A 72,089-nucleotide genomic window follows, 5' to 3' on the forward strand; every position below is an offset into this window, starting at 1 on the left:
GTGTTTGCTTTTTTAATTAAAGTGGGTTAAAATTCATTCTCTTGGGTGGAGATATTTACAACATTCTAGAAATCATTGGGGAAACCCAGAAGGCCACAGAACAGGCACTAGGAATAACAGTTTTCAGATGAACACTACCACCAGGAAAAACTTGCTAAAGAAATCTTGCAAATTCTTGGTGGATATGCTTCTGCTGCTCAAAGCACATCAATTCCCTCTCTGTCAGGTATTTAGATAGCACCTTTCTGTTTTACAGATTTGTGAAATGAGGTGTCTTTTTAACATTTTTTTTTTTTTTTGTCTTAAAGTCCATATCCAATGCATCAGCAAATCCTGTTGACTCTACCTTCAAAATAAATGCTGACTCTGACCATCTCTGGCCCTCTCTCTCTACCTAAGCCAACTTGGCAGGTGAAATCACTGCCCTCCCCCCTACGTGGGAACTGACACCCAGGGGTGTAAATCTCCCTGGCAAAGTGGAATATGACTTCCGGGGAGGAATCTAGACCTGGCATCGTGGGATGGAGAACATCTTCTTGACCAAAAGGGGGAAATGAAAGGAAACGAAATAAGCTTCAGTGGCAGAGAGATTCCAAAAGGAGCCAAGAGGTCACTCTGGTGGGCACTCTTACGCACAATATAGACAACCCTTTTTAGGTTCTAATGAATTGGGGTAGCAGGTGGTAGATACCTGAAACTATCAAACTACAATCCAGAACCCATGAATCTTGAAGACGGCTGTATAAAAATGTAGCTTATGAGGGGTGACAATGGGATTGGGAAAGCCATAAGGACCACAGTCCCCTTTGTCTAGTTTATGGATGGATGAGTAGAAAAATGGGGGAAGGAAACAAACAAACAAACAAAGGCATCCAGTGTTCTTTTTTACTTTAATTGCTCTTTTTCACTTTAATTATTATTCTTGTTATTTTTGCGTGTGTGGTAATGAAGGTGTCAGGGATTGATTTAGGTGATGAATGTACAACTATGTAATGGTACTGTGAACAATCAAATGTACGATTTGTTTTGTATGACTGCGTGGTATGTGAATATATCTCAATAAAATGAAGTTAAAAAAAAAAAAAAAAAAGACAATGGGATTGGGAAAGCCATAAGAACCACAGTCCCCTTTGTCTAGTTTATGGATGGATGAGTAGAAAAATGGGGGAAGGAAACAAACAAACAAACAAAGGCATCCAGTGTTCTTTTTTACTTTAATTGCTCTTTTTCACTTTAATTATTATTCTTGTTATTTTTGCGTGTGTGGTAATGAAGGTGTATGGATTGATTTAGGTGATGAATGCACAACTATGTAATGGTACTGTGAACAGTCAAATGTACGATTTGTTTTGTATGACTGCGTGGTATGTGAATATATCTCAGTAAAATGAATAATAAAAAAAAAAGACTGGAAGAACAAAACAAAACAAAAGTCTATATCCAATGCATCAGCAAATCCTGTTGACTCTACCTTCAAAATAAATGTTGACTCTGACCATTTCTCACCAACTCTGTTAACACCCCACTGTAGAACACCGTTGTCCCTCACCTGAGCTCTACATTAGACTCCTAACCCATTTGCTTTTATACTTACTCCCAATAATCTTTTCCCCACAAAACAGTCAAGGACAAGTTTCAGGGAAATCAAAAAGGATTGGCGTAGTATCTCAAAGCACAGGAAGAGGTTACAAAATCGAGAAAAGGGAATACCAGACCTCACCTGGGAAGAGCACTTCAAAGCTGTTTATACAGGCCGTGGTGAAGAGTGGATCTTGAGGAGCCAGTGGAAGAAATCCTTTTAAAAATCAGATGGATGAGTGGAAAAGTGGGGACAAAAAAAAACTAGATGAGAGGTAGGGTGGGAGAGGGAGTGATTTGGGTGTTCTTTATTTTTTTGTTCTTGTTTTCATTTTTTTCTGGTACAAGGAAAGTATTCAAAAAGTGGATTGGGGTGATGAATGCATGGCTATATGATGGTGCTGTGAACAGTTGATTGTACACTTCGGATGATTGTATGATATATGAGTATATCTCAATACAATTGAATTTAAAAAATCTAAAAAAAAAAAAAATTTTCAATCAGAGAATTTCCTTCCCTGCCCAAGAATCTCCAATGTGTGTCCGTCTCATTCATTAGAGGGAAACACCTTTCCCTCTCTCCTGGATTCCATGAGGAGGGAGTGTTCCTAAGCACACTCCTATCCAAAGAGTGCTCCTGGGAAGATGGACTGACTTATCTGATTGCTAAATGGAGGAAGGAAAATCAGGGTTGGCCCTTCACCATCTTGGAAGTAAGCCTGCCACCAGAAAGCTCGTGCTGTCCTCTACTTTTCCATTGTGTAGATCTTCCTGTAGCCAACCTTACCCCAGTCACGTGACACACTAATCTTTCTGCCTAGCATTGAGGTTCATTATTAACAAGTTCACTTGGCTAACTAACCAAAAGCAACAACCAACAATTGGACCTCCATCAGTAATAAAGCTAATGTGCTGTCTTCCATAGTAACTTTAAAAACACAAATTCTTTATTTATTCACCTCACTAAGTATTTTTTTGAGAGCCTACTATGTGCCTGAAATTGTTTGCTGCTTGGGATACATAAGGGATGGTGGGGAAGAAAATTAGACAAAAATCTCTCTCTGTGTTTCACAAATTATTTAAGCCTGGGTGGGGAAGAAGTGTGCAGCTTATTGGGGATCTTTTCTGAGGCCTTCAGTTTTATTCAAAATAAAAAGCTCTGATTAAAATAGAAAGTACTCATCACAGCCTACAAAGCTTTTCCTGATATGATCCCTCTTCCCTTTGTCCTCATCTCACACCTCATCTTGTGAGATGTTATAGACTGAATCATGTCCTCTGCAGAAACATGTTCAAATCCTAATCCCCATTTTGTGGTTGTGAACTCATTTGTAAATAGGCCAAACCAAATCAGCTTGGTAGAGTCCTAATCAGCAAAGGAACACTGTAGTAGGAGTGAGGAGGAGACAGAAGGAGACAAATAGCCATGTGACGGAGACAGAGGTTTAGTTACAGATTTCCAGCAAGACATCACCAGAACTCTACGGACTTTGGGGAAAGCATGGCCTGCTGACATCTTGATTTTGAACTTCTGGCCTCCAAAACTGTGAGACAACAATTTCTTCTTGCATAAGCCAACTGTCTGTGGTATTTGTTATAGAAACGCTGCCAAACTAAGACACTTCTATTCTCAGTCTTGTTGCCCTCCTTGCTGTTCTCTGAAGATGCCAAGCATACTCCCTCGAGCCTTTGCACACGCTGTTCCCTCTGCCTGGATCATTTTTCCTCTAGATACTCACATGATCTGATCCTCTGCTTCTCTCAGGTCTTTGTTCAAATGTCACTTTCATTCTCCTATCTACCTGTATAAAGTGAAATCCTGGAACCCATTCATCCCCAGTCTTTCTCTATTTCTCTTACCTGTTTTTTGTTTTTTTTCCCCTTCACGTCATTTTTTTTGTCACCAAACATATTTGTAGCATGTTTAGATGAGTTTTTGGCACAGAGTAAACTCCTCATGCAATTGCTATGTTTATGAGGGTGATGATGATGATGATGATGAACATATACTTCTATAACACTATCCGCAAGGCACACACTGTTCCAGCGTTTTACAACAATAAACTCATTTACGCTTCGTATCTATCTTCCAAGGCAGGAATTGTTACAGAGAGGTTGCATAACCTGCCCAAAGTTACCCACGCCAGAGCTACTGGGTGGAACAGAGATTTAAACACAGACAAAATTATAATCCTGACCAGAATTATAAACTGCAGCAGAGCTGGGACTTCTTTGTTCTACCACCATGGCATAGGCTAGTGCCTGATATATAGTGGAAAAGAATTAATATATGAATGAATGATATTACCTGCCTCATAGAGTTGTTTAGAGGACTAAATGTATTAATTCATTAAATATATTAACTGGCACATTGTTAGAGCTCAGTTAAAACAAAACCAAAAATAACCTGACCACAGCTGCCTTCTAGTTAACATTGGGCTATGCTAATGCCCTCTCATTTTATCTTCTGAACAATATTTAGATGTTGTAATGGGTTCTCAAGTTAAAACTTGAAGAATTGTTCTCAAGCAACACTCAAATCTTTTCTGGCTGGATTAACACCTAGAATGCTAAAATCAGATAATGGAATTTTCCCAACTCTCAAGGGGAAAAAAAATGAAATAAATGAATAGAATTTTTTTAATTTTAGGTTTTTCTCACATGAATCTTTCTTAAAACATCAGCTTTTTCATCTTATCTTCAAAAATGAGTGAACAAGGAGCCAACAAATATTAACAGGAAAGTATGGGAACAGCCCTAGTAGGAAACCAGGAAATAGCCCTGTTTTATTTATAAATATAAGAAAAAGGGAGCATGGTTTACTGTTTAAAAGGACTAGTCTTGAAAAATAAACAAAATAAAATAAATTCATGAATGAGTACATATCTATGTAGATATTTATATCGATATAGAGATATCTTTGCACTAATTAGAGGTTTTTTTGATGGAATTAAATTATCCATATTTTATAATTTGACAAAGAGCACTTTGACTTCCAGGATATTCTGCTTCCTGAACAAACTAGACAACTATTGAAGAAGGAACACAAGAAAAAAAGACAAAGTAAAAACACGCAAGCCCAGTGATAGAGATTTCTCATGGGCTTACTTATCACTTAAATATGGAAATCCCCAGGGGTTTTAATAGAACTGTATTTTCAGAGTAACTTTTGGTATGAAGTTCCTGCTCCACTAAAGCAGAATTGATTCAAGTGCTTACAGTTCCAAGTAATGCAGTTCTGCAACATTATTCAATCAATATAAAGATAGATCATAGGTCATTATTGATTTTGTAAACTGTTAACAAAACAATATTTTTCTCATTTTTAATTAGTAAAGCTATAAAAGAAATGCTATCAAATGTTTTTTAGACATTATCAAGTGGCCTAGTATTATCTTCTTAACAATTTTTGCAAAGTAATAGTTTCAACACAGGCACTGAATGGCAAAAAGAAAAAAAAAGAGAAAAAAATAGCTTGCAAGCTTAAGAGTAAAAATGTGAAAATAACATGTTATTTGAAGGATCTAATTATACTTTAGGAAAGAGCACTGAACTGTAGCTATTTTCATTAGTCGGCACTGACTGCAAATTCCCACTTCAGTCACACCTTGCCATTGCCCCCAAACCATGCCTTACGTGTAAATATTAGTGCAATTTCTACCGCAAGCATAAATCATAGGGATATTAACCAGATCTCCTTGAACAGTCCCACTGAACTCCTCCTGGCTGTTGTGAAGCTCACCTAGCAGTCAGTTGAAACATGTTTATTTTAAAATATTTAAACATTCACTTGGTACAAAATAAGGGAGCAGCAGCAACATGTTTAATGGCAATTTTCTTAGCAAAAAGAGGAGAGTTAGACTTATGCATTTACAGTAACTCTTTCTTGTCCCACAGAAAGACACATTCCAAATCTAGAAAAGAGGAAGACGAAAATTCCCCTCCAAAAATGTTACAAAATCACTTCTCAAATGAACAACAACCCCAAATACTTGGAATGTCCCTTTTCCTTAGTTTTCCTTTCTTCTTCACTGTAGGCATTCCATTCCTTTCTCTACTGTATCTTTTATCTTGATAAATCCCTTTGGAGTCTCACTGTATTAAAAATACAAAGTTTCTTCCTCAGGTTGTGTTGTTGAAAGCAGCCTGGTCTCACCCTTACAAGCCAGGCAGCCATGGGAGTAATTTGTCCCTAGCAGAATCATTCCTGCTCCAAGAGACAGCCTGATTTACAAGCAAACAGCAAAAGACAGGTTGTCAGGCCTATGGATCAACCTGAGACCTGCTCAAATTTTCTGGAACAGTTTCCACATCTGATGAGGAAGATATGCATAATATTATGCTCCTCCAAAGTGTATATAGATACATCTGGAGCTGGAGAAGCCCTTGTTTAAAATACAGATAAATAGATACAATATCACAAGCTAACTTTGTGTAGTGAGCAATTAGATGATCATAAGACACAGCTGCTTCTCTGGTGCCCCAGCCTCATGGAAGACATGACTCAGCTTCTGTTGCATTTTAAGCATATCTGGTCACATTGCACAGCAAAATAAATAGATCTTTCTCCTCTCTCTACTTCAGTCTAGTCACGTGTATTTGTAGCTCATACAACAGATACCCATTTTGTTGAGCTCAGCCTTGCCTAGAACATGACATAAATGTAAACTTTAATATTCCTGAAGAGCTAATGCTTAAATTTCATTTTTTGCCTACAACTCCACTCACTTTAAAAGCTATGAATGTTTTAAAAAATTATGTAAAAATAATCTCTATGTTTCTATACAGAATATAAAAGAATAGAAGATGGCAGTTAGTATTTCTAAAAAAGATTTGGAACATTTAGCTTGCAGTGTAATTAGGAAGCCACAGATGATTGTAGTGAGTTAGGAAATTACAGTTGTAGCATGTGATTGGCATTGACAATGAATGCAGAGCTTATAAAATTCAATCACTACTCTAATACTCAGACCACATCAGGAAGTCATAAGCTAACTTCTAGAAAACTTTCAATACAAATTCACAGTCTGAAGTTGTGCACCCTGAATTTCAATTCTAAGGTATATTTTAAATCTAAACTCAAGAATAGTCTCAATTTTTAAAATACAGCAATTGGCTTGGCCAAGGCCAGTAAATCTATTTCACTTTTAAAATGGTAAAGCAGGTACTGCTTCTTTCATTATGTCTTATCAATTTTATTAGTTCAATTCTTAACAATTTTGCAGCAGAGGACACAATATGGCATACCCAAGGTTATAGATAAAAATAAGGACCAGAAAGAAAAACAAATGTCCAACCTATTTATGGATGAAGGACTTCTCTTTGTCTACCACTTCATACTCAACCTACCAGGAAGTCCTATTTATCTATATCAAAAATCTACTTTCAACCTCTTTGTTGCTCCAGTCCTTGTTACCATCCTCTCTCACCTGGACTAGTGCAGAAGCCTGCTAAGTGTCTTCCCACATTTACTGTTGTCCCTGTAATCTATTCTCCACACCACAGCCAAAGAGATGTTTTTAAAACCTAAATTAAATCATTTGACTCCCCTTCTAAAAACCTCCAAAGGTATTCCATAAGACATAAAGTAAAATCCAAACCTCTGCACACGGCCCACTTCACACTACCTTCTCTGCCTCCTCAAGTCCTCCTACACTGCCTCTCATTCACCATGTCCCAGTCACACACTGGCCTTTTTCCTATTCCTTGAATAGGCTGAGCCCTGGCCACTTCTTCTGCCGAAACAATTGCCTCTCTGATGTTTGCACTACTGATTCCCCATCTTGTTTCAAATGTTACTTACTCAGGAAACCCTCACCTCCCTAATCACTCTGCTCACAAGGCCCTGCTTTATTCTCTCCAGTGCACTTTCTCTATTTGAAGTCGTTTGTTTATTTCATTAGTGTCTTCTTCCCCACTAGAAATAGTTTCAGTAGACAGGGACTTTTCCTCTCTTTTGCTCTACTTTGTCTCCTGTGACCCATGTGCTTGGCACACAGCAAGTGCTCAAGAAATATGTGCTAACTACATGAATGAGGTGGAAATCAGAAACAGTCAACCCAGTCCCACAGGCAAGCCTTTTTTAGTCTATCATTAATCCATCCATCCATCCATCCATCCATGCATTCATTCATAAATTCATTCTACAACTTTTACTGAGCACATACTATGCATCAGGCACTGTACTAGGTAAAACAGAAGTGAGTAAAATAGACCCTAACACCTCAGTCACTCACATCATGGTGGGACCATCTGACATGTGAGCATATAATGATAATACCATGCAGTAAGTGGTAAAACAGAGATTGGTGCAAAGTTCTATGGGAGCAACGAGGAGAGGAATTCATTCTGAAACAACTAGTGAATTATTTAGTTAACAACTCTCTATTATATGTTATCTGATATGTTGACATAATAAAGTTCTAAACTGTGAAGTACATGTTCTGCTATGATTACCATACTCCTTCAAATATCATCCGAAAAGTTTCACCAGTCTAATTTAATAAGATGCAAAAAAAGTGTGCAAAATTATACTGGCGTTTATTATTAACAATAAAGGGCTGCACAGTATAGGAAACAACTTTAAAATCATTACTATTACTCTCCTAAAATCTAGTAGTTAATCTCCATCACAGAAAATTCTGTATCTCCTTAACATGTGGCTACCAGTTAGTATTTTTGAGGTACCAGATCTCTTCTTCCTTCATGTCACCTCTCATTTCCAAGCCTTCTAATTCTTGTTTTATTATGCAAAGCAATTTCATACTTTATCTCAACTCTTTCCATTAAGCTATGCCTTTCAGCATTTCTCTATACATAGCAAGCAGATGCATTAAATTTTATTGATAAACAAACATATTTCAACCCCCATCAATTGTGTTAACTATCCCAGAAGGCAAAACCTGGGATTTATTCATTTAATAATATTAATATTATTCATAATATATTTATTTATATTATAAATATTTATAATATTTATTCATTTAATAATATTAATTGAGCTACTACATCAAGTACTATGCTGGACTTTTGAGAGGCAACAATGAGCAAATTAGGTAGGTAAATTAGACCTTGCCCTCACAATACTTATAGTCAATTGGCAGAGACAACACTATTAAAAAAAAAAAATTTCGCAAGTGTATAAATGCAAACTGTGAAAAGTATTAAGATAGAAACATATAAGGGGTTACGAGAGCTTATAGCACGTTGACCTCATCTAGTAACGATGGGTTAAGGAAGACTTCCTGAAACTGAGACTAGATCTGAAAATCAGAAGGGATAAACAGTGATTGGGGGCAAAGCTGGAAGTCTTTCCGGTGGGAGGAATCATGGTGATTTGAGTGACTAAAAGAAGGTCAGCAGGGCTGGATGTGAGAACAACAGGGGCTCAGTGTGAGTCAGACTGCCGAGGTAGTCAGGGGCTAAATCATACAGGGTCTCGTAGGATAACGACCTTAACATGGGCAACAGCAGTGGGAAACCACTTGTAATTTATGCAAAAGTCCATGCATGAATTGACTTGGCATAGTTTAGGGTTCCAGTAGTGCAGACAGCAGAAAGAGTTTGTGTTGTTTTCTCTCTTTGTGTACCAAGGCCCCTGTGGTACAATGCATATTTCAAATAAATAGAAACAAAGATATGTCTTTATCAAGCTTTCTCAACCTTGACATTAACATTTTGGATGGAATAATTCTTTGTGTGGGGGGCTATCCCATATATTGTGGGACGTTTAGCAGCATCCCTGAGCTCTACCTACCAGTAGCAACCTCCCTCCCCTTACCCTCACCCCCACTATCCAGTTATAACAACCAAAAATGCCCACAGAAAATGTCAAACATCTCCTGAGGGTTAGAGATGGGGGGTTGGGAGGGCAAAATCACCCCCTGTTGAGAACCGCTGGTCTGTGTGAACACAGATATTCATTTGTTTGAAATTTTTAAAGAAATGAGAAACTTTTCCATACTGGCTTCTCTGAAAAATAATTGGGATAAAATCACATCAAAATTGAATGCTTTTTATTCTATAATAAAATTTCAATTTGTATGGGAAGTAAGGAAAAAAGGAAAGTGCTTTGGAAAAGTGATTTTGTCCATTCTCAAATTTTATGTATCAATATTTCAAACTATCTACAAGTGCTATATAATTCTAGAAAAAAAAACACCAAAAATATTATTTCAAACTAACTTTTCTATAAGCCCTATATCACTCTAGAAAATAGAAATTACACCAAAAAACCTTTTGTGCTAGACATTTCTCAGTTTTTCTTCTTTTGACTCTAACATAATCTCCCAGAATGAAGAGAACCATTCCTGATTATTTACATAGCATCTCCTTAAGGGGAAACATGCAGCTGCAAAACACTGGTACATAGAGTAACTTAGAAGAATTTTGGCTGATGATTATTCTTTCCTCTTCTTAAATGTAGGGCCTAGATATTTTAGATTCATATGAAAATAATTCATGTTTAAAACTAATAGAGATTCCACTTAACACTTTATCATTTAGGACAGGCAGAAAATTGTGTTGAATAAATTACCACCTAAAAATCTCTAAACCTGACTAGTTGCTGACACCACTTTGAGGAAAAAATCTGGCTCTAAATCAGTTTTTTAAAGAGTTTATAACTTACTTTGACGAAGGTAAAATTAAATCAGCCTAGGGATTTTAATATCATTAGTCTCATTGAAAGTGGAGCGGTTAGTATTTTTATAGCACAGAAGGTTTTCCCTTGTCCCTGCCCCCACATCTACCCCCAACCCCAGTCAAGACAATGTATCAGTTATCAGTTTGGCAGACTGTTTTCAAAGACTTCTTGGCCTTACTCTTCCATAGATGTGTTCATGTGAATCACCTATAATTCAGTTTCCACGTCATTATTTGGCCGATACTTAGAAAGATTTATTGTTGTTAATTTAAAGCATTGCGTTCTGAATGTAGAATACAAGTATAATCTCTGAAAGGCTTCTTTCTTAAACCCTAAGCACTTCAGCGCAGTCTCACAGTCCAGCAGTCCTGGATCTCCTATATTGTTTCAAACATTTCTCCCAGGTTTTTGTTTGTTTGTTTTATTTTTTTAAAGGAATCTTTACGTGCAGTCCAGCAGGGGTTTATCAACACTGTGGTAATACCGCACTGGAATTCCCCTTAGGCATTTTCAGAATTTAAAAACATGGGAGATTTTAATCACTAATTTATACAATTGATCCCCGAAGTTAAACATGGAAAGATAATCTAGAGATCATCAGAACATTTTGCACTGTGTGATTTGCACGTCAGCCTAGCTAAAGCAGGCGACTTTCTGCCAGCTCTAATGGAACATGTTTGTCATAACAGAGCACATGTGCACAATGTGTCTTTCCCTCTATCACATGCAATTTGTGTGTTACATGACTGAGCGTGGTCCTGCCTAAAACCTGGACAAGTAAGTACTTCCTTCACAGTGATTTACATTAAGAGAAAACACTATCCTTTCCATGTCATTTTATACTTCATATGTATTGTATTTTAGGGAGAAAAAATGTTTCTAAATTGAATCCTTGGCTTAGAGGGACATTTGGGAAACTGATTCATACACAGATGCTCAACAAAGGAGAGGCAAAGTATTGCAGTGCAAAGAAAAGGAGACCTGTTTTCTGGTCTGACAGAAACGTGTGTGTGTGTGTGTGTGTGTGTGTGTGTGTAAGTCGTTCTGACCATGTTTGCTCCTCTTGGAATCACATAATATTTGGTAAACTCCAAAGTGTTATTCACTGGAAGATGCACCCTTATTTTAGCTAACACTAAGACAGAAAAAGAATGATACCAATTAAATTATGACACAATGCCTTTTATCATTTAGATAGATTTCTTTATTTATTGTATATTGAAAGCTTTTTTTTTTACTTAGACACAAATTTTTCTCTCTGTTAGCCTACATTCTTCACTCTTGCACATATAAAAAGGAAAATAAAAGCAAAATAATTTGTTAAGGCATTTTTAAAATTTCTTTGGAGTTCAGCTTTTCATATTCACTTTTTGAATCAGACTTATTAATACCTTTGGGTGCTGATGAGCATTTTCAAAAAGAATGCTTCGCTATTATCTTTATATTTTTTCCCAAGCTTCTGATTCCCATTCAAAGTTTTAATGCTGGCTCTTTCTTCATGTTGATACCAAAAGGTGTCAACAGAAGGTTTTTAGACAATCATCACCTACAACTCAAGTGGTCCTGAAATGACAAAGTATTATAGTTTTCTAGTCCTGCCATCAGATAAAACAAAAAGCCTGTGTACACACAGTTAAATAGCAGTTAGATTGTGATTGCTGCCTGCCCAACAAAGATTGCAAGGCACTTCCTGATTTCAAAGATGCTAAAATGTGAAATTAAAGTGTGTTTCCTAGAATCAAAATATTGATTAAAGAAACAACAAATGGGGTTGTTATGAGTTTTTTTTTAAAACAACTTGGTAAATTGTAAACATCATGGCTATGTAATACTTTACTGTTTAGATATTCCTGTGTTTTCTGGGATAATAAGAGAAGTTACCATGGAGCATATTGTGCCTGTTATGTTTTGGAAGAAACATGTCAGATGCAGAGTATAGGCAGTTCTTAAGGGGTGCTATTTTTAGGAGTGTCAAAATGGTCATTTTGTACCAAAATATCTCATCTCCTTGCCAGAGTCTCTGAAATTCCATAGTATTTAATTTTTTTTAAGTAAGATGCACATTAAAAACAAAATAGACTGGAAAGATGAACATGTTGATCTATTACTAGTGAATAACACCTCGGGTCAAGGTTGTTATCAAAATAATTATGGAATCGGCAGCCTAGTTAGGGAGAAACCAATCCATGTACATGTAATAAGAGAATGGTTGCAAAGCAATAGGCATGTACACAGTGACAGAGCATGGCAAAAACAAAATATATAAATGCTATACATTCCATCAGGTTCATAACCTATGTACCCCAACAGATGACCATCTTCACAGATCTTAAAGATACTGAGATGAACAACTGACTCCATATCTTACAATCATACCCTCAGGGTATTCCTTTCTTTCTTTTTTGTTAATGATTATGTGTTCTTTAAAATTATGGGGCTATTGTAGCAGCGTGGATAAAGAATAGGTTGCTTTCTGAGTGTGACTTTTTAGAAATTTCCTATTTTCTCTAGGTTTTACCTTCCCTATCCATAGTGGAGACACTAACTACTTGTCAGTATCCCAGAACATGCCTTTCACTTTGTCTTTTACTAGCTTCCCTCATGGTTACCAAATGTGCACTGCAATTTCGGGCATCACATCTAGACATCACAACATCCAGTCCAAGAAAATAAACTGTTTCTTCCTTCTGCTTTACTTCAAGGGAGAGGAAGCATTTTCCAGACGTCTCAAGACTTATTGGCCCAAACTGATTCATATGCCCTTCCTTAACCAGCCACCGGCAAATGTAGTGGGTCTCCTGGGATCGCGTTCCTACGCAGCATTCACTCCTGCGTCAGCCGTAAGGGCGGATGCTCTGAATAAGACAGGAAGGAATAGTGTCAGCAAAGGGGTAGGTGGGGCCTGCAAGTGGGACCAACACCAGTTCTGCTATGCTATCTCCTTGAATTTTTAGAACATCAATGATTTAACACCTGTGAGGCATTTCATAATAATAATGATAATGGCAAACACATATGACACTTCCTGTGTGCAGGGCACTGTCCCATAGACACACAACTTTACCTTTACAGCAATCTTCACAAAAGCAACAGTGTGTACTATTGTTACCCCTGGTTTTCAGATATGGAAACTGGACACAGAGAGGTGAGGTAACTTGCCCAAGGTTTCACGGTTTGTAAATGGCAGAGCTGGGTTTAGAATCCAGCAGCCCAGAGCTCATCTGCTTGACCATTCTCCTGGCACATAGTAGGTGCTCAGCCACTGCTGGCTGTTACTACCATCTCTGCTGGCCTGCATTCCTCAAGCAAAATGTACACATTCATTCTTCTTGTTCTGTCCTCAGAAGAGATGGAATGCACATGGCGTTTCTAAAAATTTAATGGAAGTGTTTTTCAAACTGTATACTGTAGCCTGTTAGTGGCTCATGAAAACTATTTAGTGAGTTACAACTAGCATTTTAAAGAGACAAATACAGTAAAGTATGATAGGATAAGATAGAGTGAACTAGAATTTAAAATATCAAAGTAAAAAAATTCTAGAGAACTATAATTAAAAATACCAAAATAAAAACCACATAAGTTTTGTCTTGTGAAATTTGTTTCAATTATATGTGTATAGTTGTATATGTGTTCTAGATTGCCATGTAAATAGTTTTTTATTTGAGGTGGTAGCCAAAAAAGTTCGAAAAATTGCTGTAAAATCTTTCTACTCAAGGCGTGAAGCAGCAGTGTCTCCGCATCATCTGGGAGCTTATTAGAAATGCAAATCTCAGGCTCCACCCCAGGCTGCTGAGTCAGAATCCGCCCTTTGACAAGATCCTCAGGTGATTTGTTTGCACACTGAAGATGGAGAAGCACTGCTCCAGTGCTTGTCCTTTTCGTCCGTAATCAAATGTGGCCCGTACAGGGTATTAAGAAGAAGAAGAAAACATAATTTGAAAATGACTCTTAAATGATCTGGTTCTCAGGCTTCTTTAAGATACTTCTCTAAAGCATAAATCAGACAACATGACTCACTGACTTTTTTCCTTTCATTTTGGTTTGAATTATGACTTTTTTCTTTAACTGATAAATTGATTTCACATACATATATTCCCAACCTCTTTTAAAAGTTTGTGGAAGCACAAACATTAGGACTGGTGGTTTGATGTGCTGAGTGCTCTATCATGGGACTTGCCCTCATGAAGCTCGTTACTGCAAAGGAGAAGCTAAACTTGCATATAATTGTGCCTAAGAGTCTCCCCCTGAGTACCTCTTTGTTGCTCAGATGTGGCCCTCTCTCTCTAGCTAAGCCACCTTGGCAGATAACCTCTCTGCCCTCCCCCCATGTGGGACCTGACTCCCAGGGGTGTAAATCTCCCTGGCAACACAGGATATGACTCCCGGGGATGAATGTGGATCCGGCATCATGGGATTGAGAACATCTTGATCAAAAGGGGGATATGAAATGAAACGAAATAAAGCTTCAGTGGCTGAGAGATTTCAAATGGAGTCAAGAGGTCACTCTGGTGGACATTCTTATACACTATATTGATAACACTTTTTAGGTTTTAATATATTGGAATAGCTAGAAACAAATACCTGAAATTTCCAAACTCTAACCAGTAGCCTTGACTCTTGAAGATGATTATATAACAATGTAGCTTACAATGGGTGACAGTATGATTGTGAAAACCCTGTGGGTGGCACTCCCTTTATCCAGTGTATGGATGGATGAGTAGAATAATGGGGACAAAACCTGAATGAAAAATAGGGTTGGATGGGGGAGGGGATTTTTTTTTTTTAATTTTTATTTTTTATTCTGATTCTGATTCTTTCTGGTGTAAGGAAAATGTTCAGAAATAGATTGTTGTGATGAATGCATAACTATATGATGGTACTGTGAACAGTTGATTGTACACCCTGGATGACTGTATGGTATGTGAATATATTTCAATAAAGCTGAATTTAATTAAAAAAAAAAGTTTGTAGAAACAAATCTATACTGATGAAGGTTCCAAGATGGCAGATTAGGAGAGACAGAGCAAAATTCTCCTCCGTGAAACTCTGCAACACAAGGCCAGTACTTTTATAGAGCGCACATCAGCTGGAGTTGAGTAGCCCCTAGCTCGGTCCTCTCCACTCCCCACCACACACACTTCATCCGTAGAGAGGACCTGCCAAGTCACTGACAGCATTTGGGTTTGTGACCTCTGGGCTATATTAACTCAGTTCTAAATTTTTCCTCATAGATCTTAATCTGAAGTCATTAGAACCTTGGTGACTTTCCCACTCAAAATGATTTTCAATTTTAAATTAGACTTCTGACTCCTGCATTAACAACAGGTTAGCTAAAGGGTATTATCGTTTCAACTATAACAAATATGTATAGCTCCAGGCCTCCTGCTACCTGGTATTGGCTTCCACAGTTTTTACATTGCTGACTCCTGTTCTGCTTCTAAAAAGGTAGGTCTCGGGCCTTTTGCAGCAGTCGAACCATCATTGCTCAACTCCTAAGTAAGTACATGTACTCCCTTGCATTACCTCTTTGAATGTTCATTCTGTTGTTCTATTTATTCTAGATAGACTATAGTTTGTTGATGTGAGAGGACAAATTAATGCAATTTCAATTTAATGTACTCAAAGTGTTTCAGGCTGTGGGATGGATGAGTACTCAGCAGAGCAAAGTAATGGGAGGGTGTGTTCAATTGTTCTTTCAAAGTATTTGGGGTTTGAATGGGTCAGGTTGAGACACTAAGTGTGAGAGGGCCCGAATTTTCTCCTTTGAAAACAATTTCCTGATTGTGATGGGCTTAGCATTCCCTTCTGTAAGTAGGATGTTCCTGGCTGCAAGTAGTTTAAGACCAGACACAAACTGTCTTAGTCAATAAAGGAAATTTACTAGCTCATAGAGCTGAGAAGAGCAGTAGCAATCGGGCTTCAGGTATGGTCCAATCAAGGCCCCAGCTCTACTTCTCTTTTGAGTCTCAGTTCTACCCTTCTTTCTGTTTCTGCTTCATTTTTAGCTTGCATCCATCACTATAACCAAACAGCTGCAGTCATTCCACATACAACAATTTCCATAAGAAGAGAGAACATTTTTCCCAGCAACTCTCTGGTGAGAGCAAGGAAGTTTCCCAGAAACCCTTACAAAATTCTTCTTATATGCCTCTGGCCAGTAATGGGTCATTTGCCCATCCTTGAATGGTTCACTGTGGCCAAGGTAACACGGTTAAGTTAACCTGGAATCACTCTCGATTAGCTCATCTATACCCTAGCTAAAAATTGTGGGGTAGGGAAAAGTATTACCACGAAGAGGGGGTTGAAACCTGGATAGAAAAACCTTCTTTAGAAGTTATATAGCCAGGAAAAACTTTCATTGATTATGTTAACAGTGTCCATTGCTACTTCACACAGAGAGAAAAAAATACTTAGTATGGTAACCTTTCTTCCCTTTTCTTCACAAAGATGAAAACTTAATGATGAGAGACGGGAAGCAATCCTGGTAATACCAACTTCTCTGAGTGCCCAAATGCTACTCATTTCCCAGTTTCTGTTGAGCATCTGTCCTATACTCTTAGAGCAGTTCCTGCTGTTGTCAGGGTAGGGTGGAATGGGGTGAAATACAAAAGAAGTAACAGATTTGCTTCCTGCCTTCAGGAACTTGTAGTATTATTGGACAGGCAGAACCAATGGACGTAAACTAGAACAAACACTCTAAGTGAGGGTAGAATAAATGCTGAGGGAACCCAGGACAGACAAGGACCAATGGGATATGGAATGGTCAAAAACACTTTTTAAGAATGGTGGAATTGAGACAATAGCTGGGATTTTGGAATGTGTGGCAGAGAGAAAGAAGGGTGTGAAGGGATACAAACCCAAACCAGGGGGTGGCAAAAGGAATGAAGGGAAAGGGTCGGGTGCCATGGAAGACTTACAGAGAAGACCAAGAGGCCTTCATGACTGACTGCAATGGAGAGGACTTCATTACTGAGGCAGAGGTGAGTGGTAGGAGAATGGTTCCTTTAAGGGAAAGCAGAAATTCCAGAAGGAAGGAGATCGCAGAGGTGTGGTTAGGCACATGAGGGAAGGACAAGGAGTTCAGTTTAGAAATATTTGTTTTGAGAGATTGCAGAGTCTTCTAAGTAAAACATTTGCAACGTAGGTGAGAATAATGGCAAAAAGATGAGAAAAAGTAGGACTGGAAAGAATTTTTTCATTATTAGAGAAGCGTGTTTACACAACAATCATGCATAAAATACATGATTCATATGTAACACCCTATTGTTATCACCTTGCATTGGTGTGGAACATTTGTTACAGTTGATGAAAGCACATGTTTATAATTTTACTATTAACTATAGTCCATGGTTTAATTCAGGGTTCACTGTTTGTGTAATATAGTTTCATGAATTTTTAAAAAAATGTTTATTCTGTTACCAAATATACAACCCACCATTTCCCCTTTTAATCACATTCAGATATATATTTCAGTGCTGTTAACTGTGTACACAATGCTGTACTACCATCGCCACCATCAATTACCAAAACGTTTCATCATTCCAAATAAGAACCCTGTATATTTTTGAATTATTATCACCCTGTTGATAATTGAAGTTATGGAAATGAATGATCTATTTGAAAACACATGTTGAGCGATACACGGGGAGAAAAGAGCAAAGTAGCCATCACCATCACCCTGAGGCGTGCCCCTGTGGCAAATGGCATAACAGCATAAGAAAAACTATTGCAACTTTAGTTCTGATTTTCTAGGGGTATAGCTAGCATTTACCACTGTGTAAAATGAAAGTTTATTGATTGGCATGGTTACTGAATGAATGAAAATTAGAAGCTTAAAATCCATAATGCCTCGAGTGTGCATCAGGGATATTTTGAAGTCAAGAGCTCTCGTATTTCCATTTGAGTTTATCGAGTATTATTTATTACTCATACACTGTAGCAATGTTTAGCTGAGATGGTTCCCCCATCACCTGAAGGGTTTAATTAGTTCCATTTTCAGAGAAGCCATCTGCCGACTGGTCCAGGTACATTCACTTAGGCGTTCCCAGTTGGCACAAAGCCTAGAGGGCACTGCCCTGTGACCTGGTTTTCCCCTTGGACTCAGGTACTCTCTCCCTAGCCTACCTCTGCCTCTCCCCTTGGCAGTCACGCTCTCACTGACCTTTCCTCCTGAACCAGCAGCTGTTGCTGACAGTCGGGCTTTAGGGATCTCTGTGAAGATGATGTGTAGTGGTCTGCCTTTAATGTTCTTACTCCTGTTTGTACCTTCCATTTGTAGTCCCGACCTGCTCACCATAGCACCCAGGATTTTAGATAGTTCAATCACTTCTCTCCAACTAGTTGGTACTTACCATTCTAGTTCCATTCTTGTTCTTGTGGGATCCTGATGTAGATGAAGAAATTGTATGTTAACCAGAGGCTTTCTGAAGACAAGACCTTGGTTCAGAAAGGGAGCTAATAATAATATATGCAGTATTATAGTAAAACGCAGTGTTTTGAAACCAGTTAATCCTGGGGGTGAATCATGAGTCTTTAATTTGAGGGATGTGTGATTTGAGACAGTTGTTCAAACTTTCCTGAACAAGGTTTCCCCAAATGAAAAATAGATATAATAAAACTTAGCCTTGAAAGTTATTGTTAAGATTAACAAGCAAATGTACATAAACAGACCTTACATAGTAGCTGACATATTTTAGGAACTTGATACAATGGTATTTATATGACAGGCCAAAGAAAAATAGACTAGTGCCATTTCTCCACTTCTCAAAGAACTTCCCAGAGTACCTTAGAGAACTATATGAGTTAATAGATTTTCCTTAAATTGAAGCAATTTTCTTCTCCTTTATTGAATCAAGAAAGCTAACTGTCAAAGAGGCATAGAATGGTGTAGATAATACCCTAAGTGGAAAAATCTGTTATATTCAAATAGAGCTGAGTCAAGGGTATTTGGGGAGAAAATCTCACTGTGTAATAAGGGGTAATTGGTAGCAGAGCTTTATGCTATTGTTTTTCTCAAGGCTTTTCCACTTTCCACTTTCTACTTTGGTAGCATTTTCCCAAATGCACATATCCCAGGCTTGCTTTTTCTTCTTGAAAGAATCTGCTGTTAACACTAAAGGGAGATTATCACTGAAGCAAAGGATGTTAAGGTGAATAGAGAAATAACCAAACTCCCTTTGAAGGAACATTTCAGCTTGCCTTATTCTTTTCCTCCCTGTTTTCTTCCCTCTATTTGTGTAAGCCAGAGCCATCAATATCTTTACCATAAGTAATCAGGCAGGTGACTTTGCAGTTGCTTCTGAGTACTAGCCAACTCTTTTTCAGAAGTTTTACTCTTTCACGATTCTTATTCCAACTAAGACTAAAATTATTTTACTATAAATTGGTTTCCTGTTGTAACTATTTGAAAACAAAATGTATTCTTATTTATTAATGTTCTGAAAATTTTTATCTATATCTTAGCATTAAGAATATATATTAATATTGCTTAATGCTAGATAAAATATATATCCTGATGCTAAAATTGGGAAGATTCTAGTTACCTTAGGTTAAGTAAGAGAATTATGCCTAAATAAACAAACCAATCCCAAATTACATAGTTTAATTATGTGGCATTCTTAAAGAAGAATGAATTCTTCACCTGAATTTCATCCCTGTTGAATTAGAGGTAGACTGCTTAGACCAAAAGAAACTTCATAATTTGTGGAAAATTTTCACTTTTATTGATGAAGAATGAGGAAACTGAGATCCAGCGAGTTTACTGATGTGTGTATTGTGAATGGCTGGCTAGAGAAAAACTGAGATTTAGGAATCTTGATTCTTGACTTGGCGTACTTTCCAAAACACCATAGTTATTGGATGATATTGTGGTTAGCTCTAGAAAAGCCTAGTGAGCTTCTACTGTTTTGAAATAAGGCGGTAATGTACACCATACTACAAGCTGTTTCTTAGAGTGAAATTATTCTGTGTTTGTTTCAAGTTAAAGTATTGGTTAAAATATAGGGAAATGATGAATGTTATAATAATACGAAAACTTTGAAGACCAGAGGCTGTGAGCCTGAATACAAGGTTAAGGTGTTTTAACCCAATTATATGAGGCACTCTAGAAAGGCATTGCCAGAAGGGCCAGAAAAGACCTTTGTTTTACAGGTGAGGAAAGAAAAGACCTTTGTTTTACAGGTGAGGAAGCAGGAGATGGAGCCCCACAGAACTTAAATGACTGGGTCACATTCATTCAGCCACTTAGTGTTACAATGTGGAAAACAACTTAAGTGCTCACCCACTACAGGCAAAAAAAAAGGGGGGGAGGGTTTCTTTTGATCTATGTTGACCTTACAATTCAGGACTGACTCCACCTAGAAATTGAGACATAGTTTACTGTATTTACTCTAGATAGATACCTTTCACTTACAGGTGTTACATTGCTGTTTTCTTTTTTGGGGGACAGGATGAGATGCAATGAGGGAATTTATTGGGTTTTTTCCTGATTTGTCTGCCCAAGACACAGAGAAGTTCACTAGCCTGAAGCATTTGTCCACTTCTTCCTTCTACAGCTGTACTTCTGTGACTGTTTCCTCACAAGTTTTTCACAGAGTGGGCCCTCCAGGTGGTAGGAAAGGTAGTGGAAAACAGGGAATGGTTTTTGCCTCTGCTCTTGTAAATCGGGATTAATATGTGGGAGAAGAAAGCATGTGTGTTTTTGTTGTTGTAGGTTTGGGGTATACTTGTATAGTCGACCAGCATATTGTTTGTTTGCCTGATGCATATGCTGTATCTTAGTTTCCTGTTATTTTCCTATTATTCTAAACATCTTGAGTACTACTCCTTGGGATTCAAACCTGTCAAGATGTCTAGATTATAAAAGTGTGATTTCAGTAGAAGGTGGAAATACTGATTTCTTCTAAACAAAATAAAACAAATAAAGCAGAAACTGGCTGCTTATTCTAACAATTTGCATCCATAGTACTATTTAAGCTATTAATTCAGTTTAAAAACTACTTAATAAGTCCAAATTCCTATATTCAATTACGATCAGAAAGGTTTTCTTTTTGGCAAAAATTCCCATCACCTAAAATAATTACAGCATAATACATTGACTCTCATTAGTTGTATCGTCATAGATAGATCTATGGGTTGGCAAAATTAAAATGATCCTAAAAGGTTAAAAGTTAGGACAGTATATTTGAATCTTTTACTTCCTTCTGTTCACTGGTGAGACTGTGTAACTAATGAACAGCCCTCTAAGTTATACAAAGGATGCTCTAACTCACTGTTTTTATTAATGTTCCCAAAGACCCATTAGTACCAGAAGTAATAATCATAAAATCTAATCTTGAATTTAGAAGTGGCAAAATTCCATTTCCGATGAGAATAAGCTATGCTGTAGAAGTTTTTAATATAAATGTCTGGTATTTTTTTCCTTGAATCACGTTAGGTCATATATTATTAACATACAAATGCTAAAAACTATCCTAAAACAAATTTATAAAGTTTTTGCTTTATATATCTTGACTTTTTCTATTAGTACTGTGAAGATAGCTTGAAAATCTAATTTCTCCTTATGTTTAACTTTGTGCTGTGCAACAGAAACAGAGATTCTGATTCCATTCCCAGTTGGGTATGTTCTTTTTGATTCTTAAATTACTACTAGTTGTCTTGGATTTGAAGTGATCCTTCCGTATTTACTTGTGTATCACATCTCTTGGTTATTTTCCTAAAGTTTTTTTTCTTAAAAATTTTGCAGGCTACATTCCTCAAAAGTCAAAATAAATTTTCTCTTATCAATAAAATTTTTCTCATGAATTGAAAAAAACTTATCTCCCCTCTATATTGATTTTTTTTTTTTAAATCAAGAATAAAAAGGCAAAATAATCATTGTCATGGAAATTTTGAGAAATGCTGATTGTGATGTAGGAATTCTTAAGTATAATTGCCCAGTTATACAATGTTTTATCTCAAAAATATCAAACTATAAATATGCTTTGAGATTAAAATGGCATTGTTAATTTTCACTTAATGCCCCAAATACTCAGTTCAGCTAGTTATAGCTTGAGATTATAAAAAGAAAATTCCCTATTCAGTGTTTTCTTGTCTCATTTTCTCATGGTGCACTGAAGAGCTACTCAAACTTGAATGTACATACAAATTCACTGGGGAGCATGTAAGCAGGTAAATTCTGGGTCAATATTCTGGGATAGGACCTGATATTCTGCTTTTCTAACAAACTCCAAGGTGATGTCCTTGCTGCTGATTTGGGCACTTGAAATAGCAAAATGTAGTGACTTTTCTCTCGTTTCTCTATTGGGAAAAATATTCCACGTGGTATGAAACGTGCCCCAGGTATTGGCCAATCAGAATCTCTCCTGCAAAGTGATTTGGGGACTCCAGACAATATTTCTTCTGTGAACTATAGAAGCTGGATCACATTTCCTGGTCCATCTAACCTGAAAGAATAAGGCTGATATGGAAGAGAATGATAGTATGAAACATGGTAAGTGAATAAAGATGCGACAATTGTGTCCCCAAGGCACTACTGAGATTCCTGGATCCAGAAGTGCTCAAAATATAGTTCTTCTCTGGAATTGCCAAGTAATACATTGTTGTTTCATTTTTTTTCTTACTTAAGTTAGATGAACTTTTTCCCTCTCTCACAATGAAAAGTCCTGATAAAAATACCAAGCGCAGTCATTCAACAAATCATAATAAATAACAAGGGGAGTTTGAAAGTGTAGCTGAATTAATGCAGAGGCAGAACAAGGTAACTCACTGTAGCCTTTACGTAACATAAAGAGATACGTACTGAACTCAAGATCTAGTTGTATTAATGCAAACTTAGAAGCAAAGTGGAGAATTTACAATTATCGTAATAGTTGATTTCCTTACCTAAAAGCTGTATTGTAACCTCACACCTTCAGTGGAGAAAACGACTTTGAATAGATAGTTACACTTTGTAGATGAGGAAACCAAAACTCAACGTATCTTGTTCTAGACTAAATCTAAAGCTGCAGAACCCAAAACCTAGGGATCTTCTTCTAGTCCTTTAATTCCATTTCCTCTACACTGTGACTTTTATTTTTTACTGTATTAAGAAGTTGTAAGTTGTTGGCCCTTAGTTGAGTGAAAAGAATAACAGTACACCTTGGTAAAAGTAGATGGTTACAAATGTGTACAAAATATATTTGTCTAAATGTCTCTTTGTACCACTATTTTTATATGTGTACATACATTTGCGAAGTGGGAGAAAAAATACTTCTCATGCGTGAGTGCATAAACACCGAAAGATAAATTTTGATTCCAATAGTGCTTCTAACTTTACCAATCACTATGAAATTTAGAGAATTTTTACTATTTTTAAAATTCAGAAAAATTATTTTAAGTCTTCAGTAGTTTTCTTTAGTAGAGATGGAGAACCAATTCTTATCCAGACTGGCCTAAAACAGAATTTAATTGTAGTGTTAATGTTTCCTGAATGGTGACTTACATGATCAAGAGAGTCAAATAAACCTCCAAACAATTTTACAAAAAAGAAAAAAAAAGAAAAAAAAAAAAAAACCACTTTATTTTCCACAAGGAAGAGCAATAGGAAAAATTAAATCATTTCCCACATTTTGTTTTCTTAAAACAGAGCCTACAAGGACATATTCAGCACCAAATAAAAGAGGAAAAAAAAATTACAAACAGCCATAGAATATACTCTATAAAGCAAACATTTAATATTGCACTTTGTTTTGCTAACATTTTGGATTTTACTTTTCCTAATTGAAGAATCAGGAAATCTATCTTGAATACTGGAATACAACTGTGAACCTCACATCTTATGTCAGGAATTGACCAATATTTAGGAAAAGAGTAAAGTAATGCTTCTAAATAAGAAAGTAAAGAAATACTTTAAAGGGGAGAATAAAACTTTATTTGATAAAGTTTTATAAATTTAAAATTTTATCACATTTTGTGACCCAGTGCCAATTAGCAGAATATTGGTCATTCTTGCTTCATGAGTTATTTATAAGAGTATATGGTAATAAGTATTCCAATGCTATGCATATCAACAATTGTTCCCTAGTCAAACGTAAGAGAGAAAGGGGATTTTCTGACAATCTCCCCCCCCAAAACAGAAATAAAACCACCAAATGCCCTTTATGCCAAATATTCCATTAACTTCTTTTGAGGGGGACATTCACAAAATGATTTAACAATAAAAAAATATTTCACCCCCATTTCCTTATTATCGAGTATTAGTTTTTTTACACTTGAGCCCAAATCCTTTAATTGAATCACTTAAAACGCGATTCATTTTTACACTGGGCTTTCTTCACCCTGTTAGCATTTCTTAAACATGAATTGTCTTCCATGTTTTCTTAAAGGCCACTTATGGAAAAGCCTGTTTGTTTTGTGTGAAGCTTTAAGACAGTATTTAACCAGGTCAAGCACCAAGCCAGAGTTACTATTACTTTCAGTCACTTTATTAACTGGGGGTTAAATGGCAGGATAGATGTAACACCCATTTTACATTTTACACGTATGTTGCAACATCAGAGATGCTGATTTTTATTAAAAACATCAGAGCTGAATTCCTTTTAAAATGAAAAATTAGTAGTTGGAAAATGTAGTTTTAAATGTCATTAGAATGCTGGTATATTTGTTTATGAGCCAACTGTAAGTTATCCTTAATATAAACTAATTTTCTGATGTGCTCACTCTTCCTATTTTCTATATATACCCAAAGTGAGTGGTTTCTCATGTTTAATAAAATGTCCTTTAGATAACGGGAAAAAATATTTGCATTTAAAAAAACATAAAAATATAAAAATCATCCCAACAAACATTCTAGTATCTGTAATTTTAAAGTTACACACCTATGGAATAAACTTGGGTTTTCATGCTCCGTCAAGCTTGAGCAGGAGAGCAAACGTATAAATTAAGCTCTCTAACCATAAATTTAATGTACTCCTGCTCATTAAAATACTTTCCACAGCAAAAATGACTTCCAACATATGTGTTTTGGAGGTAATTAAGTAACTCTGTATAAAAATAAATGCACTTTCCCCAATGACTGGAAAACTTCCATACTTAAAAAATAATAATAAAAATAATAATTTTTAAGAGCAACAGCCCTTAACTCTTTGCTGGTGCCTGCCATACTGCCTTTCTTTTACTCCAATCTTAGCTCTGTTAGTTTCTTCTTATGTATATAATGATAAAAAGGGAATGTGGGTGGGTTATCACTTTTGTGTATGTCCCTTTTCCAAATTTCCCTCTCCAAAAAGCCAACCAACCAACCAACCAAACAAAAAATAACTCAACAGTGCAACAAAATACAAATAGCATTCCAACAGTTTGGCAAGTGATGCGTTCACCTGAGATTAAGTGATTTTAGGCAGTCAGTAACAAAATGCTGCTTTGCTGTTATAGTAGAAAGGCAACAAATTCTTAAAAGAAACCAAGAAGGTATACAATCTTGACAATGTCTCTTATTAGCTTCCTCCTCTTATCTCTTTTCCCACATAACTGCTGCATTATCTACTACAGTAGGCTGCAAAACATACAGCAAGAAGTATTGGCTTGAAGGCATTTGATGTTTGTAAATAAATCCACAATAGGATCCAAGCTGAAGAGGTGATACATGGTCAGCCTAGTAGGACAATTCTGAGCATGTGCATACGCAGGTAAAGTCCAGGCTATATTAAATTAAAAAAAAAAAAAGTCAGTGCGTTTTTTCATGTTAAAGTTTTTTCAAAGCTTTCTTTTGTTCCTTGTTGTGCTGACACAAACAAGTTTTAAAAGAGTATCAAGAGTCTGGCATAAATGGAAAAAAAAAAAAAGCTGTAGTGACATCGAACTGCACAATGTAAGCATTGAGCATGTGCAAATTTTCAAATCAAAAGAAGGAAATCACCCCTCTTTTACAACGTGGTGTCTTGACACGTATGACCATAGGCTAAGAAGACTGCTCTTAATATGTGCCAGTTTTAAAGGAGAAAAGCTTAGATCTTCAAGCATGTTGGAGCAGTCCCAGAATGTTGCTATAGGCTTCTAAAGCATGATCACTGGTTGTTTCATGTATTTGCCATTTTTCTGGGCAAAGCAATTCCACTTCCTCTGAAAACGTGTCTCCAAAATACTTCCTCTGTCCTCAGCTGGGAACAGATACAGTTCAGAACCCACAACTACTCGATTTAACCAAGTGTTCTTTCAGCGAGAGGGGCAGGATGGTCTGTCATCTGTTGACTGATCAGGATTTGGATCAATCTATAAACAAAAGAGAAAAAAAATTAAAAAATTATTTGATAAGGTCTTGTAAGAATGCAGCAAATGACTATGATTTTGAGTGGTATTTGAAAAATGCAATCAGAAAGAATACATAGAGCATAAAGCTTGGTAGCAAGTTACACCCAATTATTCCCTTTTCATATCTGAAATGCTCTATGGGGAAAAAAGGTGCTGGTATTAAGTGCCTGATATTCAATTAGTAGAGTAACAATAAAATTTATAAAGATATGCCTGAATGGTCTTCTATCTCACAAAGTTAATAGTAAAATCTGATCATAGAGTGATTTTTTTCTCAGCACTTATTAACACTTTAGATTCAAATACACAATGGTGAACATCTTCACAGCAATGCTCTCCTTTTTTAAAGTATCCCTGCCATCCCTCTATTAATTCATCTCTTCTTTAGGCTTTGGGAAGAATGCAGTTGTCTATAACAATGATTTTGGTGTTTATGAGAGGTAATAACTCATGGGGGTGAAACCCCTAGCCTAACAATACAGTTTATCTCTGGAAATATCAATGCTTGAACCCAAAACACTCTAGCTTGTATCTCACCTTCTGTATCTCAGAATGACTTTGATATGTACATGCATCTGTGAAAGTTGCTCCTCAGACACAAAGAGAATGGGCACAGCAGGCAAATTGTTAGGTTTAACACATTTCTTTTATTGAAAGATCTCATTTTGGACAAGACCCATCCACCTACATTTAAATGTGGGACAATCCAAAGTCCTTCAGAAGCATTAGGTAAAATACATTTTTTGAAGAAAAACAGCCATATAACCTTTCTTTCCTTTTAGTGACTATCTTTTAAAGAGAAAAACATGAAAATTTAAAATGGTTTTAATACAATCTAGAATTTTTTTCCCCTCTATGTGGCTCAATGTTAATAAATTAAATCATAACTGAGCCTATTTTAGGGTTTTGAAAGTTTTAATCCTTTTAATCATCTTTATTTTAAACAAAGGTAGAGATCTTTTTTTTTTTTTGTATCTGAAGGTAGAGTTTTATGATGGCTTGAAAATGAATATTTAGATTGCCATTGTTTTAATGCACCCCTTGGATAACCAGGAGCCTCAAATCAAGATTTAATTAGTAAGAGAAATTTCAGAATAAAAGTGATGCATCAAAATCTTTAACAAATGGTAGAACATTTTTTAGCATGTAATGGAAAATTTTATGAATTGGAATAATGGGATAGGAAAAAATATGTCTAATCAAGAATTCAAAAGAGCCGATTCTGAATATCCTAGAATCAATGAATAAAGTGGATATTGTATTAACCACATCCAAAGGAAAATCAACTCTTCCAGTCATGATGTTTTTGTTTTTGTTTTAAAGAGCAATTTGTTGAACAGTAAAGCAATCCTTTTTAAGTCTAACTGGGAAACAATATTTCATTCTAGAATGATTATCTAAACTGCAGTAACTAAAAGAAAAAGCTGACTAGTGATTTAAAAAATTATTTTGGTATTATTTTGGTATCAAGGCCAGCTTCATGGCCCCTCATAACATATACTAGGTTTTACATGTACTATGGACTCCAGTCATTCTGAATTTGTTCTGAAACTGCTGGGGTTCCTCCCTGCCCCAACCTTATACATGCTACTCTTCCTGCCTGGACTATCCTACCCTTTGGGAACTACTCATTCTTCAAGATTCATCTTTATAGTCATCTCCTCACAGAGACACCCTCCTGATTCCTGAGGTGCAGGAAGCTACTCTTTAAATGAAGTGTGTACCTATGACATTGTTAGATAATAATTTGCTTCTAAATTTGTTTTAATCACTAGTATGTGAGCTTTTCCCAAGCAAGGGACAAATTTTATTGACCTCAGTGCTTAATCACCATCAATATGAAATGAATGAAAATAATATAATGGTGTAGGAATGTTGTTTAAGATGCTATTCTCCCTTATGACTGTTAAAATATGCAAGAATTAAACAGAAGAAGGCCCATGAATAAGAAAATTCTAGCTATTTACATTAATGCTTACAAAATGCCAGTTCTACTGATATTTCAATTTCTCTTGATGAATGTTGTATTATTCCTTCAAAAATTGTAAATAATTCACCATGAGGTTAGATTATCCTTATTTCCCCAATAATATAGGAGACCAGAGCTACTCTGTATCAAACCTAGTAAACACCGACAACCCTAATTTTCAGAAGTTATTTTTATTTGTTGCAAATTACTTGTTCCCCTATTATTATCACAATAATGAAGACCCTAAATATATTTTTTAAAAGTCTCCAAAGCTATTCCCCAAGTGATACATCCAATTTCATTCTTGAGGGCTTGGTGCTTACCTCAGAATAAAGAGGTGGAGGCAAAAATCGAAACTCCTGGATATATGCAAACAGTGGTCCTTGAAGTGCTCTCTCAAAATCATCACAAGCACTCACTGGTGCAAGATTGTTCCGCCTTTGTTCCTCTGTTACCACTTCTGCATAGCTGGGTGGTGCTGAAGGAAAAAGATACACGCAATTCGAACAGCACGTTCTTATGCATGTCAAAATACACAGAATAATAGGTATTAAAAAGGGATGTCAAAATAAAATAATAAATATTTGGTGATCAAAATTAGGGAGACATACATTTACATAAGGGCACATTTTAACTCCCTTTTTAGGGAAAGATCAAAGTTTATAAAGGGTTGCAAAATATCAGAAGCAAAATTATGTACTTTATAAGAATCATAAAGAATTGAGCTTAGATATGAATATTACCTTCAGGTCTTTCAGGGAGGGAAAAACCAAGCCAGTTCATATTCATGCTACACTGACTGCTTACACTTGAGGTTCTGCTACCGAATGGATGTAGAGGAATGGTACCAATGACAAGTGGCAAATTAAGAAATAAATCCATAGCTCCAGGAATATCCACATATACCTAAAAAGTGAAAGGAGACAATAGGTTTAGAATGACAAGTACTACTTCCTTTTTAAAAAACTAACAACCCAGTTTTAATGTTACTTGTGGCCAAAGTATTTCATATTTTTTACTTGGGTACATATAATGTACAAGAAAAGTTTTTCCATTATGTACAGTCCTGTATACATAAGGTAAAATTAGTAAGTATAATCCAAACCTTATAGAGACTTATATATATATATTACATATATATGTGTATATTTATGTACATCTATATATGGAATGTAAAAATCACATGCTGGATTTAAAACAAAATGACTCCTCATAACTTTACGACTTAAAAAAATCCGTTACACATACCATTAGTGAATATTCCACGCGGATTATACTACAGTCGAGGATAGAGGGAGAAACTGGTGGAATTTTCAGCAACTTGCCATTCCATGTCTCTGTCTTTCCAGATGATAAAGATTCCCCACGCAAGTTAGCCACAAGCTGTTTTACTTCCTTCATTTTCCCTTTGGCATAGAAGGCTTGTGTTTGGTAAATGGCAGCCTTTGGCACCACCATTCGGGAAGAGCAGTTCTCAATCTCAGCAAATATCTGAATTGATTCACCTAGAGAGGGGAAAAATACCTACTGTTAAAAAAAAAAATACAAATATAGATACTTAAGCTAAAGCTATAAATATAAAGTTCAGCAGACTACATGGATGAAAAACTGTCCCAAAGTAGAAAGAAACTAGAGCTATAAAAATGAACTATTGATTTACAGTAGCTATCTGAATAAAGAGACCTTATAGGTATTCTAATTTATGAAAGAAACTGGATAAGCAGAATTTATATTATTTTACCAAAGAATACTGTATTATTTGCATTTGGTAGCAATTTATAGAATGTATACACAAAAGCTATATGAAAAACGATTGTTTTTTATGGGAATCCACCTCATACATACCAGGGGTATAGCCCTTCCTTTCAATTTTGGCACTTAAGGATATTGGGCCTGAGGTACAGAACCAGCAACAGAGTGTCTTTTCTTTTGTGCCTGCTTGGGGTGACTGCAAAAAAATAAATTAAGAGAAAAAGATCAATGTATGAACTGGAACAAAACCAGAATGCTGTAAACTATAGTCCTAAATTCTCGGAGAATTTAAAATTAAAACAGCATTGTTATTTCTCCCCCTGTATCCAAATATACTTTCTTTACTAACTAATTGCTTCTGAATTTAAACCATTACTTTTGTCTTTGTATAAAAATTACCATTTAATTAAGGGAAAAGGGTACATGACTAACCACCATACCCTATTTTTAGCCCATATTATTTACATATACAGTAATTAAAAACAAACACCCCAAATAAACAAAAAAAAACCCTTTCCACATTCCATTTAAACTGCCTGAAAAAAGGCAGCATAGAAAGCACCATGGCTATAATCTCAAATGTTAACATCTTTCTTTGACAATGTAAAAATCAACATGCAAAAAAGGAAAACTGCTCATCTTTAAATAAAGTTATTTGCTTTAAAGATGTTATCATTTGCTTAAACCAAAGTTTCTAAAAATTAAGTTAAATTTGAATTAATCTCACGACTAAATGCAATTAAAAAAGATTTCTTTAAAAAAGAAATTAAGTTTTTTTCATGAAAGTGATACTCTCCCCATCATTTGACAACTCCCTATATTGGAATAATTCAATGCAGTACAATATTAAAATTTGATATTTTTAAGTTAAGTGGTATTGTATTACAATAAATTATACTACTGTTCCTCTTTCATTAAAATTAACCAGGGAACAGATCTATTTTTCGTTATTGCTTTTATCTTCTGAGTAAGAGACATTTCATACAATGTACTGGTCTTTTAAAATTGACTTAAAAGTTATTCAATACCAGAAAGTAGAGCATATTCTTTGTTAATGTACATGCTTGATTGCATTTTAAAAAAATTAATATTGGTGGAATTTAAAAATAAAAGAATTATTTGAAAATTATAAAGACTGCATACCGTAAGTGGTTTTTCTTTAATTTTTATATGCCAAAAAGAATGAAAAATTCAGTCAATTCTTACCAGTAATGAAGGAGTGTTGATATCTATATGCTCAAAGACTGTAAATTCCTTCTTTAATTTTACTGGTAGAAGCCAAGGCCTGTGCAATTCGGCTTTCACCCAATAGCGCACACTGCCATGTCGGCCTTCGAATGAGGTAGCAAGTGGTCTGTGTAGAATATAAAGGTCAATATATTACTTTTATACCTCTTTTTAATAATTATACAGTATGTCAGCATAAAAGTGTTAATATGTTGTACTGTTTAAGTACTAATGAGGTATCAAATATATAATTTTTTAAATTTCCAAAGGGATAAGTCAATGTGGGGAAAACTTGCTCCAAATAACAGCACATAATAAATATAAAAATTTTGCTTAAAAAAGTCAGAAGAATACAAATCCCTTTGAACTAAGAAGAGGCTACTTTCAATGCTAGTGGCAAAATTATGAAAGTTCAGAAATGAACATGTCTTGAAAAGGCCAAGAATTTAATTTAAAATACAGTTAAGAATGGCTCAACTATTTCTATTCAGAAATTCTACACCCTTGTTAAACACTGAGATTAAATTCCCTAAAGTGTTCCACTTTTCATTGGCTAAGAATTATTACCTCTTTAAATAGCAACTAATTAAGGTCTAGAAAAGGCCTAGAATAGTTATGTTTCATAACTCTGCACCTCTTAAAAATTGCCTTTACATTTACCAGTTTATTCATGTTCTAATTCTCTTTTGGCCATATTTTCTAGCTTTAAAAGAAAAAGAAATATTCCTACTGATCTGTATCAAAAGAATCAGAACTGTTTTAAACTTTCCTAGATTTATTACTTATGGTGGGTCTTGTTTCAGTGGATTTATTGTTGTTTTCGTAATTTGATTAGAAAAATGTCCTGTCTTCAGTTATTTACAAGGTAGAGTGCTAGCTTAAATTTATATGAGAGATACAGTGGGTCTTTTACAAGTAGTTTTTGCATTTCAGACTCTCAAATTAACTTGTATAACAGAGACATGAAATGTAGTACTTTAAAATCTTAAACTTTATGCTAATAAAGTTTATTTTAAACAAGTTTGGTTTACAGATCCTTTTTTTTTTTTTTTTAAGTTAAATTACTTCTATCTAATATTCAGGCCCAATATTAGCCTTACTCTATCCACAGACTTAAAATTTTCCTCAGAAAGGAGATTAGTGCATTATATTATATTCAAAAAGAGGTTCTCAGGTAATAGGGTAAATAGAATACTGTGAAAAATACCATTTATGAACTCTATGCACACGTAACAAATCAAGTACTAGAATTAACAACTTGATAAATTTACGTAATTTAAGTTTATCCTCCAGAACAATCAGTATTAAGTGTTACCTTGAAGGTTTTTAACATCTGTTAAAAGGCATTATTAAGAAAAGGTTTGTATAATCTCTCCCACCAATCTTTTGTTATATTAAAAATGTGCCATTTTCCTTCTTCCTTTCATGCTAGATTTTGGCCTTATATTTGGGTATCTCGGATAGGTGTTTCCTTTTAAGTCTAGGTCATAATATCTCTGGCATAACCTTTCCATTAGTTCTTTGCACAGAAGCTACTGAATTTATATCAGAAGAACATCACTTCTAAATTTAGGATATCACTAATTATTTTTGCCTTCTAGATTTACTGCTATTGGTTAACATTAGCAGAAAAGGTGTTAACACTTATTTTGTATAAACTGAAACTACTGAATGAGACATTTTTCCTACTAATGCTAACTGATAATAAGCTAAGAATTTATAAAGTGCTGACTATCTGACTTGCTAATTTAAATACTATCCTTGTTTTAAAAACTACATAAACCTTGAGACAAAGCACTAAGAATTGAGCTTTGCTTTCTGTAATTTTGCCAGGCTAGACAAAAAATAGCTCCTTATGTTTAATATATTGTTTTCCTCTAGCAAGATCCAGCAATGAAAAGGGTTTTTTTTCTTTACTAAAAATATTTAATTTAGAATATTTAATTTTAAAAGAATGCTTTTGACCATGGATATTTATGAAACATGCCTATTACTCATAATACTTACGTCTGTGGAAGCTCAAAGCTGAATGCATATTCATGCCTTCCTGAATGAATAGTGTTGAAGCCTTCTTCAGAATTATCATCATCTGAAACAAACAGGAAAAAAAAAGCAAAAAACTTATTAATCCTTCATACATTGCTCCCAGTGCCTTAGCTTAAAAGATGTTCATATAACGATTAAGGCCACAAGGTTTGGAGTCTGAGAGATCAGAGTTCTAATCCCAACTTCATCACTTGGGGTAAGATAAAAATCCAGAATCCACAGTTGCCTGATCTGTAAAGCGAGGATATTACTACCTACACTCCATAGACTTTTTTTCTTTAATGTAGAAGGACTCAAACTGTAAAGTACCCGAGTCTGGTATCAGTGAAAAGTTCTGGGTCTCAAACCATATTAAAATGTTATTTTTGTCTTCAACTGTTTACTTTATCATATTAAGGCCATAATGTATATAATGAAAACAGTTCATGTAAATCTTTAAAAATATGACAGTTGGGGGCGGAGTGATACCAAAGATGTGACATACATGTTACTATTCCAAAACCATTAGGAAACCTTTCATCAAATAAATGATGGGATTAAAAATAAAAGAGAAGCAAAACGATTTTAACGTCAGTTTCATAGTTAAAAGTAAAAGCTCCTTATCAAACCTAACATGATGACAACTTTTCCTCTATTTCCTAGCAAGTTAAAATTTTGCAAATCTACAAAATATACCTTATTAATTATAAACGATAGGATTTAAAAGGTGTTTGCTTACTGGGAAACGTCCCACATCCTTTAAAAATGAAGTCTAGTAAGGCTGTGCCAATTGCTAGAAAAGGGATGACCTTTATTTAAAAACCAATTTCTTTTGGTCAAATGCATTATTTTTTAAGTGGCACGAAAATAAAGAAATATATTATCGAAAAGGTGGGAGGGTTTGTTTTAGGGTTCTGTACTAGAAAATGCAATTATATAAATGACTTATTTAGGTGTAGAAACCTTTGTAATTAGCCACAAGAGGAAAAACTCGTACCGTCATTTAACCCTCCTTCACCAAACTATTGAATATACACAAAAACCGTGATGCTTCTCTTATAGCAAAAGATAAAAAAACACCTACATGTCGACACTTTTATTCAAAAGCCATGGTGATTCTCTTACATCTAAATACTATTTTCCTCATCCCTGTACAAATCCCTGTGATATCTGAAAGGATTTCAGCACCGAAAACCGGCTGGTGAGCTGGGGACCATTTAAATAATCTTCCTTCGAAGCTGCCCAAAGTTTGCCTTCCTCTCCCTTTCTTCCCTTCTCGCTCCCTTTTTGTGCCAGCTCAGCAGTCTCACTGAGAAGAGCGGCGGCGGCGGCGGCAGCACCGTGGTAAACAAGTGCCGAGCTGTCAATCAAGAACTAGACCGGAGCAGGAGAGGACCGGCCTAAACCGGCGCGAGCAGATCCTAGCCGGCCGCCCGCGCGCCGCCGCCGCCCGCGCGCCGCGCTATACATACGGCATACGTTGCGCGGCGCTCGCGCCCGCGCAGCCTAGGCCGCTAGATGAGGGCGGGGCGAGGGCGCCCGACGCTTCCGCTTTACACGCCCCAGCCCGCGACCGGTTCGATCTGGCTCGGGCCACCCTGACACCTTTACATAGGCGAGGGAAACTGGGACGAGACCACTGGGAAACAATAGGGATGGGGGGACACGGGATACTCTCGCCGAATCCCCCACCCAGATTTCGATATAAGAATCACTTTTACTTATACCGGCCAGCCTTGGTTATCTCTTTTCTCAGGTCACATCAAGGTAGCGGGTCTGGTGAATGGCTGAGGAAAACACCTTTCACCCGGAAAATAGGACCCTGCTGTTCTCCCCACCCAAGTTTCCTCCGGAATAGGATTTCCAGCTAAAGTTGCGTCCGGAGCCATTAGGCACCTGTAAAGCCAATAGTACCTCCCATCTATTCTGTGAAGACTGAATTCGTTTCTTTCGGTGGACCCAAGCAGGACAGGGTGAGGGACGCCAGAGACGTGACAAGGGCCCCGTGCGCCTTCAGAAGCCCCGGGAGGGGTGCAAGTAAGGGCGGAGGCGGTCGCTTTAGAGGCACCTTTACCGGCGCACGCCGGTTCTAAGCCTCGCCCCTGCCGGCACGAACATACTCTCCTCACCCGCCCGCACCCAATCCAATCAACGCCTGGCATCGCCTTAGCAACAGGCTAACAAACCGGGTTCCGCCTATCGCGGACCGCACGAGGCGGGGCTTCAGTTACCAGGCTAGTTTGAGAGGTCCCAGTTTTAAGTCATTGAAACTATTCTAGGATAAGAGCTCGTCCAAGCTTTGCAGGTCTCGAGGGTTGCGGGACAAATAGTTTCTTTACCATGAAATTGTGGAACAACTAATGAAATTGCATTTGTCCCCACAGCTCATTTTTTTCTATTTTTCCTCCATCATAAGTCTCAACTCCTTAAAGGAAACCTTTGTTTCTTCTCATCCATTTTATAAAAGCTGCAATCTCCCTCCCGAAAGGTTCACACACACAAACTCATGTGTCTGCTTTTCAACAAATAACAGGACTGTCATTAGGCATTTATATATTATATCAGTCTTAATGCTTGGAAAGATTAAAGAGAAAATGTTTCAAGATGCAAATTACCTAGTATAATTACGAAAACCCTATTACAGAATTGATTGCTTCTTAATATTTAAAAAAAAACCATTAATGCCGTGACTCAAATCATCATTTCCACACTGGCCTTAGGTCAATTAGCGCTTTCCCCAGGAATTTATGTTTTAAAAAAATATAAAATGTGCCCCTATTCTTTCTGAACAACTCGTCAGCATTTTAACTAAATACTGCATTAAAAGAGAAGCACAAAAATTACATAACCAGTTTTAACATTATATTCTTCTTGGGCTAGGAATTAAGTCATCGCCACCACCTGACGCGTGTAACCAATCTGCTGAGAGCAGAACGAGCGCCCCTCCTCACCACCCCCCAGAACTGGTCCGAAACAGGATTGAACCGCTTCTAACAAAGGGTGGAAACTTAGAAAAACAACCTTAGAGTCTCCTGTATTTCCACGATGTAACCATTTAAACAATAGATTGGAAATCTCAGGACCCCTTCTCCCTTTGGTAACCCTTTAGCTCTCTTTTCTAACCAAAAATCAAATCCCATATGCCGAATACTTTTCAATTCCATTTGACTGGCACTGGTTTCATTGAATGTACGCTCCAAAGTTAGAAATGATGTTCAGAAAAGAAAATTACTGACCTTAAATGGCTTCTAAAACTGACTTGAAACCTATCATAATGTTAGACACTGCCCTTTAAAATAAAAAAAAATGCTCGATGTAAATTTCTAAAGGAATTGCAAAGAATAGGGAAAAACACGTGGGGTGTTGAGACCATATGTCAAAATAGCCACGGGAAACCCTTTCCCAAATAACAACGATCAATTCTTTCAAGTCTTTTGCGTGTCAATATTAAAAATGAAATACTCCTATTACCCTCTTAATGTTATTCCATCTCTCCAGTGAAACTCAGTTTTTAGAGCTCAGGCTGCAAAGTAAAAGGGGGAAATCTAATACTGGAGTGCAGCTTTTAGCAATTAATTTGAAAACATACTAGTAAAATTACTGAATCAGATTTATGGAAAAATCATAAGTAAGGTGCAAATGGACTGCAAGTGCGTATGGCACAGACCAACCCTGGTACTAGAGGTAGTTGAATAAGTGCAGTTTGCAGTCACTTTGCAGATGCTTGCATGCATTACGGCTGAAAACACGATGAATGTCAAGGAGAATCCAAATCCTCCAACTTTGCTAACCTTTATCACACTGTCTATGTTAGGGGTAAATTACATAGAAAAATCGTAAAAATACCTTTCCATAGAAAACGGAATTAATGACTTTTGAATTACATAAAAACTTACCTCTTTCGTGCCCAATTAAGATGTCTTTATGGTTGAAATATTCTACTTCTTCAGTATAATTCTGTGTGTAGGCAGTATTGGAGCCGGCATTTCTAGATTCAGTCCAGCGTACTTTCGCATGTCCTCTTGCATGAATTTTAAGAGATTTTACTCTGATTTCTCCTGTAACTTCTAAATTCACCCTTCCTGAGACTGTATCCCCACTAGAATACACAGGGACGTTACTGTCATTAAGACAGTCAAAGCTTATTGTCAAACACTTAACCTTTCCCAGCACCATGTTTTTAACAAAAATCTATAAAAATATAATGTAAGACAAAAAAAAAAGTCAAGATCGCATATAAAATGAGATCTTCACTTAACACTGATCGATGTCTCTGCCGTGCAAAAGCTTGCAGGCAGGATCAGTGATTCTTTACAAACAGTTCATTGAGATTTCTTTAGAAGTCAAGGCGGCAGAGGCTGGTCCTTCGCGTTCCTGCTCGTCTCAGCGGTCTCCGTACAAAGACGGGCGGCTGGTAGCTGCCAGCTCACTTTAAGAGCAGCTTTGTGAAAAACAACCCCAGTGCGCACGCGCACGCCGCGGCTGCTGTTCGCCCTCCCTGCGCGCCCCCTCCCGGACCTTGCTCGCTCCCTGGCTCGCTCGCGCACGGGTACAGTAGGTGTAGAGCTGGGGGAAGACACTGGGGCTGTTGGAACGCTGAACCTGACTTCTCTTCATTGTGGGCTCCTATTGGTAGACAGGTTACCGTAAACCCTCGACGTGCTAACTCGAGCCCCTTACCGAGCACACTCTAATAGAAAGATAATGGCAGAGGGGGCACTAGGGGACAAGGGTTGGGTGGGGAGCTGTTAGCAAAGCCAAGTAAGGATAAATTGCTGAGTGACCAGCCCGAAGCATGCGTTACCGGCACTGCAGGGTTTTGCCAGCTGCCTGGATGGGAGGAGGAAAAAGGGATGTGTGAAGGGAGATTGGGGGAAGGGGAGAAACCGGTTGGGCAAGCGGCTGATTGCCGAGTATAACCTAACGAATTTCAAAATAAAACGTAAACCAGACAAGAAATATTGTTCATAGACAAGAACATTCTTGGCTTGGATATATATATATATTTTAAACCAGTGCATTGAAGGTAGGGGGAAATGAGCTCAGTCGAGGCCAAAGAGATCGAAAAAGCGAATACTATAAAGACCAAGAGAATCAAGTATAATTTAATCAGTAGTGCTTGCTTTCTTCTCAACTGCTTTCTCCTCCATCTCTTAATTAGATAGCAATGAAAACCAACTAAGTTGTTTCCATGATGACACCAGGAGAAAAAGGCTTGACCACTTCCTCGAAGGAAGAAAAAGTCCTTTTTAAAGACACCACCTACGGCCAGATTTTCAGAGTGTGACATGATTGCTGATCCTGTGTCCCGAGGTGTAAGAATAGAACTCGGCCTTAAAAAGTACCACCTTATAAAAGGCAGCATGACATGGTAGTTCAGCTGACATATTGGTTACAACAGGATCGAAAAATCTTTGTTAGAAATTAGTGTAGCACATAAGATGGCTTTTAAAAAGCATGGTCTGGTATTTAAATGGGCTTGATTCTGTAAAGCTTTAATTTTGAGTTTCGGCTGAGAGTCTTGGACTGTTCAACACAATAATTCTCAGAATACATCTTAAAGATCAGTACATTTCTTCCTTTTTATTGTGAATATTTGGTAAGAAAAAGATGTCAACACTGACAATATCACACTAGGATTCAAAGCATAACAACATGAACTCATCCGAATTATTGACAGTAAACAGAATTGCTTATTAAGAGAGAAATATAGAAAGAAAAAATATGAATCTGGAACTATGTATATTTGACCAAATAAACTTTAGAAGATTTTTGACTGCCCACCTCTAAACATTTTAGATTCTTTTGAGTACTATTATTTGTAAAGTTTGAGCCTGTGAGTCACAATAAACTTAACTCATAGATCTTGTTTTTTTTTTTTTTTTTCTGAAGAAACTAAATTTTATTTAGTTGGATTTTAGTTGTCTAATATCTTGGACTTAGCATTCTAAATAGTCAAACATGTCAACTATTTGGACAGTTAATGGGCAGCCCATTTATCTCTGATAAAGAGTTTAGATCATTATGCTTAAAAGTATGAATTTGTGTATTTATTTGTGTGGGGAAAAATAGTTTATTTTTTCCTCTCTCGGTTGACACCTGGTGGAAATTGTAGTTGTTAGAGTTCTTGGTACCTTGTACTACCTCTAACAGGCACTACTTGTGTTTTTTCGCCACCTAGTGGTAAATTTATTGAATTTGCTAAAATGTTAATTTTTAAGCATTCAAATGACATTGAACAAGGAGTGGATTTAAAAGTACTGTACACAATAAGGCCTTCATTACTAAATTTATGTTTTAAATTATTAAGGGGAGGTGAACAACGGCTGAATTTTTCAGAGTTTTTAGTAAAATGTCTCCAGTTAGAGTATAACATATTTCTAAAAAAATAAGCATTAGCTTGTTAAATAAACTAGACTTGCAGTTAATCAAAAGGAACCCTCAGAAATTTACCTGTCATTTGGAAAATTATCTTAACACATTAAATTATTGTAATTCACTTCTGTCACTGTATTTTACAGTGTTACGTTTTAAGCCTTTCAGATATTGTAAATCATTGTCTTTATTATTTATTTTGCTATTTTTCTTTATTTTTACTGTGTGTTTCTAAACTGTAACTGACAAGTTAACAAGAAATTCTTATCACTTACCATTTTTATTTAAGATCCCATTCACTAACCCTGGTTATTTTTCTTCTCTTTGGATTTGGTCACATGGCTCAAATCTCAAGTACCTAAACTTGAGTTTACTTGCTTTGTTCTGTTTTTCTCCTTCTATTTATTCAAACCATGAAAACACCAGAACATTCAACTGCTTTTAAAAACAAAACAAAATACTCTGGCACCTCTAAATCCCTTCTTATGTTTTCATTTCCAAAAGAAAAGAACACTTGGACCAAATTTTGAACGTGTTCTCTTGTGATTCTAACTTTTATAATCTCCCTTTCCAAGACTCCTTGTCTCACCATCTTCTCTTTAGACAGCTTGAAATGCTGTAGCCATTGTCTTGGGCATCTCAGCTTGCTTCACAGGGCCCTTATTGTATTTTGTGTTAAATTTAAGCAAATTCATCTTTACCACCAAGACTCTTTCCTACTGCACCCAGCCTACATCTCATATGTCATCTCCTCCTACTCATCCGCTAACTCTTTATACTCCTGTCAAGTACATCTTCCGGCCCCTTTGTTAGCTTGTCCCACTGTTGCCAATGTGCAGTTACATGCTGCTTTCTGTGCCCAGAACAACACCCCACCACTGTGTTATCTACTTTCCCTTCTTCTCATCCCTCCAATAGATTCAGTTGGCACAACTGAATAAAATTTTAACTAGACAGAATAACTAACCCCCCTCTTTATAGCTTCTTCAGAGCTTAATTGGGAATCTTGGTATTTGTTTCTTGGATTTTGAATTAAATGGCTGTTCCACCTTAATGTACAAAAGTTTGAACTCCACCTCAAGAATTCCATCAAAAACTGACAAATGATAATCACTACCAAGATACATAATATTGAGGAGATGCCAAAATAGCTGCAAGTCTGGAGTTTTTCCCATAAAATTGTATTAAAATGCACAATATCATTATTTTTAAAAAGCAGTCCATCTCAATGGAAAGTTTTGGTATAAGAGCCCCTTTTGTGTGTGATTGTAAGAAAAAACATACCAGTAGTCAGAACCTGTTACTTAAAGAAAAATATGAAATCCGTGCTTAATCTTTATTTTGACAGACACCTGAGAAGCTTGAGTGTGATAGAAATAAGAGAGGTTTTTGTTTTGTTTTGTTTTTACAGTCTTAATTCTGTATTTCAATACTTTTAAACTCTGACTTAACCCTTTAACATCTTCAAAATGCAGGAAAACTGACTTTGGTATGGAGACTGGAGAGAAGATTTGCTATATTACCAGCAAAATTAGCAAGATTTATTTTTTATATGGTAGTTATTTATGATTTTTATCATGTTTTTCATACTTAATAGACATGTAAATGTTTTATGTATTTTGTGATAAAATTCAGTACCAAGTTTAGTTTCTGTTCTCATTAAGAAATAGTATGATGCATGTCATGTGAATGCCTTTATTTAAAAAATTCAGTTTTATTGAGACATACTCACATACCCTACAGTCATCCACAGTATACAATCAGTTGTTCACAGTACCATCATATGGTGGTGCATTCATCACCACAGTCAATTTTTGAACGTTTTCATTACTCCAAAAAAAAAAAAAAAGAATAAAAATAAAAGTAAAAAAAACACCCAAAACATCCCATCCTCCCCATCCCCCACTATTATTCATTTACTTTTTGTCCCCATTTTTCTACTCATCTGTCCATATTGGATAAAGGGGGTACGAGCCACAAGGTTTTCACAATCACATAGTCACACCGTGTGAGCTATATAGTTATACAGTCATCTTCAAGAATGAAGGCTACTGGGTTGCAGTTCAACAGTTTCAGGTATTTCCTTCTAGCTATTCCAATACACTAAAAACTAAAAAGGGATATCTTTATAATGCATAAGAATAACCTCCACAATGACCTCTTGACTCCATTTGAAAACTCTCAGCCATTGGAACTTTTATTTTGTTTCATTTCTCTTCCCCCATTTGTTCAAGAACATTTTCTCAGTCCCACAATGCTGGATCCAGGCTCATCCCTGGCAATCATTTTCCACGTTGTCAGGGAGATTTACACCCCTTGGAGTCATGTCCCACTTATCAGGTAAGGCAGCGAGTTTACCTGCCAAGTTGGCTTAGATAGAGAGGCCACATCTGAGCCAAAAAGAGTTTCTCTGGGGTGACTCTTAGGCACAGTTGTAAGTTGGCTTAGCCTCTCATTTGCAGTAACGAGCTTCGTAAGGGCAAGCCTGAAGATCGACGGCTCGGCCTTCTAATTTGGTAGTCCCCACTGCTTGTCAGAATATCAGTAATTCTGGTGGGGAAGTTTAATATTTCCACATTTTACCCCTGTCCCTCAAGGGGGCTTTGCAAATACATTTTTATTCTCTGCACAGATTACTCTGGGGTGTATCACAGCTTCACACTAACTTGCACAAACCAACCAGATCTCACTCCCTATTCAAAGTATGTGACCGCCTTTTGCTCTTTTATTTTTTATTTCTAGATTTAAGAAAAATTGCCCATAATCATTTCCATCTAGATGTATAACTAAGAAAGAACATTGCCAATCAAGCTATGGCAATGCTTTCTTATCACATAGGATTTTTTCATACAGTATTAGCTTCTTTACCATTAAGTGGTTTGTGTAGCAGTTCTTAACTCCAATATTGTCTCCAGGATTTTCTTCTAGGCTGCTATCAACCTGTCTTCAGATTTTGATGTTGGCATATTTTTAACTTACCATAAAGTATCAACTGAAAGTTTTAGATTACAACTAGGAGTTCATGTTAAATGGCAATTAAACTCAGCACATGCAGGGCCAACAATGGCCAAAACTCAACTGAAATGACAAAAATCATAAACATTTATGACCAAGTTTGTAGGTACTTGTGACCATGTTGTGACTGCCTCTTTTCTGACAGCTATAATATGCTATAGATTATAAAATGCATTATGATTTAATAGATATTTAAATTTAAAAATTGTGTGCCTTTGAATCTATGAAATATGTATATATATTATAAAGACACAGAGAACTTCACCATGTTTTTAACAAGATTTGTAATGGCTGCATAGAATTCCATGTGGAATGACCATAATTTATTTAACTGCTCACCCTAGCTGCGCCATCTCATTGCTAGTCCAATATGTATTTTAGTCCCAATTATACCTAGTTATAGTCCTTTCTGAACTAAACCACATTGTGCACATTTTAAATAAAAAAGAAGAGCAATGATACTAAAGATTGGAAGTAAGGATTTGCAGATAGAAAAGGTGTGCTGGAAGCATTTAATGCTTCTTTTATCTCTTTTTCCTCTGTTTTTCTGTCTGCTGTTACTGATAAAGACATTTTGGGAAATGAGTCACATAAGCAAGTTGAGGTATTCATTAAAAAACATAATAACATATTAATCAATGGTATTTCTTCCCTTCTTCATACTTCAAAAAAATTTATCCTACTTCACTTAAGGACTAAGAGAATGGTAAAATGGCCAAGAATATAAGTAGTTTGATGTTGGCACTTATTTTGTACTCAGGAACCAAAAATATTAGGATAAGCTTCAGTAGATCTATATGTAAAAAAAGATTGTATGCTATTTCTTTTGCTGTATTTAATGGGGTTTCTCCACTTATTGGCAAGATCTAAACGTACCTGTTCTATACAGAACCTTGTGCTTTCTTACCCTGGTAATATAGGTAGGCATAGAGGAAGGAGTGAATGGAAATTAGAAGACAATATTGATTCTGGTAAATATTTTAAAAACTGAGTTGGATTTTGGGGAATTAATGATTTTTGAAAACTATTTTAGTATTCAACTAAGTGATAGTTCTAGGTCATACAAGGATAGAGTTTATTTAAATTTTACTCATTGGGAGAGATTGTGGACTTAATATTTTAGTATCTCTAGTATTTTGTTGGTATTATTTAAATATTTACATGCAAAAGCCTTATCTTTAATCAGCTCAGCTTTCATGTTACTATCTATTCTGTTGTTGGGAAATTTTATTTGCTACCACATTGAATAAGTAGCAAAAGCCAAAGGTTCGAATTGAGGATTGTATTTTCCAAAGCTTGGATGCTTTTTGACAACAATTTTGATTATTGGCTCCAAAGGATAGTCTCTTGAGTGAATTTATAACACTATTGCTTATTAAGTTAGATGAGTTAGTAAAGTTTATTCACCTAGGCTCAAGTGGCTTCTGGCCTGCAAGAAGGATCAGAGAAGCCAAATTACTTTTTTGATTTTATGACTTTTGAGCAGGTACAACTTTATGTAATGAGGATACAAAATACAATATTTCATATTATAATAACTAATATGTTCTTGATTGATATTTATTGATTTTTAGTGGCAAAGTTTAATAGAAAGGAAACAGTTCCCAGTTTCTTTACATCAAATTATATTTGGCGGACTGGATGTTCATTTTTGAGATCTTACTTGGTGAATGTTGCACTTTCAGTCATCAATATTTTCTCTGTTGGTGAAGGGAATCATTATTATAAATGATTTTTTAAAAAATGAAAACGAGTTATTCTCATCTGTTTCAATACTGTTTAATGGAAGCATCTTCCAAGGGTCTCCTACCTAAGGCTGGTTTTATTTATTGTTATTCTTATCTTTATGTTATCATAACTTAAAAATTGTAAGAGAATTATTGCTTCTCACTCTCTTTAAGCAACTCAGCTCTCATGTTATTATCATTTCTATTGTTGGGAAATTTTAATTCCGAACATTTCAGGAATAGCTATGATAAAGGAAGTGTTGTTTATCAGGGAAAAGCTGTAAGGAGGAGAGGCAATTTAAGTTTAAAACTCTAAAATCACAGATTTAATTTGTGACATAGTAAATTCACATATGGATAATCAGTAATAAGTTTATATTTATTGTTTTTATAACAAATCTCTTTTTAGTTCATATACAAGCTACATAAATCAAAATACTTAAGTGTTAACATGAGGCAGGTGAAATTTTCTACCCAAAATTAATGTAACTTATTTCTAGCCATATATGAACTCCAAATTATTTCTGTGGAAAGCATTTAATAGAAAATAATTTAAAGCTTTATTATTTTGTACCCTAAACATATATAAAGAGCTTTATGGGCATAGTGGTAAACATGCTCTTATAAAGGTGAACATAGCAAACTAAAGATATATCTATGAGCAATAGAATTAAATCATGAATAATTTGCAAATGAAAATAACGTATTTTATCTTGGTCTTTAGAAAGTGGGAGTAATGCTTTGGTAAAGCCAAAATAATTTTGTGATGTATGGGTTAAAAACAAAGTTTGGAAACCACAATAGAAATCATTTTACCTAATTGTTTCTGAAGTCCAAATCACATTTTATACACTTAGAAATAGGGAACACTTTATTTATACTGGTGGGCCTATTAATTAGGGAGAGATCTTTTAATTTTTATTATTGTTATTATTTTTGCTATTATTTGGGGCTGTTTTGGTGAAACTTGGGAGACACCCTCAGAAAAGTGAATGTATAAGAAGAAACGTGAGCTGAGTCCTGCTCCTCCTCTTTCTGCAAATGAATGAGGAGGAAAGAGAGAAGAACCTTTAGAAAGAGTCACTTGATAGACAAGTGTCCAGCGGGAGACAGATGCAGGGGAAAGGCTGATTGTAAAATGGAGATATGATCCTCAAGGGGATAATGTGGAGAAAACCTAATGACCATACTTTTATTCTCTGTCCAGTGCTAGCCTTTCTCATCTTCACAATGTTTCTAGTCCCATGCACCTATAAAGGGGGAAAAATTCCTTCGTCCTATCCTTAACATCCATACTCCACTCCTTCCTCCTCTCCCATCTTCTGTTATGAGTCAAGCAAGCTTCCAGAGCCCCTGAAAAGTCTTCTTGACTTCTTATCATTATGAGACATGCTCCGTGTCTACTCTTGGAACACGAGCCTGGCCACCTAAGGCATAGCTAGACTACCTGTCTACTACAGCTTTCTTTTCATCCTTTTCTGTCACCACGTCCACAGAAAACAGATCTCTTCCCCTACAACCTTGTATTACTCCCCTGATGGGTCTTCCTAACTGATGTCTTGTGCAGTTTGTTTCACCAGCTTTGTCCCCTATTTCCTAGCTAATGATCAACAGTTCATTTCACTGGCATGAACATTAAACTTTTAATAACTTGAGTTATGTTGAAGCAAAGATATGATATTAAAAACATTTATAAAGTAAAATCAAGAATTGCTGCCCAGATAGTCATACAATCATTATCAAAGATCAAGACTACTGGATTACAGTTTAACATTTTCAGGTATTTCCTTCTGGCTACTCTGATACACTAGAAACTAAAAAGAAATCTCTATATAATGAGTTCAGTAGTCATAATCATTTGTTAAATCCTAATTTCTCTGTTTCAACTCCTCTCTAATTTGATCATTCTCTCAGTCTTCAGGGATAGCTGGGCAATGACTATTCCAACTTCTTTGTCCTGAAAAGAGGTGCTGACATTATGGGGTAAAGGAATGAAACTGGTGGACGTTCTTGGAGAGACTGGTACCTGGGTTTCAGTGCTTATCTGACTTAGGAACAATCTGGAGGCTTTAATAAACATGTGCTCTTAATCACTAGGCTATACTGCTTGCAAGCATAGTAGGCTTATTTATCAATGATATATTACTTCCTCCAAGAAGTTTTCTGTAAGCATCCTTTCTCTGCCCCTAGTTTCACAGCACCTTTTAAAACTCTATTCCTTACCAATTTTTTATGTGCTTGTATATTTATTGTCTTGTCCATAATACTCCAAGCCTCTCAAGGGCACACTCCCTGACCTAGCTGGTGCCGAGGTGTTAATCATTTTTAGATTTCTGGCACTTCGTTTAGTGCCTGGCACATAACACACACTTAGTAATCGTTTATTGGTATGTGAAAGGTTAATAATGACACATTATCCTTAAGCAATTTTCCATTGTAAGATTATAGAATCTTATGGGAAATTTTTCCAAATAACCACATGAAACCACATGAGTCTAATGAATTAAAAGTAAGACTTAAGTTCAAACCATCATTGCTACAAATGTGGGCTGATTGCCACAAGGTCATCATCATGATGTATTGTCCAATTCTAGTTAAAGTAAGTAAGGGTTACTGGTCTTTGTTAAAGTTTTATGCTTATGCAGTAATAATTATATTAAAAAATACAAATATTCCCTTTTTGCATTTTTTCTGCTTATTTAAAGGTGATGAAGAAGGAATCTTGCTGCCTGCTTTTAACTGGACCTTAGGAAAAATGCAATTGTGTCTCAAGGGAGAGAGCAAAATGCCTGACTGTAAGAATTTGAGGAAGCTAAATGAAACTTGCAACATTGCTTATGTGTATTTTTAATACAGTTTGTACATAGCTGACATTTAATAAAGTATTCTGAATAGATTTGCAAGTAGGTAATAAAAAGGTTTATTTCAAAGATCTTGATTATATAATATTTTATTTACTGTATTTATTGAGATTTTGTATTAGTGAGGTCCTTCTTAGAAATTAAAATTGCAAAAACATTTCTGAAGTTAGGCAATTCTTCATTCATAGGTTTTGCAAATTCAGTGATAGGATATGAGAAACCCTGGTTACTAATATATATATATTATTTTTAAATGACTATGTATTTAAATATATTTTTATTGTTTTGAAAACAATGAAATGACTAAGTGGGATATACAAATATAATTCAGTATTTGCTATGGAGAAGCAAATTCTTAGGGACTTATGAATGAAAATGAGATATAATATTCTGGATACTTGCAAGGTATCAGAAAGTATGAACACTAGTCAGTGATGTGGATTAAATTTGTTTAAATTTAACTCCTGAAAGGATTAATTTTCTTTTAGTAATTAAAAGAAAATCTCTAAGGGTATATTTGGTGTATTGTCTCATATCCTTTATTAAACTAAGAAGATCTTTGGTAAAATCATAGTAAACAAAAGTGAAACATAACTGAACTTAGAGAAAGAGTATGTTTCAGTGAGTAGAAATGTACAATTATATAATTCTAAATTTTCACTTCTGGGAGTATGAATTTTAGGCTTAAAATTTAGAGAAGAAACACAACATAAGTTAGCTATAAAATATCTGCTTATTTTTCTTTAGAATTTTGAAACTTAATTAGAGCTTTAAATGTGTTTTATACAGTATTTGGTCAGTTAATGTAGGGCCACAGTAATTAGTTGAATATTTATTCTTTTATACAATAAGCTTTTTTTCCAAAAACAATTTGTATTTATTAATAAAAATCCGTTTAAATTGAAGAGAACATTGTTTTCCACAAATTTATACATTTGGCCCTTATTATTTCATAATATGTTAAAAGTGTATTTTTCTTATAAATATACTATATTTGCTCTTTAGTGTATGTGTACAGTTTGTTGTAGGGACTAATATGTGTTTACACTCTGTGACAGAGAGGAAATAATGTTCCATGCTTGAGCAGTACTAATAATTTCTGGTATTATTTCATTTTCCAGAAGATAACTTTCTGTTAGAACATGTGTTTTCTTTAAAATAGGAAACAAAATAAAGAAGGACTCTATCATGGAAGGTCTTGTTATATTTGTGTTATGAAGAAACAACTTTTAACTCTACTTGCTTGGTAAATAGGGTACGTAAAACAAAATCAAAATATTAGATATGAAATAACAAAGACAATTTTAAGGAGCTCTAGAGGGAAAAAATGCATTTGACCATTACATAACTCCTTAAAATAGGTACCATGATGGAGATAGTGGGGTCGCTCTTTCCATGCTGTACATCATTTGATCCTCATAATGGCTGTTATTTATCTTCATTTTACAGATGAATAAATTGGGGCTTAGAGAGGTCACATAACTTGATAAAGGTCATATCGTAAATGGCACAGTTGCCCTTAAATAATTTATAGTGTAATGGGAGATAAAGAGAGTTTGTTGCAATTGAGATATGTATGCAGTAGATATATATTACCAACAGTACTAGTAGAGTATTAGGAAGCATCTTGCAAAGGCAGTAAGTTCTGATCCAGTACTCAGGCAGAGGCTTCCTGGAAGAGTTGAACTGAGAGGAAAGAGAAAGGGGGAAGTGCTGAATAATGAATCTAGAGAAGTAAGCAGGGGCCAGAGTAGGCAGAACCTTAGCAACAGTGGAAAAATATAATTGCTTGTCCAGGTTAGGACAATTTTGAGAGTGAAAAGGAGGTTATTAATAATTTTTTTTGGTGCAACAGGAATTGAAAAAGACTGTTCAGGGCAAACCAGGATGTTGGACAATGTTAAGGAGTTTGAACTTTATTCTAGGAGCATCAAACATCACTGAAGCATTGTAAATTAAGGGGAATGATATGATCAGATTTATGGGGTTTTTTATGCACTTTTTTTTTCAGATTTGTTTTTAGAATAACTTTGAATTGTGTGGAAAATGGATTGAGGGAGGCATGGAGACTATTTTAGGAGACTTTTAGTAAAACAGGTAGGAACTGTCTGAATCCACTATTTCAAAACTCCAGTGTCCAGTAGAGCACTGTATAGCATCCAGGAAAGAGCAAGAGGAAGAGGCTGGTAAATTACCGTAAATACCAGTTGTTAGGTTTAGGATCTGTGCCCTCACCCCACCCCTGCCCTTAGGAATTTTGCCATAGAGCCACCACCCCTCACTCCGCCTTAGGAACCCTGCAGATCTGCAGTAAGCCACTGACCCACCCTAGGAACCCTGCGGGTCTGCAATAAGCACCCGTCCCCACCCTTAAGAATCCTGAACGTTGAAATTTTAAACTTTCCTGCTTCCAAGCCCCTGCTTTCAAACGGGCCAATGGAAACTTGCCAACTACCCCCTTTCCCAAAAGTAGCCACTAAAAGACTACAAACCTAAACCTGCCAGCCTCCCCTTCCCTGGACAAAGAACTTCCCATCAACTTCCTTTAGAAGCCCTACTGTTCCCTTGGCTCAGTGCTGTCGCCATTTTCTTAGGCTTCAGCCCACCTGCGCACGGCTGGATGATAAAACTACTTTTGATTGAGTTTTCATCTCTTCTCTTCTTAATTGAAAAACTTAACACCAGTAAATTGCCCAGTGCTCTGGGCAGTTACTGGTACCCAGCCTCTATTCTCTCAGCAGACACCAGTGGGGTCTGGCCCCTGGCCTAACTTGTTAGTGCCAGAAAAGGACATAATAATCCACTTCCCCAAGATCTGGTGTGGGCATGGGCCCTTCTCTGATCACAGCTTATGATGGGGCCCAGCTCTGAAAATGGCTGTTGTTCCAATCCACCCCAGAAAAAGACAGGGGTGGAGACTAAAGGAAGTAGGGTTTCTCAGAGCTGCAGAGGACAGTTGAAGGGCTGCATTGGCTGGGCAGAGGTTGAGTCAAGAAAGTGCAGCTTTAGGGAGGTGTGGAAGAAGCTCCTGGTGGCCTTTCTAGCCTCTCACCCTCCTTACCCTTTCCCAGGGCAGTTTGGAGCCAGTGAGCATTCTCTTTTGGGGACTCTGGCCTTGTTCTGACTGGGAAAGAATGACTTGGGAAACTCCTCTCCAGGCATGCCCACCTTCTCAGAATTTGTGCTCCAGGCAAAAGCAGCTAGAGACAGTGAAATCAGGGGAAGAAGCAGTCCAGGAAGACAGCCTTGAGCAGAGGCTCACCTGATTTGTCTGCGGTGGAAGATCTGGGCGAGGGAGAAGATCTATTGTCTGGGGCATTCAAACTCCTGTAAACAGGGGAACTCCTAAGGTCACTAGCAAACAGAATCCAAGGACAAGACAACAGGCTCAGAAAAGACAGGGAGTGCACTGCACTTTGCTTTCGCCTTGGGCTGACCTTCCTGATAGGAGGGCTGAACTCTGATGGAGGGCATCAACCATCACAAAGCCAATTTAGAAAAAAGTGAAAGGTGTTTTCTACTTAGGCTTGCTTGGTTTTGTTAGCCCCTGGCAGTCAAGAAAATCGCTGTCATATCACCAGCTGGTTACAGATGGAAGAAATAGACATCTCAGGAAAATAAATTCCAGATTTAACATTTAAAAATATTAAAATGTACAGTGTACAATAAAAGATTACAAGACAATCAAAGAAACAGGAAATGATTGCCCATTCAAAGGGAAAAAAATCAACAATGTAGACAAGACTGGACATACTGAACAAAGACTTTTAAAAAATGATCTTCAATATGCTCAAGGAGATGAAGGGAAATACAGAGAAAGAACTAAAGGATATCTGGAAAACAATGAATGAACTATATGAGAATACCAATAAATATATAGAAAAATTTAAAAATAACCAAATAGAACTAATGGAATTGAAGACCACACTTAAGTAAAATGAAAAATTCCCAGGATGGTTTCAACAGTTCATTGGATCTAGCAGAAGAAAGAGTCAGTGAACATGAAGACAAGACAAGTGAAATGAGACAGGCTAGGAGCTGAAAGAAAAAAGAATTAGAAAAAATGAAAATAGCATAAGAGACCTCAGGAACACCATCAAGTGTACCATTATAGGCATTTTAGGAGTCCCAGAAAGAGAAGAAAGAGATAAAGGGGCAGAAGGAATATTCAAATAAATAATGACAGAAGACTTCCCAAACTTAGCAAAAGAGTGAATATGCACACCTAAGAAATTCAGCAAACACCAAACAGGGTAAACTTGAAGAAAAAGACACCCTGTCACACACTAATACAAATATCAAAGGCAAAGGACAAGGAGTGAGTTCTGGAAGATGCAAGAGAAAAGCAATGTGGTATTGTGGTATGTACAAGGGAATCCCAATAAGATTAAGTCCTGATTTCTTATCAGAAACTATGGGGATAAGAAGGCAGTGGGTTGAAATACTAAAAGTGCTGAAAGAAAACAATTGCTAAGCAAAAATTTTATAGCCTTGAGATTTCTTTCAAAAATGATAGTGAGATCAAGACCTTCCCAGATAAACAAAAGCTGTTCAACCACTAGACCTGCCCTACAGGCAATGCTAAAGGGAGTTCAGTCTGAAGGACTGAAAGGAAGGACACAAGACAGTGATTCAAGCAACATAAAGAAAGACTTCTGACAAAGGTAACCATTTGGGTTATTATAAATGCCAATACTATTGTATTATATTTTTTGGTATGTAATGCCACTTCTTACTCCCTACAGATGCTAAAATAAAAATGCATAAAAATAAATGAAAAAATCTATGATTTTGGACATACAATGTACAAAGATATAATGTGTATAAATACAAAATAAGGTGGAAGGATGGACGGGTATGGGAATAGTGTATGTGTATGCTATTGAAGTCACATTGATATCAAACCAAGTATGGTGGATATATATTTAGGATGTTAAATTTTCACCCCATGGCAACCATCAGAAAAATATATGAAGAATATACTCAGAAAGAAATGTGAAGGATCTAAAAATGGTACAATACAAAAAAAAAAAAAATCAAACATATGAAAGTAGTTGTTAATGGAAGAATTGAGAGACAATAAAGATATAAAACATACAAAGGCTAAACAGCAAAATGGCTGAAGAAAGTCCTTCATTGTTAGTAGTGACTGTAAATACAAATGGATTAAACTCTCCAGTCAAAAGCAGAGATTTGCAGAATGGATGAAAAAGCATGGCCCAACTATAGACTGTTTTCAAAATACCTTAAATTCAAGACATAAGTATGCCAAAGTGAAAGGATGGAAAAAACATATTATGCAAGCAGTAACAAAAAGAGAACTGGGGTAGCTATACTAATATCAGCTAAAATATTCTTTAAGTCAAAAACTGTTATGAGGGACAGGTATGGTCATTATACACAGATAGAAGGGTCAATTCAACAAGAAGATGTAACAATTATAAAAATGTAACACCCAACACCAGAGCCCCAGAATATATGAAGCAAATACTGACAGATTTAAAAGGAGAAATAGATGGTTCTATACTAATAGTAGGAGACTTTAATGCACCACTTTCAATAATGGATAGAACATCTAGAGAGAAAGTCGATAAAGAAATAGAAGACTAAATATAATAGAAGACTAAGCCGCCTTGACCTTTCAGACATATACAGAACACTTCACTCAACAACAACAGAAAACATTCTTCTCAAGTACACATAGATCATTCTCCAGGATATACCATATCTTAGGTCACAAACAAAGTGTCAATAAAGGAAAAAAAATATTGAAATCATACACTATATTTTCTCCAACCACAATGGAGTGAAGCTAGAAATCAATAAGAGAGGGAAAAATGGAAAATTCAGAAATATATGGAAATTTAATATCATATTCTTAAACAACCAATGGGTTAAAGAGAAAATCAAAAGTGAGATTAGGAAATATCTTGAGGCAAATGAAAATGAAAATACAACATACTAAAACTAATGGGATGTAGCAAAGGCAGTTCTGTGAAGGAAATTTATAGCTCTAAATGCTTATATGAAAAAGGATCCTAAACTAAACCATGGACTATAGTTAATAGTACAATTATTAAAATGTGCTTTCCTCCACTGTACCAAATGTACCACATGAATGCCAGGTGTTGATAATAGAGTGGTATATAAGAACTCCATGCTTCATGCATATGTGTGATTTTTCTGTAAAGCTACAACTTTCTAATTAAAAAACAAAACAAAAACAAAGTACAAGTCGAGGAGAAGTTTACAGAAAATTTGTAAGTACAGTACAAACACATTTTTTCTCCTGAACCATTTGAGAGTAATTTGCCCACTACTCCCAAATACTTTAATGTGTATTTCCTACAATTAAGGGCATTTTCCTACATAACCATAATACAACCATGAAAATCAAAACATTAATTCATTACTATTATCTAATCCTTAGACCTCAAACGAATTTTACCAGTTATCTCAATGCTGTCATTTGGATCCAAAGGATCCACTTCAGAATTGCACATTGCATGTGGTTGTCCTGCCTCTTTAGTCTTCAGCTGGGAGCAGCAATACATTCTTTCCTGGTCTTTAATGACCTTGTCCCTTTTGAATATTATACACCAGTCATTTTGTAGAATATACGACTCTAAGGCATTGTCTTAGTTTGGCTGGCTGCTATAATAAAATATCGGAAATTCTTGGCTTAGACAACAGGAATTTATTGCCTCACAATTTGGAGACCAAAAAGTCCAAAATCAAGGTATTGGCAGGCCGTGCCTTCTCAAAAGTTTATAGCATTCTGGTAGTGGTTTGCTGGCAATCAGTCTCTGCCTCTGTCACATGATGAACTGTCTCTTTTTCTCCAGTAGCTTGTACTCTCATGCCTAAATTTCTTTTGCTCCTGAAAACTCCAGGCATATAGGATTAGAACCCATCCTGATTCAGTTTGCCTTCATCTTAATAAGATCTTCAAAGATACTCTTTACAAATGAATACCTACCCATAGAACCAGGGGGTAGGACTTGAGCATGTCTTTGTAGGGAACATGATTCAATCTACCACAGGCATCTATTATACAGAACAATAACTTTTTCAATGCACCTAGAATGGTATTAATTACATACCAGTCTTGAGAGAATTGAGAAAATAGTCACAGTGTGGATGGATTACTAGAGTTTAACAGGAACATAAATTTCTCATTAAATCCTATCAGGTGTCACACAATTTTGATTTGTTCAATTTCTGATGGCTACTTGATTCAGAATGTGCCAGGAGTCTTCACTACTGAGTTAGTTTTCTTGCCCTTGGTAATTAGTATTTGCGGGACACTGATTACGTGCTTCAACTTGGCGGGCCTGGGCTGGGGGACCGGATCCACCCCTGGGGAGGGTAGTGGGCACGGGCGACAGCGCCCTCTACAGCCCCCCGGGCCTGGGAAAGTGAGGCCGGAGGCAGGCCCCATTTCCTCACCCAAAATACACCACTGTTAGGGGAGGCTTGCCGGAGGGAACCGCCTTTTCCCCACCCCCTTATCTTGCCCGGACACTCCCCGTTGCCAGCGCAACTCCCATCACCACCGGTGCGCATACATTGTTGCCAGACACTGTTATGGGAGCAACTCTCGCCCCTTTTCAATCAACCTCCGCGCTCTCTCAGAACCAATCCAAGCCTTTAACCCCTACAGCTACCCCGCCCTCTAAAACGCCCGATATAAGCTTGTACTCTCCCCTAATAAACTCTCTTGGTTTCTTCACCCTAAAAGAGCTGTGTCCCGCCTGTTCCTTTCTCGCCGCCCTCCATACTTTGCATGCCTCCCGCCGGGGACCTGGCCAAGTCCCCCGCCTCGCCCTCGCCTCCGGGAAAGAGCCCCCGCCGCCGGTACCCTCGGAGCAATCCTGAGAGCCTAGGATTTAGCAACCGGCCGCCACCCTCCCCCAGACGAGTCAACTGCGACCGCAAGTATTTTCTGGGGAAGTTCTTTGAGATTATACACATATCCCACTTCTCATCAAACTTTCAATTTATTCAATTATTTATATTTCTCTGGATGAATATGTATCTTATTTTGTTACTACCATTTATTTTGATGTTCAAATTATCTCAATTAGCTAGTGGGAGCCCCTCTAATGTGGCTTATATGTCCTCTTGACATGTCTCCCTCATTCTCTGACCATTTTCTTTCTTTCTGGCACAAGATATTAACAGGTTTGTCTTGTACTTTCTCTGTCAAGCTTTGGAATCAGCTATTTCTCCAAGTTAGCCCTGAATCTTTTTTTTTTTTAATGCAATATTATTAAGATATATGCACATCCCATAAAATCATCCAAAGTGTACACTCTGTTGTTCACAGTATCATCATGTAGTTGTCATCACCACAATCAATTTTTGAATGTTTTCATTACTCCAAGAAATAAAAATAAAAATAACAATAAAGATATAAATAAAATTGAAAGTAAAAAAGAACACCCAAAACATCTCATACTCCTTCCTCCCCCATTATTAATTTACTTTTTGTCCCCCTTTTTTCTACTCATCTGTCCATACATAAGGTAAAGGGAGTGTGGCCACAAGTTAAAGAGCAAAAAACAAATATTTCTGAGTAGTATGGAGGGCCTAAGAAAGTAAACTGAAAATGTATCATGGAAGCAAACTAAATGGTTGCAGTGTTTTCTCCAATAACCCCCAGATCTAGGTATGGAGAGAACAGATTTTATCAGACAGTTAAATAGGAAGACATGGGACAAGTGAGTTGAAGATATTGGGTAAAGAGAGGTTGAAATGAAGGGTCATGGAATCTTAAACTATTAAGAAAGTAAAGGAAGAGAGAAAGGGTGTAGAAGAGAGACAGTAGATGGATCACAGGCTTATCTCAGGTCCTTGTGTAGTTTGTTCCAAACAATCAAAATCAACTCTAACTTAAGGGTATGTGTGTGGATAGGGAATAAAGGGCAGAGGAGGATTTATTAAAAGCATATTGGGTAGCTCACAAAATTAAAGCACAGGCTGAACAATCATGCCTCAGAAGTACATGAAACCATGCAGCTTCAGTGTCTTAGGTATTAGGAAGTAACGGGCAGCCTCTTCAGATTACCACTGTTGAGTAGAAACTGCTCCATCATTTCTATGTCGCTGCTAAGGATATAAATACCAGAAGAGGAAGTTTAAATGGCCTTGCTTGGGTCTTGCGCCTACCCCGTTGGCCAACAGATTGACGGTTCTCCAGAACAAAATAGAGATGTTTTTAACAGAAGAAGGGGAATGGAAACAACAGATGTTCAGCCTTGGTGGATGGTATGTGTGAGTATTGAAGTTATGCAGGATAAAGCATGATGTGATACGGAGAAGAAGACAGTGAATAAAATCCTAATCCTTGTTTTTTTTTAAAAAAATATTTTTCTTAATTACAAAAATAAAAATTAAAACTATCTCCCTTCCCCAAATCTTCAATGAATGTTAAGAAATGACCAAGATGCTACTATATGACAGCAAAGGGGAAGAATGGGGAGAAGGTGATAGATTGATTTGATAATCATTGTTTGAATATTTTTTATGGTCCAGATTCTGTCATGTGTGATATAAGTGTGAAAGAGATTAGTGTAAGTTTGTTTTCTTACTCAGAAATCAAAGTACAAAAAAAATGCATTGGAAACTATAAAGTCTTATAAAAATACACGGTTGATTTTACTGAAAATGCTTCCTTTTGGAAAAGATACACCTGTGTGTCTTCAACTTATATAATAAAATCATTACCTTTTAATGTCCTTCCATAATCTCTGCATTTAAGAACTTCTATTTATTGTCTACTCTTTTTGAGAAGATAAGTAACCCTCATTTCCAAAAATCATCCTTCTCAGCCTGTTTTAGAAAGTCAACATTTTAGTGTAAACAGTTTTTTTGCATAGAATCTACTTGGTGAATATTAATATAATAATGTTATATTTTTCTCCAATCGCAATTCCCAATAGTGCTTTGTTGTATTTTCCAAGACAACTTCTTGGGCACATTTCACAACTTCCTCATCACTTTCAGTTATTAAAAAAAACAAAAAACAAAGCAAAAACAAACTAATTTCACTCCAGTGTAAGATGCCAATCTCAAATTTGATTAAATCTCATCATCATCCTTCCTCTGCTAGCATCTAACTCCTTAGTTAGGGAGGAAGAATATGAGAAATGGAAGGAGTTACTTATTGGAATTGAGTAAATGTTCCTCTCCCCAAGCTGTGCATGATTTCACGGCTGTGGTGGTCCTTGAGGATGTGGTGGTCTCCTTGTTTGGCTTCACCTTGGTCCACTACTTTACTAAGGACACCCATAGAGAGGGTTACCGGTGTCTCTCTTTAGCCTTTCCTTTCATCCACATCTCAGCTCCCTTAAAAAGGAGCTATTAGGTAATCTGAGGGCTCCAGCTTTCTCCTCTCTTCTCTGTCTTCCTCCACACTGGACCAAACATGAAAGCTTTTCTCTGCACCCTTTGAAAAATGAGGAAAACTGGAATGGGTTAGAGGTTGCCCCTCCCTTCTTTTCAAGCTTCCAAATACATGGTCTCTTTTTATCCCACTTTCCTGGGCTCTGCAGGCAAGTTTTCCTCCTTCAAAATCTCTGTGAAAAAAGCTGTACTCTTCTTGGTGTTCAGATATGCTTGCTCTCAACTTCCACAGGACACAAGTCAAGTTCCCTGACAGATTCCTCACTGGGCTCACTCCACTTTGAAGGCAGGCTTCAGATGGGGCTCAGCTAGGTAGGGAGCTGCCAATCTTTCCTCCTTTCAACCACCCCAATTCCACATTCCCTTACAACTCCCCCATCACTTGGCTTCTGGTGGGTTGAGTGGAAACGTTCCAATGTCCACCCAGGGCTGAGATGTTCGTTGCGAGTAGTAGAAATGGTTTCCCCACCTCTGCATAAGTCCTCAAGGAGGCTTTTGGCCCCAATGTTTGGAGAGGTCTTTAAAAGTGTGTAATCCTTATGCCTTTTTTGTTGTCATTTTTAGATCATAGTAACCAATTCCAAGACAACAGGAAAAAACCCTATTCTACATTCTATCATTATAGCAAAAAACTAAAATAAATAGTATCCTTCATTCTTATTTGATGCTACAGTTTACAATGAAAAGAAATAAAAACAGACTACAACCACAGGATATGACAAACTAGACCTTTAGTGCCTAAGATTTTAGGTTAGAGATCCTTAAAATAGCATTAATTTTTTCAGGGTTATTAGAAGTACTGTTAATGAAAAATACTGTAGCTGTTTTGTCTGACTTCTTATTGCAGCATGGCAGGTATAAGATGGGTGTCAAAGTGAGGGAAAGGAGTTAGGTCTATCTGTAATCAGGAATATAGTTCAGTTTATGTTAAACAATGTTTAACTGCTTTTTATTAGAAGGGCTTTGAATATAAGCAGGATTGGTGTAGATTTTTAAAAATAAATCTCTCTTTAAGAAATTTGAAAGACATTTTTGATTTAAGTAGATGTTAAAAAGTATTTGTTAATCTTTAACCTCATAGTCCCCTTAACAGAGATTTTAATAAAGAAGTATTTTAGTTTCTGGCTTCAACGCAAAGATAATTTTAAGTGTTCCCACTGGCTAACAAATATAACGATTATCATTCCCACTGTGGTACTGTCTTCAAACTTCTTCAGCTAAATTCTTTCTGGGTGACATTTTTGCTATCCATATCTTTCTTGTTAAGAACTCAATAATGGACTAGGTTAATTAGAGGTAGGTAATCTTACCTTGTATTAATCATCCTTCTGTCAGAATAAATTAACCTTTTACCTCCTATTTTCTGAAACTCCCAGCCTCAGCAGACACGGCTCTCAAGGCATTAGAGAGCCTCATAAAATTTAAAACTCATTTGAATTTGGAAATACCCATTACTAATAGAGTTATTAAACTTAATAATCACAGGAATTTACTCTGAGATCTTTGAGGTTAAGGCTAATTCAGTCACCTCACAGGCCTACCCCTTCTTTGCTATGTGATCTGGAGAAATTCAGTTATCATCTCTGGGTCTTCATTTCTTGATTTATACAAGGGAAATAATTATATCTACCTCAAATTATGGAAATCAGGCTATAACCTACAGTGGGTTCTGAAATGCAGTATCTGAAATGTTTGGGATTATTAGTATTATTTTGAAATATGGATAAGTCAGAAGACTTCATTTTTTCCCCATCTTGATGATAAATGATTCCAAATATCCCAGAACCCCTTTCCCTGGTTTCTCTGTATCCTTTGAGAGGAAAAAAAAAAATGATGTGAAATGGTAACCAGACCATCTGTGGCTCCCATGATTCTTTGTTAACATGTGTGGCCCAGGGAGCAGATGGGTCAGTCAGTCCATTAAAGAAAAAAATCTCATCTGACCAGCCCAAGGTGAAGATTCATGAAATACCAAGGAAATCAAACTGAAATGCTAGGGTACTTTGAAATAAATTTATTAAAAATGTAAATATAAGTTTGCCTTCTTTTATTAGGCAAAATAACACCGCAAATTTCATCAGAGGTAATTTGGGGGAATATTCAAACATTTGGCTTTAATTGGAAAAGCAGGAAAAGATATCAGAACTAGATTGCATTTGGGCAAGGTTTGTTTATCCTTCACATATATGCTTTGAGGTCAAAAATCCTCAGTTTTGACTAGTTCTTAAATATTTCTCCAAATTTGGGCAGAGTCTTTGGCCTATTTAGAGGTAGATGCATGTAGTTCTGCATTAGATAAGAGGAATGGTGGTACACCCATATCAGGCCCCAAAATGAGGCTTCAGGAAGGGGGCATAGGGTGGATAATGCTGTGTTATGTGTGTGTGTATGTAGAAAGAGGGTCACCACCAGTGAATAAATGAGTATCTCATTGAGGTGGAGGGAGTCCCATTCATTTGGCTTTCTTTTCCGCACAGAATGTCTATATTTAGAAGAAATACTGATAAATTGCTAGGGGATAGTTGTGAGACCTCTGGTACCAGTAAGGGCACATTTCCTTTCAGGTAGGGCCCTTTGTGTTTTTTCACTCCCCTAAAGAGTTGGTTGGTAGGTTTGGAGATAGAAATCTGGAGAAGGCTGAGTAGTTGGGTGTGTATAAGGAAAATGGAATGGAGGATTCTGGAGGAAATATAAATATATGCAGTGCTCTGTATCTTAAATTTCTTCACTAATTATAGTATATACTTTGGAGATATTTCTTACCAATACATAGATAGCTTTCTAATTTGTTTTCATTGTTGCACTGTATTCCATTTAATAGATACACCTTTCTTTATTTAACAGGTATCCTATTTATGGGCATTGTATTGTTTCAGATATTTTGAATTTACAGCAATGTTGAAATGAACAAACATTGAATGAATAATACATAACTTATTTTGCATTAGTGCATGAATATCTATAGGATAAATTCCCAGTAGGAGTATTGTTGGCAAAGGATATGTACATTTGTAATGTTGAAAGACCTTGAACATTTCCCTTCTAATGAGTAGTACCAATTTATACTCTCAATAAATGAAAGTGCTTACTTTCCCCCAGCCTTGCCAACACAGTGTGTTGTCAAACTTTTACATTTCCACAGAACTGATAGGTGACAAATGATATCTTGGTGTCTAGCTTTTTTTTTAAGTGTGATTTAAAAATCATTTGAAACAATCTCAGACTTATGGAAAAGTTGCAAGTATAAAGAACTTTTTTTTTTCCCCCTGACCATTTGAGAGTAATTTGCCAATTTGATGTCCCTTTACTCCTGAATACTTTAAGGTGTTTTTCCTACAAACAAGGAAATTCTACATAATCAAAATAAAACCATCAAAATCAGGACATAGCATTGATAGCTTACCACCATCTAATCCTCAGACTCCATTCACATTTCGCTGATTGTCAGTAAGTCCTCTAAGCAGAGAGATCCAGTCCAGAATCACGTGTTGTGTTTAGCTGCAGTGTCTCTTTAAACTCTTCAAATCTGAAACAGCTCCTTGGCTTTCCTTGACTTTTATGACCCTCACACTTAAAAAAATTATAGGCCAGTTATTTTGTAAAATATCCCTCAATTTGGGTTTGCCTTGTGTTTCCTTGTAATTCAATTCAGACTATACGTTTTTGGCAGGAGTATCGCAGAAGTGATGCTGTGTTTTTTTCATTGCATCCTAGCAAGTGGCACACGATTTTTGGTTTGACCCATTACAGATGATCTTCACTCTGATCACTTGATTTACATAGTGACTGCCACTGTAAAGTTAGACTTTTTTCCTTTGTAATTAATAAGTGTTTTGTGGTAATGTACTTTGAAATAATGTAAATATCTCTTTCCTTATTAAACTGTCAATTTATCAGTTTGTTTTCTTATTTATATCACTATGGGGGAATCATAGATTTCTATTTTATTTAATGGATCATAATGTCACTATCACAGTTTCTTTCCATGGTCAAATTGTCCCAAGTTTGCCCATGGGAGCTCCTTCAAGCTAGCTCCTATATCCTTTTGACATATCTCCATTATTCTGTGGGCACCTCCTTGCTTTCTGCACAAAGGAATGTTCCAGCCTCCTTTAGTGTGTTCCCTGTCCTAGACCTGGAATGAGCCATTTCTTCAAGGAGTCTTTTAGTGGAGAAGCAAAGTATTTAGAAGCAAAGATCTGGGTACTAGGTGAGCTACTGTGGTGTGTTTCTAGGTGGTCTCAGTGAACAGTCATATATTTACACCTACATTCATTTATTTTTTTATTAAAAACTATGAGTTGACAATACCTGCAAATCCCATCCAATACCACACTATTTATTCTATTTTCTCCATTTCTATATTTGTAACTCTCATCTCTGACAGTGAAAAACCTAGCTCACATTATCCTTAATATATTTACTTATGTGATCAATCTCCCTGTAAGTTACAAATACCACATTGCTGTCTGCCTTCCATATAAATACCTTCCTTACCTGGCTTGGGCTTCCACACCTCATGCCAGGCAACACCCCATCTCCCACCTGAGTCCCCTTCATGCCTCATATGCTTCAATACCTCATGCCCCTTGGTGTAGTTTTAAATTGTATTCTTTTTGTTATGAGTACTATTGGGCAATTTTTAATGAAGAGTGCCAACATAAACCCTTTCTCCATTTCCCATTCAAAATCTTCAGCAAAATCAACATTACCTAGTGGTATTTTTTGTGTGAATTATTTAATGGTTATTGAATCAAGGCTGAGTTTTATGTTCAGCTGCACGGAATGAGTTCATTATTTAAGTCATTCATTCATTTTACAAATATTTATTGAATTCACTCTATGTTCCAGTCACTGTTCTAGGTACTGAGGAAACAGTGGCAAAAGAGAAAAAATCGTCTTCTCTCCTGGAGCTTATATTTTTAACATTGGCGTCAAACAATGAAAAAGTAAACCCATAAATTTAGAATATAATTTCAAGTAGTGAAAAAACTACAAAGAAAATAATCACAGAGACAGCGTGGCAGATACAGTTGCTGCAGTGGCAGGGAAGCCTCAGTGGATACCTGGGTTACAGAATGGAAAGAAATGTTTGGTACATACATCCCAAGGGTCAGAGTCTGGGGAGTCAGCTTTACCTGGAGATAATAGGCTAGTTCCTGGGACTGAGAGGTGAGCCTGGGTCAGGGATCCAAACTAGACAGAAGGGCAACCACTCAATGTAGCCTTGTGGATCTCTCACTAATTAACCTCTGGGGTCACTTCTCAGTCCCAGGGCTGTACAATACTGCCTCTCTGTTTTCTCTAGTCTCATCTTCAATTTGAACAAAAACAGTAAAAGCAACAACTTCATAAATAACTAATAAAGCTCTGTGTATTTTTTTTAAAATTTACTTATTTCTAATCTTTATGACAACCTTGCAAGTTAGGGTTCCATTTTACAAATGAAGAAACTGAAGTTGATAACTTACTCAGCATTTTACAAATGAAGAAACTGAAGTTGCTAATTTGCTCAGCATCATATAGACAGTAAGAAATGAGCAGAGACTTATTCCAAAGCCAAGATCTTTCTCCTACTGCCCACAGTCAGACTCCATTCCTTTAAAGCCTTTGTTTTTGGGAAGAACCTTTTAAAGGCACCTCCACTGTAAGTAAACTAGATCCTTATATGTGCCAGGGTTCCCTAGACTGTGAACTTCTTACTAAAATTTAATAAGCATTTTTCTGTCCTGTAGTCCTTTTCCCACTTCAATCACAATAAAATATAAACTTTTATTCAGTTTTTAAGGCTGAGACATTGTCTTCTAGTGTGCAGAATCCAGGCGACATTAGATACGTTGTTATATACTTGGAATAAATAAGAACTATTACTTCCTTGTAAGATACAAAAATGCAAAATATTATTTCACAGTAAGTGTAGCTACCACCTGATATTCTGGCAAATGTGCATCCCTGAACTGCAATCACCAATCAGATCACAGGTAAATTCAACCAGTCAACTCAGCAAAGTACTGAACACAGATCAATCACTTAAATTTATTTAGATTGGGTATAAGAACTCACTAAACGGTTATGGTGGTTAATATTACACTTTTTAAGTACCAAATAATTGAAAAAACAAATTGTCTATGAGTGGTGACTAAATAAATAACATCATGCACAGTAAAATTACAAAACAACACAGGAAAGGTTAATAAGGGCAAAATATTTGGATCACTTTATATACTATAAAAAAGAAATGTCATTTTGGAAGAATGCAGTTTTTCTCATCCGTGATATGGCCTAAAGCTGGAATAGCATATCTTAGTGGTCTCTGGTAGTCACTGGCAGTGGCTGCCCAAAGCCCTGTATTGAGCAGGATTGTGTAACCCCATCAGGTCTCAGCAGCATAGAGCACAGTGATCAATTAGCGATTTCTGCCTCCGGAAGAGGAGAGGTGGCTTCTTTCTTTTTTCCCAACAAACAAATCTTTTTCTTTGTGTTTTGTACAAAAAAGGGGGCGCGCAGCAGCGGGCGGGAGGCAGCTGACGCGGTCCGTCTCTAACGGGTCGTCCAGGATCGCATTCGGCATGCTGCTGATCCTGGCCAGCTCGCCGCGCTCCATGGTGCTCAGGGGCAAACAGCACTTGAGCAGCCCGCGGTCCACGAGCTGTACGCGTTCTGCAGGATGAGCAGGTCCATGTGCAGCATCCGGAAGGCGCGGGGGTTGAGGCCGGCTTCGTGGGGCAGCGTGGTGGTCAGCGCGCTCTGCCTCAGCAGTCGCGGGACTTCTCCCGCATGGGCAGCAGGAACCCGATGCTTCAGTTCAGGGTGACGAACCTTGTGATGTGCCTGTTCTCCCCCACGACCGACTTTCTGGGATCGCTGGGGGCTCGCGGCATGGAGTCCTCCAGGATGTTTCACGCGGGCAGTCCGCCCCGCGCAGGAGCCCTCCTTGGCTTCGGGCAGGTACAGGTACAACTTAAGGTTGCGGTCTGGGACAGACACCAGGAAGCCCGGCTGGGCGTTGTCCACCGTGTCGCCTGGGACTACACTGGCCCTGGAGCCAGTGCCAGGCACCCCTTTAGCACAGGAACCAGCTCCCCTGCTTTTCCAAGTCAGCGGCAGAACACAATAAAAACAAGTGCTTAGCCGGAAATGCTGGCAGCCAAATTTACTTTGAGTGCAGTCAAGCCACTTAAGTTAGCGTCTACCACCCTGTGAGAAAAGTTTCTAGGCATACACATCCTGTTAAAAGGAAAGAAGCAGAGGAGTCTGTGGGACTGCGGAAAATGAAATCAAGACTTTGTGTGAGGAGATGCCCTAGAGTCTTAAACAGCTGGGTGCTCTGCAGGGCAGTGCACGTACACTGGTCGTTATGAACCGGGCAAGAGAGAATATGTGGAAGTGTAAAGGAATTCTAATTGGGAAACTGTAAATTATTCCTGAAACAGCAGCATTTGGTAAAATAAAAAGCTTGAGGTTAGAATCATTTAGGGGTATCTTTTACAACACAGGAGCATAATTATGATGAAATTAAATACATCTCTGACGTATAAAAATATGAAAATTAGAGTAGAATGTTGCAATATATCAAATCTTTTCTAAATCCTGGCTCTCTCCCATCTGTGAAACCTTGGGCGTCAGTTCTTTATCAGTGAAATGCAGATCATGATAATCCTCATCTCATAGAAAGTTCCTGGTGCATAGTAACTGTATTTTATCAGTGAGGAAACTGGCACAGAGAGGTTACATAACATGCTCAAGGTCCCACAGTTAGAAAGTGAGAGACTCTGGATTCAAACAAAGTAGTCTGGCTGCCAAGTTGCTACACTTTACCATCATACCAATTGACTTTTCAGATGTGGTATCCCATTTGAGGAAAACACATGGGAAAAAGACTAATAAAACGGAAGAATCAGAAGGAGGTGAGCAGTGAATAGGGGGTGCTTCTTTCCCTCACTTTCTCAAAACATTCCACTGTTAAGGCCAATGGTTCATATCAGTGACTGCCTCCCCAGTGGGAAGAGGAAAGCAAAATCTTGGGTTGACTTTTTACCTGAAATGACCTTAAGAATATGAAGTTATTACTTCTTAAGGAATCACTCAGAGTCCTGTACTAAATTTGTGCTGCTTAGTGGTGAAAGTAAAGAATAGACCTGTTTTACTGAGTTCATATTGTTGAAGATGTAGTTGTAAACTTTCTGGTAATTCATACTTCACATACAGGAAAAATCAGATAATGAATTATCAGGGTTAGAGTAAAGCTTTCCTCTTTGAAAGTGCCCTGTTGCTGGAAAAGAATAGACATCTCAGAGACAGATCCTCATATTTATAAAAACTTAATATATGATAGAGCTGTTATAAAAATCAAGAGGAAAAGGATGAACTATTGAATAGTGGTGCTGGGACAATTTTTAATCCATGTGAGAAAAAATATAATTAGATTCTTACCTACTATTATACTAGGTGCATTAAAGACTTAAAAGTGAAAGGAAAACTTTAAAATTTCTTCAAGAAAACACAGAAAAATCTCCTTACTCCCTCTGAATAGTGATTGCTTTTTTTTTTTTTACAAAGACACAAAATATAAAAAGCACAAACCATAATACAAAAGAGTTAAAGCTGCATGGTGGGTAGATGGGAATTCCTAATGTTATTTTATGTGCACTGAATAAAAAAGCACAAAAAAAGTGGAAATATTAGCCACAGACTGAGAGAAGATTTTTGCAGAGCTTATTACTGACTTTCAAAGGAAGTGTATCCCAAATATACAGAGAATCCTACAAAATCAGGAACAAATTGGTTAGTGGGGAACGCAGGTTGCATCAGGGATTTTTTGCCATCTGCCTGGCTGTGGAGCAAAACTTGTTCCTCTCCGGCTCAGCCTCACAGTGCCCTTTGTGGTCCCAGAGCATTCATCACTGGATGAAGTATCAGCCTCATAAGGCCAACTGCCGAGAAGACTGTGGCAGCATTTGTACTCTTGCCTCTTACGGACTTTCAGAAAGACAGGATACCACATTACATTTAGTCCTCATGCCTACTTAGTTTCTTTTGATCTGTGACAGTTTCTTGGTCTTTTGTGACCTTGACACTTTAGAAGAATACTGGCCAGGTGCTCCCAGCCTTAGCTTGTATTTTTTTTTTAAATTTAATTTTATTGAGATTGTTCACATACCATACAATTATCCAGAGATCCGAAGTGCACAATCAGTTGCCCACGTTACCATCATACAGCTGTGCATCCATCACAATTATTTTTTTTCAATTTTTAGAACATTTTCATTACTCCAGAAAAGAAATAAAGACAAAAAAAAGGAAACTCAAATCCTCCCATACCCCTAGCCAACCCCCTCCATTATTGACTCATAGTATTGGTATAGTACATTTGTTACTATTGATGAATTAATGTTAAAATACTACTAACTGTAGTACATAGTTTCCAATAGGTATATTTTTTCCCTATATACCCCTCTACTATTAACTTCTAGTTATAGTGTCATACATTTGTTCCAGTTCATGAAAGAGATTTCTCATATTTGTACAGTTAATCATGGACATTGTCCACCACAAGATTCAGTGTTTTATACATTCCCATCTTTTAACCTCCAACTTTCCTTCTGGTGACATACGTGACTCTAAGCTTTCCCTTTCCACCACATTCACATACCATTCAGCACTGTTCATTATTCTCACAATAACATGTTACTGTCACCTCTCAGCGTGTATTTTGCCTGCTGTAGCCCTAGAATCAACCATTTCTCTAAAGAGCTATCAGGAAGAATTTTGAAGAGAGGAGACAGGTGGTAAATAAGAAGAGTTTGCAAAACAGATTGAACATTGATCTGTTAAGCCCATGATGATGATATAGCTCTTGCTCAGATCACAGAAGGTGACTTCTTTATTACTCTTACAGGTTATTCAAGCCATCAAATAAAAGTTGCTCTGGTTCTAGGAAAATGCTTTTGTTTCTCCAGTAATTTAAAGGACAAAATTTCATGATACATTTAGTTTATTGGGAATGCTAGAAAAAAGTGTTTAAATTAATAGAAAACAATTATTTGAATACATGGCATAACCCTGAAAGAAAATTTAAGACAAATGTCTACTTTAGGGATGTCATGTTGGTACACACCCTTTCTTTTTATTTTTCCTTAGTGTTTGTTTGGTAAATTTGTAAAATAAATCAGAAAGACCACTGAACAAATAATAACATACTCAGAATTGACAGTTTACATTTTACATCATTTTTTAAAGTTTGACTCCTTTTTTCCTATATGTGTTCCCAATCCCCTGTCTCCTCCCTAGACAACCTTTATTTCGACAAGTGTGTGTCTTTCCAGGCTATTTTACTGGTGAGTTTAAAATTTTTTAAAGTGGATTTCTTGAAGTATAATTGACATACAATAAACTGCCTGATAATTTTTTGACATGTGCACATACCTATAAAACCGTCACCACAATCAATATAATGAATTTATCAAAAGTTTTTAATCCTCCTACCTTTTCTTCCCCCACCCATCTTCTGCCCCTGTGAAATCCTTGATCTGCCTTCTGTTACTGTAGATTAGTTTGCATTTTCTAGAATTGTTATATGTTGGGGACAATTAAGGTAGCACATATAATATTCACCTTCAGCGATACCGGTAACATGCAACATGGCCGCCAGGGCTAAGCAAGAACAGCCTAAGTTATAATTAGCCTTCTTCAAGGAAGTAACGGTAGTTCGCGCCAAAAGCTAACCTTACATCTGCCTCTCACCCTAGCAACAGCAATCACCAATCCTAGTCCGCCACCTGCCTTTGCAGCCACCAATCCTAGGCCGCCACCCGTTTTTGCTAGCCACTCCCTCTACCTTAGAGCATATATACCCTGCCTCTTCAATAAAGTTTTGCAGCTTGATCAGAATCCCTGTCTTGCTGTCATTTCTTCGTGTCTCTTGTCCCATACCATTCTTCCCTCGCAGGAGCAAAAGCCTCAGTTGATCGTCCCGCGGGTCGGGACAGTTATATAAATGAAATACAATATATGTTCTTTTTTCTGACTTTTATCATTCATTTTTTTACTTTTATCCCCAATTTTAGGATTCATGCATGTCATTGTGTGGAACACTATTCAGTTTTTTTGCTGAGTATTGACATTTTATAGCTATATTGCAGTTTCTCCATTTACTTTTTGATGGACATTTGGCTTGTTTTCAGTTTTTGGTTATTACAAATAAAGCTGCTGCAAACTTTGTAATAATAAAAGAGATCAGAAATACAATGGAGAAATAAGCAAAAGACATAAAGAAGCATTTTATACAGAGGAAAATTGTTCATTAACCCAAGAAAAGATGCTTAACCTCATTTGTAATCAGGAAAAAGGAAATCAAAGTCTCACTGGGATGCAATTCTCACCCACCAGACTGGCATAAAATTAGAAAATTTTAGAAGGAGAGGCAAAAAGAACTCTTATTGCTGGTAAGAGGCTGTGCCACTGCAATGATCCACATCAAGGTTTGTAATTTAGAGAGGCTTGCACATGTGTACAAAGTGATTGGGATAAGAAGGTTGATAGCAGCATTGTTTATAATGCAAATATGGAATTTTATCTAATTGTTCAACAATAGGATAATTGGTAAACAAATATTATGTGGCAGAAAATATGAATGAAATGGAGTTAAGTGAATTGACCTGTGCCTAAATCACATCATGTTGAGTGAAAAAAAAACAAAACAAAACAGGAAAGGATAGGTACAATAGAGTACCATGGATCTAAAGTTTTAAAATGTGCTAAACAATGTTGCATATTGTTTATGGATGCTTACATATCTGGCAATGAATAGAAACAAGATAATAATGATGAACATCAAATTTAGATAGTGATAATGTTGGAGGTGGCAAGTATGTATAGAGATTCACAAGAGACTTTGATTTTATGCTTTTTATTTTAAGTTCATGGTGGGTGTTTGGATATTGCTATTATTATTCTCTGTGTTTTTTGATAGGCCTGCAATATTTTACATTTAAAACACAGGGGAAAACATTCACTATGGTTTTTGCTTTAAAACATGTGGCAATAGGCATTTTCCAAAATGATGCATAACATTTTACTGAACACAATTGGATGTTGGATTTTTATTTATCTAAGGAAATTAAGCCATCTGTTAATTATTTGCAGTGGTGAATATGTTGTATAAAGAAACATGTTTTTAAAAGTTAATTGATGCAAAAAGGCTTTTATTTTTTCCACAAAAATAGAGAAAGTATTACTTTACTTTAAAGGAAAGCACTGTGACTTAGATTAGGGCCAAGACTACTTGAAGATAAAATGTGTTCTTAGTTTCAGAAACTCTTGATAAATACTTGTAGTCTAATCTAAGTAATGCTTTCTTTCTTCAGAGTTACACAAGTACAAATAACTAATCAGTTAATGCTTAAGTAGTATATTTTCATATTACTGTGAGGTTGAATGGGTCACAATAAAAGTAGAAACACAAGTGAGATTAGAATTACATGAACAAGATCAGTGTGTTGCATTCCCAGAGGCCAAGCCTACTAGATCAAGGTTTAAGCGATAGCCCCCAACCAGTGGAAGATGTTGAAATACTCTTCTTCCTCATGGCCGAATTGTAGCTTTCTTTGTTTATACAGCATTTTTCCAAGACCTATGGAACATTTTAATGTGTTAGACATTTAAGAACTCTTTTATACAAACCATTAACAAAAAACAACCTTCCTCTGGGGGAAAAATTAAGCTTATTTTTATGTCTCTTTTTGGTTTTCTTTCTAAAATGCCTCTCCCTTTTCCCTGTTTGCATCCTAATTGAGGCCCCATTACTTTTCTGGGTTACTGCAAGGTTCATTTTGGAAATTCACCCTTCTTCCAGGCTCCTTCTTCCATCCCTCCCTCCACCCCCCTATTCTGGTCAGCTGGCTTGTGACAAGGTTTTCATTGGCCCACAGTAGAATGGTAAAAATATGGGTAATTTTTTTTTATAAAGTTAAGCATATTCAAATTTAAAATGTTAACATTGTCATTCTTACTTTTTTTGTGATAAAATGTTCTTTCTTTATAAAGTGATTTTTTTTTTTTTTTTAAAAAAACCATTTAAAAGAATTTTTAAATGGGCTTTTCTGGGGAAAAGTATAAGCTGGCAACTTTGATGGTTGTCTTCTCCCTACCTCCCTACCCCTTACTCCTCCCCACCACACACACACGCAAGTGTACACACACACACACACACACACACACATACACACTCACTCCTCTTTTAAAAACTTAGCTGGTCAGAGATACTTAATGAGCTCAGTCATTGCACTTAATTCATACAACAATTTATTTATTTCCTTGTCTCTGTCTTTTCTCATAGTCATTCCTGTTGTTTGGAATGTCCACCTGCTACTTCTTCAATATAAATTCTGTACTTCCTATAACACTATAAATTCTATACTTCCTATAACACTCAGATCATATCTCCTCTCTTTTAGTCTTATTTAACATCTTATGCCTCTTAGCCCTTAAGGATATGTCTCAAAATCTCTGGCAGTGGTTGCCATAGGATTTTTGTTTTTCAAATATGTCTTCTCTGTCAAACCACTTTTAATTCCTGTAGAAGAAGGAACTTTTTGCATTCCCTTTAATCTTTTTACGCTACATAGAATAGAATTATAAAGACTTGGTAGGGACATAAAAACGTTAAACAACATTGTTTTATATTATAGCTGCTCCAAATCTGTTATATGGAATAATGATTTAATATTTGTGAATTATAGTGACTCTTCACCAGCTATTTCCAACACTTCTTGCCATGCCCTCAGGTTTTAGGCATACTCTTGTGACTGGTTTTGGCCTATGAGATGGGAATGTAAGGGATGTATCACTTCCAGATGGAAGCTTTTCCACAAATGTAGATTTACTCTCTTTGCCTGTGAATATTCCTGTCAGTGGTTCTGCCTTAGCTGGGGCCCTGGAGTATGATGTGGAGGGGAGCCCCAACCTACCTGCAAAAGACTTGCAATGTGAGCAAGAAATAAACCTTTGTTTCTTAATCCGCTGACATTTGGAGGATTGTAGTTTATAGCATCATAACCGTGGTGGATTGGTCTCCATCTGGATCCCTGTGGGTGTGAACCCATTATAAGTATGACCTCTTGAAGATGTCATTTTTAGTTAAGGTGTGGCCCAACTGAATGAGGTTGGGTCTTAAACTGAATTACTGGAGGTCTTATAAAGACATAGAAACTGGAAGCCAAAGT

At 36.6% G+C, this 72,089-nt stretch overlaps 1 protein-coding gene across 3 annotated transcripts; it reads right to left on the bottom strand.

Annotated features, from left to right (window-relative positions):
- Positions 1–23,763: 23,763 nt before the first annotated feature.
- ARRDC3 (arrestin domain containing 3) lies at positions 23,764–37,895 on the bottom strand. Of its 3 annotated transcripts, none has more exons than XR_005211385.1 (8): positions 37,379–37,895; positions 33,465–33,546; positions 31,437–31,584; positions 30,324–30,426; positions 29,727–29,983; positions 29,222–29,384; positions 28,802–28,994; positions 23,764–26,470 (listed from the first exon to the last, which is right to left on the bottom strand). XR_005211385.1 is itself a non-coding variant. In XM_037801482.1 (8 exons), the coding sequence occupies exons 1-8, from the start codon at positions 37,656–37,658 to the stop codon at positions 26,414–26,416; spliced, it is 1,245 nt and encodes a 414-aa protein (XP_037657410.1). In that variant the 5' UTR covers positions 37,659–37,895; the 3' UTR covers positions 23,764–26,413. The 3 variants fall into 3 exon arrangements, 2 of the variants coding, with proteins under 2 accessions (XP_037657410.1, XP_037657411.1); XM_037801482.1 differs by having other exon boundaries at positions 28,802–28,956; XM_037801483.1 differs by lacking the exon at positions 31,437–31,584 and having other exon boundaries at positions 28,802–28,956; positions 37,379–37,438.
- Positions 37,896–72,089: the final 34,194 nt, after the last annotated feature.

This window comes from Choloepus didactylus, chromosome 13 (genome assembly GCF_015220235.1).
Source record: "Choloepus didactylus isolate mChoDid1 chromosome 13, mChoDid1.pri, whole genome shotgun sequence".
Lineage (NCBI taxonomy): Eukaryota > Metazoa > Chordata > Mammalia > Pilosa > Megalonychidae > Choloepus > Choloepus didactylus.

Coding starts and splice junctions, on each gene's coding strand:
- ARRDC3 (XM_037801482.1), bottom strand. CDS start 37,658: ATGGTGCTGGGAAAGGTTAAGTGTTTGACAATAAGCTTTGACTGTCTT. Junction 31,585..33,464: donor AGCTTTGAGCTTCCACAGAC/GTAAGTATTATG, acceptor TATTCTACACAG/ACCACTTGCTACCTCATTCG. Junction 28,957..29,221: donor CCTCCCTGAAAGACCTGAAG/GTAATATTCATA, acceptor TTTTTCCTTCAG/CACCACCCAGCTATGCAGAA.